The sequence below is a fragment of the Arachis hypogaea genome, chromosome 5 (genome assembly GCF_003086295.3).
Source record: "Arachis hypogaea cultivar Tifrunner chromosome 5, arahy.Tifrunner.gnm2.J5K5, whole genome shotgun sequence".
NCBI classification, from domain to species: domain Eukaryota; kingdom Viridiplantae; phylum Streptophyta; class Magnoliopsida; order Fabales; family Fabaceae; genus Arachis; species Arachis hypogaea.
In genome coordinates, this window is record NC_092040.1 from 2,512,881 (window position 1) to 2,583,289 (window position 70,409).

Below are 70,409 nucleotides of genomic sequence, written 5' to 3' on the forward strand. Positions count from 1 at the left end.
TGGCTGATTCTATATCCGTCCATAAAAAAGATGAATATATATCTAGAACTAGTGTTATAAATTTCACTCAAAATATTTTTACTCTACTTATGTTATTTTTATTTTAAATTAGACAAATGAATATCCAACACTAACAACAAATGTTTTTAATAAAAGAACTTAACATATTTAATCTATGAAGCTTTGATTTACTGTGTCTGTTTATTTGACACATTTTGGACACGACATTTATTGATATTTGTCCGATACGCGTATCTTATATGTCTAACTGTGTTTTAATATATTTTTTTCAAGATACGTTTAGACACACGTAAATATTATTACATGTCAACATGTTTAATTTTATTTTTAACATATATTCTTAAAATGAGTTTAGAAATAGTATATATTATTAATTATTAAAACAAAAAATTTTAAATACTTTATATAATTAAAAAAGATATTAAAACAATAAAAAAACTAATTTTTATTTTAATATAAGTCAAATACCAAAATATCATTATAATTTATCTAAAAAATATTTTATATTTTGTATATATGCCGTATTCCCATGTCTTGTAAAAATTTTAGATTTACATGTCAGCGTGTCCATATCGTGTCGTGTCCTGTATCCGTATTACTGTATCATGTGTCTGTATCACTATATTAGTGTTCGTGCATCATAGTCTCTAATTAATGAAGCAAATTTCAAAAACTTATTTAATTTAATACTTTTCAATTTTTAAAAATCAAAATTTTTAACGAATTTTAAAAACAAAAAATTAAATTGTGACTTTACTCTAAAAATTAAGAATATATAATACAGTCCCATGAGTGCAACTCACTCAAGCGAAAAAAAATGGTAAACTTTTAAGTTTTAATAAAAATTTCTCCTCCTTTATGTTCCCTTTTCATCGTGCATCTTTCTTGATGGGAATGTGACGCTTTAATTTCTTCTAGGTCCGAAAAGAGCTTAACACCAAAAATATATATAATGATAAAAAAAAACTCAAAAGGACTTGAAATTAAAATAATAATTTAAGGAATGATGAAAACTATAAGATTGATAAGTATACCACTTAATACAATTGGTATCCGTCGCAATTTATTTGTCTCTTCTTCTGTATATAGTGACCAAGTAATAAAAGTATCATTCAAAAATTATTTTTATCTTTTGTCCACAAAATTAAGCACTAGCTTTTCGTTAGAATTGTACATTTGCCAAGCTATTCTCAATCTCCATCATTATTGTGACTGATACAATATAAAAATTACAATGTTCATAACTATATATATGTATATGTGACATATATATAGCATAATATATATCTTAGTTTGTCCTTTCCATATTTCAACTCTTAATTAAAAAAATATATATATCTTGACATCTAGCATCATGGTATATATATTTTGTTGAATTATTGATTACGGCAAAATAATATATAAAATTCTTCAGACTAAATTGTTAATATCATTTTAAACATATATAAACCACAAGACAATAATATCTTTCAAAAATAAAAAATTGTAAATCGATAGTTCATTATTTTATTCAAAAGGGTAGTGAAACTTAATTAGTCATTTTATATAAATATATGTACATCTATATGAAAGGATTAATATACTATATATTTTATCTCTCTAATTTTTGTCAAAATCAAAATTGATGAAAACAAAAGCATGGAAGCTGAAATTTATTGAAACATATACGTGGGAGCAGTTGAGAATGAAGCAAAAAGGTGAATTGAAAGAATCATCATTCGCCATAAAGAATTTCATTATCTACCGTCCGGGACATAAGAAAATAGAAGTAACTTTTGTTTTGTCTTCATATATTTGTGTTATTTAGCAAAACAGCTGGATTTTTTCATTCAATTTATAACATATTATTCTCGTAGTATACATTGTGTTTACATTTTTTGTATCTGTATTAGGTAGCTATTTGCACGAAAATATTTTTATGTAAATATAATAATTAATAGTTAAATATATTAAATAATTTTTGGATAAAAATATTTTGTTGTCTAGCCAATGCAGTTACTTCAACCCTATTTTGAGGTGAAACAATTGTGCTAATATTTTAGCTCACATTATATATATTTTTGCGGGTTAGATTACCCATCCAAATTTTATCCAAGTAAGTTTAACACCAATAAAAATCATTCTCATTAAAAGAGCGTCATTACATACGCGCTTTATCTTCTTTTCTTTTAAATACAAACACACGTCATCTTCTTATTCTTTCAAATTCATGTATACCTCCTCTTTCTCTTTCTCCTCATTTTTCTTCTTTTTTTTCGCGCACGGAGATTCTTCTTATGCTTCTCCTCCTCCTCCTTATCTCCTTTTTCTCTTTCGTTATCGTCATCACCAACAACACCAACATTTTACTAATATATTATTTTTTCAATTGAATTGAATGGAATGCAATTGCTAAATTGAATTAAATTGAATTGAATGGACGCAGGTGTTCTAAATCTGGATTGAATTAATAATCTCTAAATTGTAGACAAAAATATTTCGAATTTGATTTTATATAATGGATTATGATTTGTTCATTCAGTACTATACAATTGTTTCACCATGAGTATGTGTTTCGGTTCATTATGCAGAAAACTGTTTGAATTTGACTTTATATAATGGAATATGTTTTGTTCGGTCAGTATTATATAATTGTTTCACCATAAGTACATGTTTCGATTTATTATACAGAAAGCTATTTGAATTTGATTTTATATAATAGATTATGTTTCGTTCAGTCAGTATTATATAATTGTTTTATCATGAGTATGTGTTTCGGTTCATTATGCAGAAATCTATTTAAATTTGAATTTATATAATGGATAATGTTCTATTCATTTAGTACTATACAATTGTTTCACCATAATAACATGTTCCTTCTCATCTTCTATTGCTTATTCGCCAGGGAGAGAAGGAGGAAAAGCAAAAAAAATACAGCAGCAAAAGCAACAAAAGAATGACGATAAGAAAAAAATATGTGAAGAAAAAGGAACGCTAAAGAGAAGGAGGAGAATGAGGAGAAGGAGGAACGCGAAGAAGAAGGCGAAGAATAAGAAGTCCGTGTGTAAATGAGTGTGAGAAGAAGAAGAAGTCCATGTGTCAAGACCTAAAATTGTTTGAATAAACTTAAATATAAAAATTATTTGGATGTGGAGAATATCTATATTTTTACCAAATATGCTATTCTTTAAAATAAAAAAAGAAATAATAAAGATCAAAACTAAATATTTAAATTTGTTTGAATCAAAATTAAAGAATAAACGACTTGATTTAAGATTAATAAATTATAAATAAAAAAGCAAAAACTTATTTAAATATCTTTCCTACTTGTAATAATAAAATCATGGTACAATTTTTTTGGTAACAAAATAAAATAATCTTCTCGTGAATTAAATAATAACACTGTAGGTATTAAAAATTAGTCACCAAATAAATTAATATGTAATTGTGTATAAATATATATATACAATTTAATTTATTTTTAATGTATATTCTATATTTTAATATATATTCTACACTTATAGTTTATTTTAAGATAAAAATTCAGGCGCAGTCAATTTCAAGTAAAGTTGATAATTAAAATCTGTTAAATAAAAATTTAGTCAAATTATTCAAATAATTTAGTGGCTTTTAACTATCAATTTTAACGTAAAATTACTGTAATGAAATTTTTACCTTATTTTAATATATATTTATCATAATTGAATGATAGTAAATAAAGAATCATGTATAATTTTTTTCATATAAAATTACTAATTAATAATTAATAATTATTAATTAAATATTATTTAACTATTTTAAAATTTTAACTATCAAATTGTCCATGAGTTTGTACCATAATATTATTATATTTTGAGAAATAAAATAAAAAATGAAGGTGTGTGTGTATATTGTGTATGGAAATCTAGTTAGAGATATAGTGATACAACTTTTGATGACATTTATTATTTATTGTCGTTATTTGGACAGCAGAGCAGTTGGAAAGGCAGCCTTGTGATTTTAATGAACCAAAAAGCTGAAACCCCATAATCCCCCTCTTCTTACATACTTTACCTTTTCAATTCAAATCTTCTGATCTGAATCATGAAACGGCAAAGGGTGAATAATGAAGGAGAAGAAGAAGGTGGTCCTCCATTGATACCAGGTCTACCAGACCACATAGCTCACCTATGTCTCACACGAATCCACCCTTCAATTCTCTTCCCAGTATCCCACTCATGGCGCCGCCTCATTTACTCCCCTTCCTTCCCTCCCTTCTCTTCTCTCTACGCCATTCTCTCTCCTCACAACCACCACCATCCCACCATCCAATTCTTCAACTTCGATCCAATCTCATCCCACTGGCACCCGCTCCCTCCGCCACCCTCTCACCCTTCTCTCCACCACCTCCTCCTCCGCCACCCCTCCTTCCTCTCCCGCAACCTCTCTATACAATCCGTCTCCGCTGCCGGCTCTCTGGTTCTCCTCGCCGGCACCACCCACAACCTCTTCCCGGCCCTCCCTCGGCCCGTGATCTTCAACCCGGTGACAAACTCATGGGCCTTGGGGCCCAGCCTCACCACCCCACGCCGCTGGTGCGCAGCTGGCGTCTGCAGAGGCGCTGTCTACGTAGCCAGCGGCATAGGGACCCACTTCTCCCTCAACGTAGCGCGGTCGATGGAAAAGTGGGACACTCAAAAGAATGGGTCTCAGTGGGAGAAGAAGACCGCTCTTAAAGACGGAAGGTTCAGCAGGGAAGCCATTGATGCTGTTGGTTGGAAGGGGAAGCTATGCATGGTGAACGTTAAAGGCGATGCAGCGAAAGAAGGGGTTGTTTACGATGTTGAAAAGGATCTTTGGAAGGAGATGCCGGAGGGGATGCTTGCGGGGTGGAGGGGACCGGTGGCGGCCATGGATGAAGAAGTGATGTTCGTTGTTGATGAAGTGAAAGGTGTTGTGAGAAGGTACGTTGAGGAACAAGATTCTTGGGAAGAGGTTTTGGAAGATGAGAGGCTCAAAGGTGCCGAACAGGTTTCTGCCGAGGGAGGTAGGGTTTGTGTCGTTTGTGGCGGTGGTGGCGGCGGCGGTGGGATTTTTGTGGTGGATGTAGTGGCGAGGCCTCGGAGGATATGGGTGGTGGAGTTGCCGGAGGGTTTTGAGGCTATAGCTGTTCATGTGCTGCCTCGGATGCCCATAACTGATTTTTCTGTTAAAGTTTGAGTTTTTTTTAATTTTTATTTTTCTTTTAATTTGTGCAAGAGATAAAAAATGAAAAGTTGATTGAGAATTTATAAATCTAACCTTTCCTGCTGTGATTGGCTAATTTTTTATTTTAATTGTAAAATAAAAGAGTTATTTATTTATTTTTATTTTCTTAGATAAAAAAATTAACTTAATTTAGTCTATTAATCAATTTATTTATCTGCTTAAGTAGATATAGAATTCAATAATATCTTGTAGATATAATCATTTATTATATTTTGTGATAATTTTAAAATAAATTTTAATTTGTAAAAAATTAATTCTTAATTTATAAATTTAAATTTTTTTTAAAAATATTATAAAAATATAAACTAGGTCTTGGGTGGGAGAATCTATCAATTTTACTGTCTGTTATTATTGGTTGATATATTTTGTTTGTAAAATAAAATGATTTTTTTTTTTACTTTTATGCCTTTTTATAGATAGGTTGAATAGTCAACTTTCTTTCTATATTTGTTTTTGTGGCCGGTGGTGGGTTGTCTGTCGTTGAAAGTGAGAATTTGTCTTCAAGCCGTTAAATGGTGGAGTACGTATTCGAATGTATACTTGTATGTGGTGTCAAAAAAATAGCTTATAATATTATTCAATTTTTATTTTTGGTTCGGTGCAAAGTGTGTGGTGTGAATAGTGGACCTTGATTTCTAAGATTCATGCGATTACTTATTTTGGTGTTTCTAAAATTTAAAATTACCTATATTAGCAGATTTAAGTTTAGGCATCAATACAGTCTTTTGATTTTTTTTGTGATGACTAGACAAACGGAGTGCTCAGATGACACTCTTTCTACCACGTTGGATGATGGGTAAACGACGTAATTTATCCTTGGCACTCAAAGAAGTAAAAAATGTCGTCGTTTTGTATATAAAGGGAGAATAAACGATGGATATCCAAAATAAAGAATAGGTCTTCTTCTTTACCTCTACTATTCTTCGTTTCTAGCTTGTTTGGACGCCAAAGATAAACGATGTCGTTTACTCATCATCCAACGTGGCAGAGAGGGTGCAATCTCAGCACTTCGTTTGCCTAGTTATCGTCGGAAAGAATTGAGAGACTATATTGGTGCGCGGACTTGAATCTAAAGAATCAATATAGGTAATTTTGAATTTCAGAAACCAAAATGAATAATCGCGTGAATTTTAAAGACCAAAATAGGGATTTAGTCTTGCTAGAGAGGAATGGAAGATGAGAATAAATTAGGAGAGTTAATATTTAAAGTAATTTTTAAATTTACAATCTGAGTTTCAATCTCGAATTTATAATTATCTTAAATTTATTTTTAAATTTATTCTAATATATTAAAATTTTAAAATATTCTAAACGAGATTATTTATGTTCTACTTAAATGTCAAAAATAAAAGAGTGAATACTCTCTTTGTCTCCGACAATTATCTCGAAAGAACTACGAGGCTAAAAAAAATATTCAACTGGATCTCTGATATTTTTTTGGGACTGATTAGTCTCTGTGCAAAAAAAACATCGATTTTTTTTTACACAGGGGCTAATTAGTCCCATAAAAGTAAATTTCAAAAAGGATTTCGTTGTCTTTTGAAATAATTGTCGGGAGCTATTTTGCGTTTTTCTCAAAATAAAATGACAATGTTTTATCAGTCGAATAAATTATTATTTATACAAATAAAAGATGACAAATAACAAATAATGTACTAATATAAAAATAAAACGACAATTATAACCATGGAAGATGGTCTTAGTGTGCCAAAAATACCCCAACATTGGTTATGCAATTGATTTGTTAGGGTATTTTTGGCACACAAAAGTCATCTTCCGTAATTATAATTATCGTTTTATTCTTATATGAGTACATTTATTCTTTATCAGTCTAATGTAACTTCTAATGTAATTTTCGTTCAACTATATTATTATGAGGAGTGTTAGGGGCCAGTAATTTTTATGATATGTAGTTATCGAATAGTCATCAATAATGTTTTTAATAGTGTAAAATTTTATCCAATAATACAAGATTACTCATTTTTATTTTACTAATTACATGCCGGTCAAAATTTAATAAAGTTTATGAATCTAGACTTTTCCTATTATTATTTCATCAACAAAAAATTATTCTAGAGATGATCATTATTAAATTTATCAATTTGAACTCTAAATTAGAAGTCTAGTAGTATTAACTCTAAATCAGAGTTTGGCATTGGTAATGAAAGTCCCTTGTGAGGGGTTTATAGGTCCCCTTTCTTGACCGGCAACTTGAGGAGTGATGAGATATATGGCGATTCACGTGGTGGCAATGTTGGATGAGGTGAGTGGTGGATACTTAAGGTGATGATGATGACTCATCATAGATTTGGATGCCACACTGCACTTGTATTTAATGAGTTTAGTGATATAATTGGTATATTCGCTTTGTATTTTACCATCCTATCTTGTCATAACCACCAAGTCATTAAATTTGTTCTGGTCTTATTCTCAGTTGGAGATTTCCATGATAGGTATGTTTTTACCATTTTGCACGTATAAATTAAAAAAAATCAACTATTAAATTTATGTATTATTTTTAAAATAATAATATATGATTAATAAATATTATCATTTTTAACTAATACTTAATTAATAATAATTTATATTTATATTTATAGATATTTTACATACAAAAAATATATAATTTATATATATATTTACTAAAATTTTATTCACATAAATTAATATAATTTGTATTTATATTTTTTTTAGAATTTTTACACGATTAAATAATAACAAAAAATATTGAAAATTAATAGTCTCCTATATGTATATATTATATTAATAATTGATTTAGTTATTAATTTTTTATGTATATATAATATTTTTTTATATTTTATCGTATATTTTATATCACGATAATGTACAATTTTATTTTCTATAAATTTGTAAATTGTAATGGTCTTATTTAAGTTAAATTTTATATTTTATATTTAATCAACAAATTTTACATGTTTAATTATAGAGCAAATAAAGTAATATATAAATTATTTACATGTTTGAAATATTATTCTATTAATAGATGGGTAAGAACGTATAAAGGACGAATAATACTGAACTAAATCTAACGCAAGTCTAGATGTCTAATTCAACTTTATGATCAGGCCACTTTTTCAAGCTTGAATTTGACCCTATAGTAACTCAATTAGTAACCAGGTCAAACTAGATTAATATGACATTTATGTATGAAAAATATTAAATGATTTGTTTTGTATTTGTGAAAAGTTTAAAAGATCCGAAAATAAGTTTTCGTTAAATAGTTTTTATTTTAAGAGATCATTTTAATAAAGACAATAAAAATATTTTTTTAAGATGTTTATATGTATCATATTATTATTAGATATTTTTATTAAACGGGTTAATAATTTATTTTTTAATAAATCAGAATAAAATCGGTTTATTATAGTAACAATAATAAATTTAATTATCTATATTATAATTATTAGATCCGGATTGATCCGATCGAATTACACGATTTAAATCGAATATCTTTAAATTTTTTAATAAAAAGACGAATATATTTTTGACATTTTGTTTTACAGAACATTTGAATTCCTACAAATTTAAAAATACAATTAGATCCTTAAAAAAATTGAATTTATTGTTATTATTATAAAAAGAATTGATTTATTCTAATTTGTTAAGAAATTAAAAAATAATAAATTCATTAATACATCCAATAATAATACGGCACATAAACATTTTTACAAAAAAACATTTTATGGATCTTTATCAAAAACATCCCCCTTCACTTTAATAATGATCCTATTAAGGATGATAATAAAATTTGTTAATATTGACCACTAAAAGATTAGTTTCATAATTAAATCTTAAGATAAATTTGCTACAATTTTATCTGACCTAATCAAAAGGATGAGATGCAATTTGGGCCACTTGATTGATTGATTCAACCGAAACACCTACAACTTATTTCGAATGCGACAAGAACTCACTTTTCCCATTTTTCTATTTATTAGGGTCATCAATAATACACATGGAAATTAAATTTATGACCGAAAAGGATATAATATTATAATACTACCATTCTTGAGAAACCGTGTTAGACATTATTATCGGTCTACTATATTGTCTATATAATATACTTTACAAAAGAAAATCAATTTTCAATTTGAGGAATACAGGTTGTAAATATTTGACTTCAATTTCTATAGTGAGGTGATATTGATAAATGATATTATGATAACAACAATTCGTATACGCCAAAAGACTACTTTTGATTATTTCATGAAAATTGTGTACGTGGTTGTTTAGGATCAAAGCTATGATTTGATTTATCTTCTCTCATTATTGTTTATTTCATATCAAAATAGTTTTTTTTTTCTGCCTTTGTCCCTCTTCAGTCGTAACTGTTCACGTTGACAGCCACAAAAACAATCAGTTTTGAGCTCGTTGACAATTTCGAATGATGTGAAATTTCAGAAAAAATTAAATAGAATGAAATCCAATTGTTTCAAAGCTTCGTTCCATGTACTTCTTTACTAGGATATTAATACTACTTTTTTTTACCAAAAACATGAGTTTAATTTGGGGACAAAAAGGAGAATAAATGTTCATGCTTTATGTTATAAGGAAAATTACTTTTTTTTTTTCACATACAGAAAATTTCACATGTACCTAGAAAATTACATATTAACTTTATCTGTAAACATTTCTCTCTAATTGTTTACCTTGATGTCCTAACACAACTTGGTGAATGATTACTTTTATTTTATGCGGACCCATTAATATTTTAGTATGGTGCAATTGACAAAGAAATGTATAATATAGTGTAAAAATGTAAATAATATCATGTTTGCATAAAATTGATAAAAATTATATTTATTTAAAAATTTTTGGACTTAATAAATAGTTGAATACTATAATAAAACTGTATTTTATTAAGTAAGATCAACTATACGATCAAACTTTTCTTTTATGGAAAAAATTTTGTGGATTACTAAAGAGGCAAGTCCATATTTTCCGTATAAACTCTTTTGTGAATCTATTTTCAATTTAAATAGTATTAGAATAGTTTTTTTTTATAGAACTTTTAAATTATAGTCTGAGCGTCTGTCATATAATAAATTTTGTTAGAATAACGAGAATTCTAATTTGGAAAAGTATAAAGTATTAATATATTATTTGTTAATTTATTATTAATAATAATTAATTGTTATATTTTAAAAATATGTATAAAGAGATATATTTAAAAAATACATTTATAAAGACATTTTTATTAGACACAATTATAAAAAAAATATTTTTATTAGGCACATCCACAACAACACTTTCATGAAACACAGTTATAAACAAGAATCGACGGAAATTGATAAAAATATTGTTGATAACGTAGCAGGATTGTTAGAATTTTATACACATGTAAACAAAAGAAAATTTCCTGTTTTCACCAACCAATACTATAACCGCTGTTTGTCTGATAACATTGAAGAGAAAATGCATTCTTATTATGTGAACTTTATTTGAAGGTCAGCAATTTAATTCATTTTTGTGTCTTAAAGAGTTATAATTAAAATTAACTATATAGATCAAACAATGACATTGAGAAAGAAATATGGTATTTTTACTTATGTAAAATAGCATGTGGATGTCTCATGTCTCGAAATTGGGTAGTTGTAAACGTTCAGTGAAATTTAATTTAAAAAATAAAATTGATATTTAAAAATTTTATCGATATCAACTAAACATAAAAATCCTTCAATGGAAATGGCAGGGACAACAGTTCCCCTTTCTCCTCAATGTCATAGAAAATCCTTCATTCATTCTTCTATTACAACAGCAAGGTCACATGGTTTTCAAGGCATAGATCTTTCTATAGTTAGGACCTCATAATATATCAAAACTCGAGAATTTATAATTGAAGCTGCAATTAATCGCAATATTAATCCAAACAGAAGGGAGAAGAAGTAAAGCGTCACCTCTTTAAAAAACCGGTACAAGCTTTTCCATGGATCCATGTTGAGAGCTCGGTAGTTATTCTGGACCTGTCACTTGGTTTTGTAATAGAGACCTTCCAAGTTAAAGTAGGTAAGGAAAGTAACCAAGTTGGGTTGGTCAAGTGGTTAGCTCACTAGTCCGCTTAAATAAGTGTTAGGGGTTCGAATCCCGCCTTTTGCATGCAGCAATCCATTGGCAAGTGGCAAACCCTTAAATGAAGTTCAGTAGCGCAACGGATTAGTCCTTGACTTGCCGGGTTTGGGGATACCGTAGGAACAAAAAAAAAACCATTTCCTCTAATGCTAAATGCTAATTCCCACTAATTAGTTATTCATGAAGAAGTTGTGGTAAAATAGTAAATAAATTTTAGTGTGAAATTTTTTTTTCCATATTTTTTTATTATAATAACACTTAATTACTAGAAAAAAAAGTTAGATGCAAAAATAAGATAAATAATAATTTATTTACATAAAATGGTAGTTTCTTGTTGACCTTATTAAATAAAAATTTATCCACTTTGAAAACTTTATAAATTAATCTCAAATCAATTTTTTATTTTTTGGTTTCCCACGGTATCCCTCAACCCGACAGGTTAAGGACTAATTCGCCGCGGTACTGAACTTCATTTAAGGGTTTGTCGTTGGCCAATGGGTTGCTGCATGTACAAGACGAGATTCAAACCGCCCGACATTTACTTAAGCGGACTAGTGAGCTAACTACTAGACCAATCCAACTTGGTTATTAATTTTTTATTTAGCTAGAACTTTTATTTATTTTGAACTGGGCTAGTACATTTAGCTAAGCCCAACAATGGACACCAGGGCCCAAACAGTTACAAGTTAGAAATAAGTTTCTCCACACTGCTACCACATTCATTCTAGGGTTTCGTTGCCAGCAGTTCATCGGGTTCTAAAAGATGGTAAGATTCAGCAAACAGAAAATAGTTTCTTCTTTTCTGTGTTGTAGTTCTAGCAAGCTCCTTCATCTTCTTTTTTATTCAATGTTTGATCGTTCTTAATTTACTGTGCAGCCTTCACACAAGACTTTTAGGATCAAGAAGAAGCTGGGCAAGAAGATGAGGCAGAACAGGCCCATTCCTTACTGGATCCGCATGAGGACGGACAATACCATCAGGTTCCTATTTTTCATTTTCCTTCAAATTTATTTGTTTATTTCTTCATCAGAATCTCGGAAATACTGATGCTGTTGTTGTATCTGTGTGTTCTTTTCAGGTATAATGCGAAGCGCAGGCACTGGCGCCGCACCAAGCTAGGGTTCTAAGGTGCAACTATCTACCTCTCCCATTCTAGTTTTGTAGTGCAATCTATGACATTCGAAGATTGTAAATTCATTTATTAGTTTTCAACTCGTTTAATTTTCAATTTACAATGAATCTGTTATCTTTTTGGTTTGATATTTATGTGAAGCGCACAATTGTTATGATGTTTACAACGTGATACTTAGGTTATGATATTCAGTTGTCTTGCTTCATGATTATTTATAATTTATATTTATGATACTATGAATGTTAGTTGGCGCTGAATCCCTTATTTACAGTTGTTACGATGTTTCCTGAAATTGAAGATGTTGATGTGCTTGGTTTTCTAGCCACCCGTTTGTAATTGAGGATTTCTATGTGGGAGGGTTCTATCATGGAGAAAGTATTTTCCGATCCTTAAAGGACCAGGATAGTTTTTAAATTTTTGTCTAATTATGGGGCTGTTTTGTGATTATATTTTTTTAAAACATAAAAGTCTCCAAGCCCTTTTTATATGTTTTTTTGTATTAATTGGAGAGAGGTGGTAATTAGTATAAGCTGGAAGAAAGAGAAACGACCATGGCAACCAGCTGCATCATCAATCACCCTTCTATCTTGGGTATCATTCTCCATTTTTCCATCCCTTTGTTTCTTTTAGGACACAAATTCCCAACTAAGAGGTGAGGGTACAACAGAACTAGGACACTGCAATGAGAGGGACATGGCTGCACCATCATTATTTTTCCTCAATAAACCGTTAAATACCTATATCGGCTATATCACATATTCACCTCTTCGTTTTCAAGCTCTTCTTCCTTCGCTGGAAAGTTCTAAACTTTCTCACACTCATGTTTCACAAAATCAAAAGATAAATTCTTTCTGAGTTTAGTTTTAAAACATGATTTAATAGCCATTAAAGTGTGTTAATATTTTTTGTCATTATCGTCCTCAAGTTCTTCATATTCATCATCACTCCTACGTATTTAAGGACTTCAAAAAATTTTGAAAATTAAACAATATTACAATAAATCCAATAAATCATGCCTAATTATCCAAATCATGCCTAATTATCCATATCAATTTTTAATTCTTAGTGGAGCAAAATTAAAAAAATAATATCAGCACAAATTCATAGTTTGACACAAGTTTAACTTTTTTTTCCATCTTAGACAAATCTTTCTATATTTACTTGTTTATAAGATGTTTGGTTTTTATAAGATGTTTGGTTTACAACACGAAAGGTTCTAACAGTTTATAATTAAACTTATTTTAAAAAAATAGTTTAAATAATAAATACTTATATTAAAGATAATTTATAAATAAGTTATTTTGTATTTAATTTTTTAATTTTAAAAATGTTTATTTTAAAAAAATATGATAAAAAAAATTTATTATGAGAGAAGTCATTTTTTTTTACTTTTTCATAAGCACTTGAATAATTTCTTAAAAAACTACAATTTGATTTTGAAAATTACACCAGAGATTAATACTATTATTTTTCATAAGTTAAAAGCTCAAAAAAAAGTAACTTTTGAAACTTCTCAGACCTTTACTAGTTCAATCGGTTTAATCGTAATTTTACCAAAAAAATTGTTTTATAATAAAATAATAAATAAAATATAAATAATATATTAAAACATAATAATAGTCTAATATAAACTTGTTACGAATTTGTTTAGTTGATATCATCACCTTCATTTCTACTATTTGGTCTAGAAAAATCAAGCAGTGCAACATGTACTACTATTACCAAAATAACAATACAATCCAATTTAATTACAATATGACAACTGATTAACTAAAATTGATTATTCGAAATTATTCACCAGTTATTCAACCCCATAATAACAATAAAATTTATAGTTTAACTATCAACAGTTATTCAATTATTATTTAGCTCAGTAACAATACCAAAGGTATAGCCTACTTACAATACCACGATAAAAAAAATTAATTTAAATAATTAGAGAAAAATCATCGAATATCAGCTTATAAAAAGCACAATTACAGTCAAAACCTAAAGCTTCAACTAACAATCAACCATTAGTTAAATTAGAGTATAGAATTAACGCCAAAAACCACAAAAGCATTAACTTTCGAATGTTTATTATCGCAGAAATTAAACAATAGCACCATAATAAGATATCTTGTGTTTTTTAGGTGAGAGAGGAAGAGCCTTAACAGTGAGACCTAGTTGGTGATGGCTAATGACGTGGCTGAGAATATGAGATGCTCAATGTGAGCATGAACGCCACGAGCTTAAGCTAGCCAAGGCAACACGTGGCGCGCGTCGGCGCCACCACGACGGACGAAGAGATTCGTAATCCAGGATGAAGCCGCGGCCAGAAGAAGAAATTGGATACAGAAAAAGCTAATTTCGATCCTGATTTTGAAATTGGTCGTTGAAATTGGTGAGAGAAGGACGAGCTCGAGAGTGATGGGAGGGAGTGCTGCGCCGTTGTAGGGTTACTGGGTTGGGTAATTGTTAGGGGGCTTAGGCATTCAACCGGCGGGTATTTTTGATAAAATTTAGAAATTTGGCCGGTTCACATCTTGGTTAGATCGACCAGTTTCTGCCGGTTTGACAGTCCAACGCCAATTTTTTATTTTGCGGTTTTGACATCCATTCGAACCGTCACTTCTATTGGTTTGCGATTCGGCTGACCGGTTTAGACTCAGAACCGCCTTAGTTTAGACACCGATTTGTTCTATGTCTACTGGTTAAGCTGCCAAGTCCATAACACTGGATATGTGATCCTGATCCATCCTCTATTCGGTATATTAATGCTAATATAGCTTTTGCACACATTAAATGTAAATTTGGTAATATTTTTTAGTACTATTTTTAGTTTTCTATTGTGGCTGGAATTAAACTTGATATATTGATTACTATGAAAATAGTTGACATATTTGTACAGAATACGAATCCCAATTATACATTTTTTTTTTCAACAAATAATACAATGATTTGATTTGTTTCGCGTGTATTAATCTATAGTGTAAATTTCTTGTAAGGTTGGTCAATTATGCATACTCAAGAGGAAAAAATGCTTGATTCAACATTTGCCAAAGATAAATAAATACTTATAAGAAATCAAACCAAGCCAATTTATTAGTTTTTCCATTTTCATTAAAACAATCGTAGATCATAATAAGCTGAGGTTTAAACGTTAAACAGCATCAATTTTTTTTTAATTTAAAACCATGTATAATGAAAGCTTCAAATTTTGAATGACACTATCGATATGGTGCACTTAATAGAAGTCGAATTCAAAATAACGACTTTACAAAGTTGGTATGAATTGAGATATTTTTTTTTTGACAAAAAAAACTCCCTGTAACCCAAATTTGGGATAGAACACCTAACAAGATAAAAAGGAAAAAGAAAAGAAACAAAGAGAAAAGAAAAACAAGTGTTTTACAAAAAAAAAACAAATAATAGGAAACATATGAAAAAGATCATAGAAGAAACTCTGGAGTAAAGGATTTTAATTGTGGAAAAAATGATGTTGCCATGACGTGAGTAGTTGAAGGCTTGAGTCATATTAATAAAGTTGACTTTTCATAATATATGTATGAGGTACCGTGTAATTTATGCTAAAGTATAACCATAATTTTGTTTTGAATATTCTGTATTGCACTTATCGGAAAATTAGAAGCATTTGTTTGTAGAATTTAATTTTGATGCATTGACAGTGTACGTTTTACACAATTATGTAATTACATGTATTTTTTTGAATGATAATCACATTTTTTTAAATGACTATTCAGATGGTAACGTTATCTAATTTGATACATGTGTAAAACTACTTTTCTTCATATTTATATTTGGATTGTTTAAAAATCTAATGATATATACATGTTTTTTGTCAAGGTGTTGGAAAAAAAATGAAATCATTTTCAAGTTTTCAGGATTATCGATTAATTGCTAGACTCACCTTTACTTTGTTTTTATTTTAATGATTATTAACTTTTATTTGATGTTATATTTAATTGATTTATTCCAACTTTAGATATTGATGTAGTCTTTCATTTTGAGATATATGTGTTTTTTTTAAGAAGAATTTTTTTCATGGATAGCGACCCTTTATTTTCATATTCTAAGTTTGGATATTAAATTTGACATCGAATTTAATATATTGTATCTTGACATTATATATTTATTTATTTTTTATTTTTTTTAAATGATCAAACCTTTAAAAAAGGTAAGCTTAAGTTTAATACACACTAAATCGCTTATAACAGTCTGCAGATCCGCTCAGACCAATAGACTGACCTTATTCCACCCTTAACTCTCACCTACCTACCGTTATATTGTAACAGGAGATCGTAGTATTATAGAATACAAGGTTCTCTTATGCTGCAACGCATGAAAACAGGCACTGCTAAACTTAATTTTGAAGACCAATAGAAATAAGAGAATATTAAAACGATGCTGTGAAACTTGAAAGACACCCTTGTTCTGTAGTTGTTCAACAGAAAAATACTAAGCATTCAAAACAGCAATACTTACATAGTTAGCTTCAGAACAGAGTTCAGACAATGAACAAATGATAATAATCGCACATCATCCAAGTATAGCACATTAACAGTTATATAACATCATTCCTATAGCAAGAGCCCAACATTTTAAAATGCTGATATGTCCTCATTCATGCAACAACTTATTCATACTCTGTAACAAATAAGTTGTTATCTCACTTCTTCACTTATTGACACAAGATATCCAAGCACCAAGCAACATCCATGAAAGAGCAAATTAGTTTTCAGAACTGTAAGATGTCTCCCCCGATGACAAGTCCTCACATCGAAGTCGCTTCAACTCCTCGTAGGCCCATTCAAGTCCAGGGCAGTAATGAAGCGGGGGATTGAATCTGCTGTCGTTCATATCAGGTGGCAAGAAAGCTCCGTTCTCAACCAAGAATTTCACGGCATCCCTCCTCCTTTCTTTGGCAGCAATATGGAGTGGTGTCCCTGGTTTAAGAGAAGAAAACATGTATCAATATGAAATATGGTAAGATCCCTATATGATAGGTAGATAACTTACAGCCACAAGCACCCTTTGTTCTAGCATCAATGTCAGCACCACGTTCCAGCAGTTCATCCATCACTCCAAGGTGGCCACCTTCAGCAGCAAGGTGAAGAGGGGTCACGCCTTGTGATTTAGGGCCCCATGCAGTCACATTGACATCCATTCCTTCATCAAGAAGTTTTTTTACCTGTTCAAGAACACAATATAAACAGATGCTCTTATGCAACTAAATTGTCAAAACCAAACACACTAGTTTCCCAAATATGAAACAATTATAACTATAAAGAAAGAATCATCCCAAGGTTTACAAATGAACAACAGTGGAAGAGAACACAGAAGAGATTCATGCGCTGTAGGAATTAGCAACAAAACTTTTACTATATTCTAAAATCAACTAACAAGCCATAATCACTGGCAAGGTGCTGATAGGCAAGGCCCCCACCATTCCAAGGAGTAACGGCTACTAGACATTTACATCCATAACACCATGAGAGGAAGCTATCACCACAAATAGAATGGTGCAGGTCACAAGACAGCAATTTCAATATTGTACCAGGCTGAATTAAGGCTTAAACTGTGCACCAAACTCAACAGAACATTTATACCCCAAATACTTGTTTTTTCTTTTGAAAAAAAAGGCTTAGGTCCTTTGCACATGAGATCCTGTAGATTCCTAGGAATGAGAAACATGTTTCTTACCCCCCCCCCTCCCCCCTCCTTTCCAATAAAAAAAACCATCCCCACATGCACATATCAAACGGACTCATCATAAGCATTAGCTTAAACCTACTTGACTAACAAATTTCTACCAACAACCATGAACTACTGTGAATAGTGGGTTTTCTCTTGCAGTGCTCAACACTGTCATCCTTGGAATTGGTTCCCCCACAACTAAAGAAACTGAACAATTAAATTTAAAATATTTCTCTTTGTACAGCATTCTTATTACCAGGTTTAACAATTCAATTTAAGAGAAAAAATCCTATATGAAACCACTTCTGTCCATTCTATGATCACATGAATCATGACTGATGACTCTTATTCCCCCTTTATAATCTGATGATATCTGAAGTAGAAGTTACGATGTAACAATAGATGATAATTTTAGCAATAAATCTCAGTTTAAAGAAGTTTCAAGAAAGTATTGATAATCACGGTCAAGGTTTGAAAGACTGAGAATACTGGTTTAGGGTATGAGTCGGAATCCAATACTTGTAGATTGTAATATTCATCCATCATACTACTTCCTTGCTGTTTTGACAAGATTCAAGCCTACAGTTCAATCTAACCTGAGCATCATCAAATTCTGTCTACTACTCCTCTCCTTAGTATATGATACAACTGAAAGTACGAAACCAAAGGTTAACAGCTTAACAACATAAAATAAGAATAGGATCATCTAAATCCAAATCCAATCCACCAACAAATTGAATACCATTCCAAATACATAGCTTCATAAAGCATCCTAACACAAACAATCAAGTCTCCCATGTACATTCACACTAGGTGGTGACAGGTAGGTCTAGGTGTATCAAACAACCAAGATAACTAAACTTGAATTGTAAATATCTCAATACATGAACTCATAAGAGTAAACTCAAACGTTCAGTAACCTCGCAGACAAATAACTTTGAAGCATCTCATCGTGAAGCCTTTCTAATTTTCCTAGGCACCGAAAATAGAGTCTCACGTGATAGAAATTTTGCAAGAACAAGAAGAACAACAACATAAAAGAGGGGTTGATGAAACTGAAGAAACTCACCAGTTTGAGATCACCTTTGCGGGCGCAAACATGAAGAGAAGTCCAACCTCTATCGTCGGTACCAACGCCAGGCCTCATCATGCGCCTCCTCGACGGGCTTCTCCTGAACAACACTGGCTGCGCCTCCAGCATCTTTTCTCAATCCAACACCCAAAAACTACACCCCAATCCAAATAAAAACGACGATCCAATAAAAAAAAACCTAGAATACAAATCCCCAAAACAACTATTCTTTGTTTTCGCGGGAAACAGCAGGGAACAGACAACAAAATCTTGTTCTTTTTTACGTGTTTACATATTAAACGAACGAGAAACGGGAAAACTAACAGAAATCAGAGCAGTAATAGACGTATAAAGGGGGAAATTAGCGAGAGTGATGAGCGACGCAATAGGGATTAAAAGGATTCAAGCCAGGACCGAATACGCGAAGGTTCTGAAGGACAAGGACGGAGGTCATGAAGGGAGACGAGTTGATGATCATAATTGATGATGCGAATATTAGGGTTTTTGATGAAGCAAGAGGAGTATTGAGAGTGGAATCAGGGGATTGAGGTGATTAATGGGAATCAGATGAATCCTTTCTTGATTAGGATTAGGGTTGATGGAAACATGGAGATCAGAAGATAGGAAACCCTAGCAAGCAGACGCAGCGTACCGAAGCGATAACGATTGGGCAAAGATATAACGCGTGCGGAATGAACTCGATGATAATTTGTTTCACAATTGTGGCGTGTTAGTAGTTAGTGGGTCAAGGATACAGTGCTCCCTCACATGTTTGGGATCATGTGATGTCCTCAACATTACACCGATAGATTTGCTTGTAAAGTAATTTTAGTGGTTCAGATTTTATTAGTTAAATTCAATTTTTAAAAGTAAAATAAGATAAATATAGTTTAATGTTTTAAAATTAGGAAAATCGAATTCATAAAAAAGACTAAATTTAAAATCAGTTCTATATAATTTTATTTTGGAATCGATTTTAAACCACTTATTAAAATTGTTTGTTTGAATGTTACTTTAAAATTAGGTAAATTAGGTAATGTCAAATACATATTAATATCTTAATTATTATGATTATATGAATAAGCATGATCAAATTAGTTTTAATTTGGTTGTGGTTTGTGTGGGATAGGGTGTGTATGGGTCGGGTAAAATTGAGTTTGATGTGACTCAAATTCGGTCTGAAATATATACCAGACCTATTTATTAGACCCGACCTTAGACTCGATGAAATCTATACACTTTTAGGCCACGATTATACCAGGTAAAAATGGGACATTAATTTGATACCTTCTTATAAGATAACATGTGAAAATATCCAAATTTCTAATACTCCAACCATTATTTGACATGATAAAATTCACTTAGAAAAATATAACAAGACCAACTCTTCTCTAAAATTAAAGCATAACCATAATCAATATTCATATTGTCTAATAACACCAAATATTTAAATCAATACAAATAACACAATATTATGCATTAATTAATCTAAAATCTTATACATTTAAAACATAAAACATTAACTTTATTGTCTTACAATAACTAATAATAAAAAATATTAAGGTTTACAATGATTAAATTCTACGTAAAAATAGTCATCATCCATCACTAATAACACAAAATATTAATTATGTATAATGATCGGGCCATCGAGCCAATTTCAAATGACCCAAGTGATGGCTCGGATCCAATCCAAAATAATGATCGGGTCTATTTTTAAAATTTTTAGTCAATTCTAAACCTGAAAAAATAACACCAAATTAGTTCATAAAGTATTGGGGCCGTGCACCACCCTAGTGTGGGAAAAAAGAAAGAGGGGAGGGTGAAAAGGGCAGAAGAGTAATTTAGGTTGTTAACGGATAGGGCGTAGTAATAAAAGACAGGTGGAGAGGAGAGGCATGTGTGGAATGCAAATGGCATCCATTTCCATTTGGAGTTGCAGTTGCAGTTACAATGGATGGAGGTGTAGCGTCGATGATGGAGGTGCGAGACAGGTGGCAGTGACGGTTTCAGCTTCAGGATCTTATTCTCATCAACAGATTACGAGAAGGTCCATGGCGGTTCTGATTTCATCCTTGCCTTTCATGACTTCCGTTTTGCTCTCCGATTCGCCAGCACTTGCCAGGGAGAGGCGCAACAAGAAGAACATCCCTCTTGACCAATACATTACTACTCGTTAGTCCTTACCTCACTGCAATTCACATTCCTTTTCAATTTGCTAGTTAGAATGAATTAAAATAGTTATTTTGTGATTCTGATTGCGATCGTGATTCAGAGGATGGATTGAAATACTATGATTTGGTGGAAGGGAAAGGTCCAGTGGCTGAAAAGGGATCAACCGTTCAGGTTAGTTAGTTAGTTAGTTAGTTAACTGTTGGAATGTGTCATCAGCATGGTTTCTCTATTTCATTATTGTTGATTGGTGGCATATAGTAATTCTTTTTATTTACTGTTCATTGTTTATACTAGTTGTGATCGACAGGTACATTTTGATTGCTTATATCGCGGAATTACCGCGGTATCAAGCCGAGAATCTAAACTTCTTGCTGGAAATCGTATCATTGCTCAGGTAATGTATGTTCTAATCTCAGCTAATTGTTATGTGTTGTTCAGTTTTAGTGCTGATGCAAGGTTGCTTTTGCTTGATGGTATTGAAAGCCATACGAATTTAAGGTGGGAGCTCCACCAGGGAAGGAAAGGAAGCGGGAATTTGTAGACAACCCGAACGGTCTATTCTCTGCACAAGCAGCACCAAAACCTCCACCGGCTATGTACACTATTGTTGAAGGAATGCGTGTTGGTGGAAAGGTGATTCATTTCTTATGCCAGTACAAACTTGGTTTGGTCCCTCAAATTTGATGCACACACTCAATTTTGTCTCTCAAATTTCAGTTAACCCAATTTAGTCCTCCGGATTTTACCCCGTGTATAAGATTAGTCCTGCGACATGGTAGCGAGTCAATTTCGTTTCAGCATGACACCTCTCCATATAACATTCCATTCATAGCGTTGTGGCGGAAATACACTGAGAAACCAACTTTATACACAGTCAAATTTGAAAGACCAAATAAGGTCAAATGAGATTTGAGGACCAAATTAAGTCTTTACTCTTCAATTATATTGTTAATAGTGTCTCTAATATTTTACAGAGATTGCTTCATCTATCTAATACTGTTAATTGATGCATTGCATTCAGCGAACTGTGATTGTTCCTGCAGAGAGTGGGTATGGTCAAAGGGGAATGAATGAGATTCCGGTAAAAACCCTACCCGCTCTTCTTTATGTACCAATGTATGTTATAGTTGGTGAATTAAGCACATGGCTAAAACATTGTTGTTCATGATGTTGCTTGCAGCCTGGAGCTACATTTGAATTAAATGTTGAGCTTTTGCAAATTGTAGATACCTGAAGACCAACAACTTTTTCGTTTAGTACTTCTCATGCCTATTCCTTCTCAGTTATTACCTTATTTCTTGGAATAGGGACGAGAAACCCTATGTCCATTTTTATTGTGAGATTGATGTACTTCTCTTTAGCTTTGCCTGCAATTTTAACGTGAACTTATTTTTAGTAACACTTTCACATGCTGCTGCAAAATTATTCCTTATTTGTGGAAGGTATATAATAATATAATGGCATAAAAACCAAAACAAACTAACATGATCATCTGTGTTGGACTGGGTAGTTTTTGGCATTTAACTAACTACAGATACTAACTTTTATTAACCAAAACCTGCTCAGTCCTCACTCCTCATGGCTCAAATAACTTTTATTTGGCAGGTTTAGACAAACCCCAAAGTGCTTTTTTTATTAACCAAAAAAATAGAAAGCACATTCCACATTCCACAATTCAACAGGTTTGTGTTGTTTGTTTCCGGTTCCACTCTCAATTGCACTTTGCTAATGCCATTTGCATACTGCTATGTCTTTGAATTTAGTACACACTATACTTTCTTGAATTATTATAGTAGATTGTATGTTATGCATCTCAATTTGTTGGAAGGGTAGAGATGGTGGAGAAAGAAAATTTATGGTCTCTTGTACTGCAAGTAAGCATTGTGGATCATATTTTAACTATGATTTTGAGTTGCCTGGTGTCAACTGTCAACAATCCACATTACTAACTGTACATAGTTATTGGAAGAAGAGTAATTTCTCAAGTTTATTAATGATACCAATGGAAGTTATGGGACCAAGTGGCTGATGTCTTCTGTTGTGTTGTGTGTCTAGGAAAGAAAAGAACGGTTTTTTTTTTCCGCTTTACTTGTCTTTTTTCTTAATGGTACACTATATGTTAGAACTCTTGTTTCAGGTTCTTTTTGTGCAGATTAGGGAGAATTATAATTGGACCTTCAAGCAAACTTAAAAGGTAGATGAAGTGTGAGATTTGACTTGTAAGAAGAGAAAAGCATAGCGCTTTTCTACATATTTGTTGTATCCGTCATTTTTATGAAGCGCTATTTGCGTGATACTTTGTTAGAAATCATTTGATATCAAATTATCAAGCATTTGGAGCTGTAATTGATATACTTCCGCAATACTTTATCTTATCCAACAAATAGGAATCATTATAATTATAAATAGGAATTAGATTAGTAGATTTCAATATAGTTTAAAAATGCAATAGTAGTTCAAATTTTCAATGAACTAAGTTACGTAGTAATGTATTCATTTTTAAAAATTTTCTATTTATATAGACTTATTTGCTTATCATTTTAAGTTGGTCAAATTATTGTGGTCGCTGCTAATGAGATAATTGTTAGAATAGTCTTTGTAAAAAATGTTAAACTGAGAAATGAACATGTATTATGTAAAGTATTTTAATTAAAAAAATCTGAACGAATGAATGTGATTTTTGTTCAAATAATTTGACCAGATTATGTCCCTAATTAAAAAAATAGTCAAACTGTTTTTATTGGTGAGAAAATATTGCTGCGAGTATGGCCCTAATTTAATGATGGAGTCATTGGTTTCAAAATTGTCGTTCTAAATTCTTTCTTACATTGTTTTCTTATTTTAAATCCCATTCTTAAAAATTGGCTCTAACCTCTACACTAGCAACTATTAAATGATATCCTAAGTTCTGATATAAAATAGTGATGAATGCTGAATTTTCGTACACAAAGATAAGAGTCTCATTGACAAAATTTTTGCAGAGAGAAACTTCATAACGGACACCCTTGAATCAACACTAAAACATGAAACTCCGAGAATCCATGAGGACATGGTGTCTTATCCTTACTTCTGGTGTGCCTACCACTTCACTTTCATGTAGGACTGACAATACTAATCTTATTCGAGTGCATGCAATTTGATCCAGTCTATTTGATTAGGGTTGACAATCCAATCCGCAACAGGTTAGATTGAGAGTAGAGCAGATTGAGCTGCTAATACCCTTAGTGTGAATTTAGGTTTAATGCTACCTTATTTACTCGCATCCATAATACATTATAGTATATAAATTAATATATATGCATAATGAAATTGATGTAGTTCAAATTCATATCCTCCCTCTTTTGTAATTTTAGGATGGATTTTGTTATTTTTAATTTTAATATGAACTTAATTTTGTATTTTATTTTTTATTAGTATGTTTATGAACTATAAAATGATTAAATATTGTGTTTAAATCGATTTATTATGGATAGTGTTACCTGTTATTATATGTATTCAAGTGGTAGCTATTTGTTAGACTTTTGTTCTTGCTTTATCTGATAATCTAGTTGACGAAAAGTGAAAAGATCTTTGAAAAATTATTGATCAGCAACTTATCTCCTCAACGAGAGATGGTTAGAGAAAAAAAAAAAGATAAATAACATTATTAAATTAATTGAAACTCAAAATTACATAATTATAATAATTAAAATTTGCTTACATGCATGTTTTAGAGTTTTTTGATGACTTAAAAGAAAATAAACAAAAACTAAGAACGAAAAAAAAAAGAGAAACTGTTTAAGAAAGGCGGTCTCGCTGAATACTATTCTCAAATTCTTTCCAAGGCAACGGAAGCTCCACTTGGGGGGAAAGGGTCCTCATTGCGGTCTTTGCCATGATATTTGCTACTGTATTTGCATCTCTCAAGATCAACCGAAGATCAGCACGCCATTTCCAAGACATGATATCTCGAATTTTTAACACCAAAGGATCAATAAACCCAGAGCAATCTTGTAAATTATTGACAATAGTAAAAGCCTCCACACAATCTGTCTCACATATAATGTCTCTTTGTCCCGAGTCCCATGCTAAAGAAAGCTTCTCCAAATAGCAAACAACTCTCCTTGCAAAATGCTATGACTCTCAATTGTCCCAGACAGCCTCGTTGCTACCTTCCCTTTCAATCTCTGCTAACACAAGCAAAACCAACTCGAGCACCACTGCCAGGATAGCTAGCATCACAATTAATCTTAAAGGTACCCACTGAAGGGGGAATCCAAGAACCACTAATGGTTGAAAGGATAGACAGTCGTTGCAACTCAAAAATATTTCGGAGCTCTTTTTCCAAAGACAAAGTCATACTAATCACTTTGTCTGCATGTTTTAGAGTTAAAACCCTACAACTCGTAACGATTTATATAAAAAAAATTGCACACGCATATAAGCAAAACTTAATTGTTATAATTATATAATTTTGAGCCCCAATTAATTTAATAATATAATTTGTCCCAAAAAAATTCTTCAAGTTTATTTTCTTCCAATTGATAAATGTTCACCTTTTAGTTTTAATTTACTTTATGCACCTCTTCCAGAAAAAATTAATATTTCTTTTGCAAAAGAAATCCTTTAAATCTAAGCCGTAAATAAGTTTTTAAATTATATATTATTTTTAAGAAATTTAAATATTCTTAAAATATCAATATCATAATAATTCTAATTTAATATATTATAATTGTTTATAAAATTTATTGCTAAAATTACTAAAACATCCATATTCCAAGAATACTTTATACTTAAAGTTCTTCCTAAACTAAACAAAGTTACTAGCTCTCGTGTGTGAATGCAAAAGACTCTGGCTCTTCATAAACATCAATGTGGAGACCGTGAAAGGTCAATCATTCCTATCTTGTCGACAAAGAAAAATTGGTAAAGCATAAAGGAGGAGGAAAAGGAGCCTATTTATTTATTTATTTTATTTATCTATTTCTTTTCTCTAGCATCAAGTTTCTGCTGTACACTCCAAATCTCCAATTCCTTGGTTTGGTTTCGATTAAAAGCAGAAAACCCTAATCCTAAACGTCGTGGTAGCAGAGAGATCAATGTTCGCTGGCGAGGACGCCCGAGCGGCTCGCCTGGCCATGGTGGCGCCGCCGCAGCCGCAGATGTTGAACCCGGCGACATCGTCGGTGATTTCCGGCGAGATATCGCCGACGACGGCAGGGAGAGAGGAGAGGGTTCCGGCACAGCCGCAGTGGAGCCAGCAGGAGACGAGAGAGTTCATAGCGATACGCGCGGAGCTTGAGAGGGACTTCACTGCATCGAAGCGGAACAAGACGCTTTGGGAGGTTGTGAGCTCCAAGATGAGGGAGAGAGGCTTCAGGAGGAGCCCCGAACAGTGCAAATGCAAGTGGAAGAACCTCGTTAATCGCTATAAGGTGTGACTCTATCTCATCGATTTGTGTTTGCATTTTTTTATTGGATTTCATTTCATTGTTTTACTCGAATTTTCACTTATATGTTTTCGACTTACTTGAGCAAGCTTAGATTTTAGGGTTAGAAATCTGGGGCCTTCTGATATATATGTTTCTGTTGGTTACATCGTGGATATTCTTTGTGCTTCTTGTGTGCGTTTTTAAGATGCACTTATTGCTCTGAGTTTATGTATGTTAAAGCTAGTTTTTTTTACGAAATTTCATACAATGAATCCTAAATGTTCCCCTAATGGATTAGTATTTTGTTAGTTATTTATGACCTGATTTTGCAAACAGGAGCGATGATATCTCCACCAGCCTTGTGTGGCATTGGCATTTTTTTTCCCATAGAGAAGAATTAAGGAACTGCGGAATATTATGTTATGGTTATTTTGGGAAAATGAGTGTGAAATTTGGAATACCGAATTGCATAGTGCTTCATATTTATGAACCTTTATATACAGAAGTAATTTGGTTTAGAGTGTGCTTGGTGGAGTTTATAAATAGGAGGAAGAGGAACAACCAGCGCTACTATAAACCTTTATATGCCGAAGTAATTGGTTAAGAGTGTTCTTTGTGGAGTTTAAAAATTAGAGGACGGGAAGAATAATAATCAGCAAGTAATGCATTTAGATGTATTTTATCTGTCTCTCTCTCTCTCTAGTAAATTTTGCCACACATTTAATTGTTATATGCTACTTTAAAGATGGAATTGTTGGTCTCTAGTGTGCTGTATGCTCTCTTTACCTGTCAAAATGATGTGTATTGTTGGATGTGCAAGAAAATTGTGTCACTGAAAATGCAGAAGAAAGGCCATATCTTTAAGCTGGGAGCGTTCATTTCCTTTATTGCATGTAATCATCTATTGATATTGTGCAGGGAAAAGAGACATCTGATCCAGAGCATAGTAGGCAATGTCCATTTTTCGAAGAATTGCATGCAGTATTTACTGAAAGAGCACGAAATATGCAACGACTGCTTCTTGAATCTGAGGCTCGTTCAGCTCAAACAAAGAAAGGGGTGAAAAGGTCAAGTGGAGAACGGTCCTCGGAAGAGTACTCTGAAGATGACGAGGAGGTAGAAGATGACAGTGAAGAGGAGAAGCCTTCTAGAAGCAATGCTCGTAAAAGGAAAGTTGACAAAACTGATAAGTCTTCAAAGGCAAACAATCCATCAAATACTTTCAGTAATACTGCTAGTAGTATTCAGGAAATGCTCAATGAATTTTTCCAGCAGCAGCTAAGGATGGAGATGCAATGGAGGGAAATGATGGATAGGCGTGCCCAAGAAAGACAGCTTTTTGAGCAGGAATGGAGGCACACAATGGAGAAACTTGAAAGGGAGAGATTAATGATTGAACAGACATGGAGGGAGCGGGAAGAACAGAGGAGAATGAGGGAAGAGAGCCGGGCAGAGAGGAGGGATGCTTTGTTGACAACTCTTTTGAACAAACTCATACATGAATCTAACTAAATGTGGTAACTGACTTGAACAGTTAGTTTCAGTTAATTATTTGATGCTTTCATTAATTATATGTTTAGCCAAGGTTAAGCCAACTTTGATAGTGGCTTTTGGTTACAATATAGAATCTTGGAAAGGAAAAATTGAATGGGTATAGCGGATATATTGAATATTATAGGAGTATATGAACTGAAAATTGATACAAACAGATTGTGTATGGACTATGGACAGTTGCTGTAACTAAGTCAAGGTGCGGATTATAGCTGTTTGTATGATTTTTGGTATATTCATTAATTAAGAAAAGAAAAAAGGAAAGAAATCTTCTTGCTTCGTTGTATGAAATGAAATCTGTGTTTGCGAATAAATTTCGTCATCAGTGATCATGATAAGACAGGTTCTTCTTGGTTTGACCTCTTCTATTTTCACATCATGATACAACCGATTTGAAGAGCGAGTATAATAGTGTTCAGCAGAGATGATTTTAGATTGTAACCTATATTTAATGGCCGTGGATAGTATCTGTTTCTAAAATCTGTAACCAGCTGAAACGAATAACAAAATTTGTTGAAAAAACTTCTAACAAAATTTGTTGTAAAAACTCCTGACCTCACAGTGAAGCACAAACGATACGATTGGCATTAATGGAAGAACAGATAATAGGTTAAAAAATAAATAATTCTCTAGTACCCAAAAATTAAGAACCTTAGTCATTAGATTACTTTCGTATGATAGATGAGAATACCAACAAAAGTTGACCTGTAATTCCCCGGTTCATATCTGGTTTCGCAAGAGAAGAGAAGAGAATGAGAAATGGACAAATTCTAAGTATGATTTTGAGTTTGTGCAAAGGGATGTTACTTAATGCAACGTTGCAGAGCGGCTTCAGTTAGCCTGCACTGGTACAAGCTGATAATATTCTCGTCTCCATTAGAATCAGTTTTGAACACCCTTAGCTTTATGATCTTGCAACAAAGCATATTAACAAAAATGTAATTAAAACAGGTTGCAATTTGGCTTAGGTGCAGGAATTACATTTAAATCACGGAGGCACACAGAGCAACATTCATTTTTCTTTCTTTGGAACTTCCATACTAATTTTGTTTAGAAGAAATCATTAGCTTGACTCGGGAGGTTTCTCCTTTGGGTGTTTGGAGCCATAATGATCAACAAGCTGGTTTTGATTTGCAAGCTGAGTCTGAAAAAACAAAATGAAACAACATTATCAATAATCCTAATACAGACACTACATAGTTCTAATGACACATTTAGGGGTGCAAAAGATACCACAAAAGCATCCAGAGTTAACAGACCACCACTGTCAAACACTTTTTCTTTGCTGCTTACCACTCTCAAACACTAAACATATATGATTTACTTAAAACCCAACAGAAAGACAATGAATAATTCACTGTATAAGACATCTAGTACTTGCAATTACCAGCCAATTTTAGCTAGACAGCAACCTATCTTCTTAAATATGAGTAATTTTTAATTTAGAAAGGAACGTTAAGCCAGATGTCGTAACTGTATGCTCATAAGAATTAAAAGTTGTTCTAATAACTGGATATGGCGACTAATCTGAACCTAGCAAATTGCTAAATGTTAGTGATTCTCTTAGCCACTTGTATAGTTCTCAGGCTAAACGCCATATTGCTGTTGCAGCTGTGCCTATCTCCCCATACATAAACTTGTAGACTCATTGAGAATACATACATGATTTGAACGACAGATATATACATGACATACAATGCACACCACATATTATTAGCATTTCAACAACATGAATTCATACAGAAATATTAATCGGCTTTTGTTTCCCTGTATTTCAGCACTATATGATCTTTATCGTATAATAATGATATTTGAATTTTGGCTAGTTGTTAGCTCAAGTAAATGTGTCATTTAAAGCATAGAACACAAAGGCTTAGTCTCTTCTGATTTATTGCTAACTTCCACTCTTAGAAGTTTGCACATCATAACCCCTGCTTGAAGACTATGCATAGCTTACATACATACTTTCATTCATATCAAAACAACACCACCACCACCAAAGCCTTATCCCATTAGGAGGGGATCGCTTATCTCATTAATATCAATACAGCTTGTAAGTTGTAATTTATTCTTCTGTGGAGATGCTTCCGTTTTAAAAAATAAGTATAGGAATCAACCCCTGAAACTTCCTCACTCTATCAATATTTTGTTTTGCTTTTTCAATAAATAGTTACCCATACAAAAGCAAATTGGATAGCAAACGCAAAAAATCCATTTCAAAACTAACTCTTTAAATTTAAGCCTACATATAATGTAACATTTCACCAACATATCAACAAATAAAGGCATATATGACTATCATAAATCATAATAAGTGAGCGAAACTGCGAAAGATAAGTATATAAAGACAAAATACTTGCACAGATTGTTTTGACATCCACATTAACAGTTACCCAGTAAAATGCCTTGTAATAAACATTATTGCCACCCTTTTGCTTTCTCTTATAAAACACACTTGCATTCTCATTCCATGCATTTCAGTATTTTTGAGCACTCATTAGCTAAATTATACCATGAACCATGAATTGGAAGCTGCCAACAATAACAAAGCCAACATTCGAAGGAAGACAGACAGAAGGGAAAGGCTTGAAGAGTAAAAACGATTCGCTTCCACTTTACCCACCAAGCCATCCTCTTCCCTTTCGTCCCTTCCAAAATCCAATCTCCCAAACACACCCTTAAGGCTACTACTTGGATGAGATTATCAACCTAATTAATAATATTTGAAACAAATTTCATGCAGTTAATAAGGCCTTCCCATATTTACGATCTCTCCGTATGAATGACCTAAGAACCAATTACTAATAGAATCAAACAGAACGCTATCGTAAAAATCAAACATAATAGAGCAAAAGACGGATCTGATTATCGATGCCATAACCGAAAAGCTCAATTAGAAAGAGAATAAAACGAGGAATAAAAGAGAAGTTAAAGAAGAGAAAGGGAAATTGAGAAGACCTTGCAGATGGGGCAAACGACTTTGAGGCCAACGGCTCTGGCCTCAAGCTGAGAACCCTTAGCCTTCTGATTCTTCTCGGCGTTACGCTTCTGTGCTTCGATCTTCTGCTTCCCTCGCGTCATCGATGGGATTGTGAGTAGTGTGACGTGTGAAGTGTGGCGATAAAATGATGATCGAGAAGAACGAAAGGAAGAAAGGCGAGGACCAACGCAGAAATACGAAGAAGAATGGTAGAGACGCTACGTGGGACCCTCTCTTTCTTGTCTTCCGACTTTCTGTGGGGCCCACCCTCGTGGCTACCACCATTCATGAATTTTGCATGTCACATTGTAAAAAAATAAATAAATGCCGAGACTCATTCTTGAGAATTTTCAGGTTAAAAATTATTTTTGTCCCACAATTTAATTCTTATATTGATTTAAAGAAAGACTAATTTATTTTTAGAATGTATTTTTTGAAAATTTAATTGTTTTATTATAAAATTTATTAGAGATTTATTTGTTTAATAAATACATACAAAATTAATTCAAAATAATTTAGGGATCAATTTGTCCGATAAAAATAATTCTCAAATATTTTTAGAGAATAAAAATTTGTTAGAACTAAAGTGTTTAATATAAAATTTTTGAGAATTAAAATGGTGTTTACTCAAACTAATAATAATAATAATAATAAAGCTAAAATAATGGTATAGTCTTCAATATTTTGAATAAATATTTAATTTTGTCTTTTTTCATTTTTATAAAAGATAAGACGATTTCTGTTAAAAAAAGGATATTTTGGCATAATCTTTTTATTTTGGAATAATACGATTTTTTTATTAAAAAATTTATTAAATAATAACAAAATTTATTTTTGTGGGAGTAAAACTCCACGAACTATTAATAAATTTATTTTTAAAAAATTATTTCACTGACAGTGGTTAAATGAAAAAAGACCGTTGCTAAAAAGAATATTGTAAGAAAAAAATAATTACAGTACGAATACTTTTTAAAGAAAAAAATAACATTAATGTTGATAATATTGATATTGATAATAATAATGACAGTAAATAAGATAATAATAATAATAAAATATAATTTCACAATAAAAATAATAGATATAAAAGATAACGACAATGATAAAAAAAAATGATGAACTAGTGGTATTAGTGGTCATAGTCAGTCTTGTGAGGGTTTAAAAATATAAATAAAACCCCACAAAAATAATTCCTGTTACTATTTAAGTGTCCATATTTTTAGATAAAAATTGCATTGTCCCTTATAAAAATGAATAAGAATAAAATTAGGTCTTTACTCCTAATAATTTAGATGAGTCTTAATTCTTTTTCTAAAATTTGAAAAAATGAGATTTTATTTAAAGAATAAAAATAAGATAAAATAAAAATATTTTGAGATAAACATAAGACATAGTAAATATTAAGAATAAAATTAGCACTTAATTCAAATATTAAAAATTTAAACAATAATTATATTTATATGTGTGCATATACTAAAAATTAGTTACTAAATCAGTCATTAATTATATCTATATCACTATATGTGTATATTATATAATATATTTTGTATTTCAATATATATCCTATATTAACAACTTTGACAATTAATTTAATGTATACATAGAATAATTGATATAAATAATACAAGAAATTAGTTATCACGTAATTTAAAAACACATATTATTAGTAAAAAAATTATATTTTTAATTTTAATAAATGTATAATACGTAAAAAATTTGAACTCTACATATTTTGTTATAATTTTTTAATTAATAATTTTAATATGTGCTCAAAGAATATATTAACTAAATCTATAATATAAATATATATTTTTTACTATGATAAATTTTGGATTATAAGTTATAACATTAATATGATTTTAATTAACTTCTTTAACATACAGGTTTTGTTTTATAAACGTATAATCAAACATAAATGAACATAAATTCACAATCTTAAATTCGTAACTACATTTAAAGTAACGTCTATTGTAAAGATAAGAAAAAAATCAAACCAATACTTCATCAAATTAAACGGTGATTGCAATAATGATTATGTTAATAACATTTCTGATGACAGCCCATAATATATAAATGCTCAATTAGCTTTAACTCAAGTATATTAAAAGTAAAGAATCTTTTTTTTGGTTGCCCACCGTATCCTCCAAATCCACAGGTCAAGAATTAATTTGTCGCAGATCGGAATTCCATTTAAGGGTTTGTCGCTGGCGAACGATAAAATTGATAAAGAAAAAATGGGCTTTTGTTTTTATCTCCTAGCTTCAATTTGTATGTACATTATTTTCCAAGCATTTCTGAGTATCATTCGAAACAAAAGACTTCCACCAAGCCCTCCAACCATACCTTTCTTCGGTAACATTTTTTGGCTTCTCAAATCATCAAGGAACTTTGCTGATCTTGAACCTGTTCTTCGTTCCTTGCGTTCCAAGTATGGTGACCTTGTCACCATTTACATTGGTTCAAAACCTTCCATTTTCATAACATCCCATGAAGCTGCTCATCGAGCACTTGTTAAATCCGGCAATGTCTTTGCAAGTCGTCCCATGGCTCTTGAAACCATTCAAATCTTCTTCCCAAACCAATATAGTGTTACCACTTCCCCTTATGGTCCAATTTGGAGAATGTTGCGCCAGAATTTCATGCAAGTGGTTCAACCTTCTCGCTTGAAATCATACTCTATTTGTCGTAAGTGTGCACTAAGTGAATTCAAGAAACATGTTTTAAATGATATTAAAGTTGGTAACAAAATGGTGCCAATTCAGGACTATATTAACTATACAATATATGTTCTGCTATCGTATATGTGTTTTGGAGAGAGATTTGATGAGGAAACCATCAAGAATATTCAAAGAGTGCAATACAATGTCATTCATAATTTCATTAGGTTTAATGTTCTGAATTTTGTACCAATGTTGAACAAGATTGTGTTTAGAGGACTATGGAATGAAGTCATGGAAATTCGTCACAATAGAACATGCATGTTGCTCCCAATCATAAAAGCACGCCATGAGAAAATCAAAGCCAATAAGGTTGGTGGTGAATCATTACAGTTTGAGGCTTATGTTGATACTCTCTTTGATATGAAAATCCCAGAATGTGGGAACATGTTAACTGATGAAGAGTTGGTGAGTTTGTGCTCTGAGTTTATACTTGGCGGCACCGACACAACGGCTACAACATGGTTATGGGCAATGGCCAACATAATCAAGTGCCAAGACATACAAGAGAAGTTGTTTGATGAGATTAAGAAAGTTGTCAAGTCTGAGGAAGATATTGAAGAGGAACATCTTAAAAGGATGCCTTATTTAGAGGCTGTGGTGTTAGAGACATTGAGAAGACATCCACCAGGTCATTTTATATTGCCGAGGGCAGTGATAGAAGACACTATTATGGATGGTTATGTGATACCCAAAGATGCAATTGTTAATTTTCTTGTTGCTGAAATAGGGTGGGATCCAAATGTGTGGGAAGATCCAATGGAGTTTAAGCCTGAAAGGTTTTTGAGGTATGGTAAAGGAGAGGATAAATTTGACATAAAAGGGTTTAGAGAGATTAAGATGATGCCTTTTGGTGCTGGGAGAAGAATTTGTCCTGCCATTGATATGGCAATACTTCACCTTAAGTACTTTGTGGCAAATTTGGTAAGGGATTTTAAATGGACACTTGAAGATGGGTGTGAAGTTGACATGAGTGAAAAACAGACATTTACTGTTGTGATGAAGAACCCATTGAGACCATGTGTGTCTCTAAGATTCGCTTAATCTATGTATATTTTCCAATTCTGATCTCATCAAAATCATACGGAGAAACATAAAAGGTTTTCTTTTCTCCTACCTAATTTTGTTGGGTTATTTGTAAATAATACTACGTTCATGAATGTATAAATCTAAACAATTCAATATGAATATTTGTGCATAAATATTATTATTAGTTTAAAGTAATATTTAATTATTAATAATTTATACATATATTTACATAAATGAATCAATGACCATTTGTATGTTTTCCCAAGATGAGTCCTCATACTTTCCTAAGATAAAAACACTGACATATATATATCTACATTATATCGAAACTAAATTTGTACTCACGCAAGATGTTATGTGACAAAAGTACTCTATGTCACTACGTGGCACTCTAACCCACCAAAAACAGGATACTTTTATCACACAGAAGTCATATTACGTGAATACAAGTTTAGTTTGGTTTAGTGTAAATACATATATCAGCGTTTTCATCTTTCATACGTACAAATAGTCATTTATTCTTACATAAATTTATACACATAAAATGTATAATTTATACCATGAATTTACTATCATTTATATACATAAATCAAGATATCTTATATTTATATTTATCCAAATTTATATATATAAATTAATAAAAGTTGTTTATTAAAAATAATTTAATATTTATACTTATTAATTACTAATAGGATTACTAAAATCTGCCGATCCTAAAAGCGTATATTTTTTTTGTTATGAAAGTAGAAGTGGTGATATACCTTATCATTATAATTTTTGGTGTTTTTCAAAATCGTGAAAAGTACACAAATTGGACGGGCCGATTTCTGTATCTCTACAAATCGGACGGTCCGATTTATGTACTTCTAATAAATTGGACGGTTCGATTTCTGCTTCTCTAATTAAACGATTCCACATCTGAAGATAACACCCCAACAATCTACATTTTAAAAAAATACCACTACCACTCCAATATTAAAAGGAAAAGTATATGGAACCAACTAATAATCAGCCAAGAATGGAACAACATAATTAATTATAATTAGTTTTATTAATTTATAATTTAATTTGTTTTTTAAATTATTGTTGACCACATTCAAAACATGAGAGAAGATACGCTAGTGTTAGGAGAGAATCACGGAACAGATGCTTTGATTAGTCATTAGTTGGTTCTATATAATTAATTATGTTTTATTAATGGAAACATAGAAATCATATCCAAAACCATCCAATTTACAAGAAAAAGAAACATTCGTGTGTCTATCAGTAGCAACATCCGGTTAAAGTTACCGGTGCCTCTGATTTACCAATTGGCTGATTCTTGACTTATATAGAGTTGGTTCCTAGCATTGTTGATATTAAAAATAAAAAGTTCTCCTAAAAACTTCCTTTAAAATAAGTTAAATAACTCTCTTTCAAATTTCAATATAAAAAATAATATAAAATTTTATCATTTCGGTCATAATATTTTCTTAAATATCTTATTTCTGATATAGATGGAGAGTGAAGGCGTCGGTGGCACGTGCGATGTGTTCGTGTCCTATCATGCTGAACAGCCTTGCTTTTCCCATTTGATTCCGAAGCATCAATTCTCTTCCTCTCTCTCTCTCTCTCACTCTCACTCTCTCACACACTCTCATCCTCGAATCCACACAAATCTTCGAGAGTGGAAGTGTGTTGACGTTTCTTTAGTTTGTTGCAATTCCTTTCCACGGCTCTCCTTGCATCTCAGATCGAAATTGAGGTGAGAGCGAGTGTGTCAGTGGTTCGTGCTGTGTTTGCATTTTCGAGCTGCGTCTTTGATTTTCAAACAAAAATGCCAGTCCTCACCGCCGATTCTAGTGCAATTAAGGCGGCAACTGTTCTTGATTTGTTGCTTGTGCTTTTGAAATGCTCGATTTTCTGCTTACTGTGTACTTAATGCATATGAAGCTCTTCTAGTTTATTTAAACTTTTGCATTTTTGCTTTCAATTTTGATTTGCCGTGGAATTTTCTGAAAGCTATTTGACCTTCTTTGGACTTCGATGTTACAGCTTAGGACTCCTAAAATTGTCTCTACTCCGAGCTTTGATATCATGTTCTTAGTTCTATTTCTATTTCCTTTTTATGGAATTGTTACAAGGAATTAGCGGTTGTGATCCTCATATTTGAGAGCATGTTCAATCTTTCAGTAGGAATTACTCGATAGTCGATTTGGTTATGCTTTTGTGGTAGGAAAAGCTGGTGGTTCAATGGTTTTGGTAAACTAAGAACTTAGATGGCTAAATTAGATTAGTATTTTCTGTTTCTGACTTCGTTCTACTGCCAAAATGAAATTATCTGCTTGTATGCTGTATTTTTCTTCGATGAATTTGTGTGATCCTGTAATTTACTAATTTGAGGTTATTTGTTGCAGGCAGTGTCTGTGCTCTTCTGCATTGGTTATGTCCATATCAACTAGCTAATAACTACATGGTGGAGATAGGCATTTTGGATACTGCTGTCTCAGATGACTTTTAGTTGCTCTATTATGCATGAACAGCATTGCTATGGGCATTTGTCTGATGAAACGGCAATGGCCATGGCTTCTTTGTGTTCTGCTGCTACACATTATGATGAAAAAATACGAAGCAATCAGTCCTGATGGTATTTTATATTATATGGATGTATCTCCTTTCTTATCTCCATGATTTGTTACTTTAGTTGAGATAGAAGTCTAATTCAGTGCTTCTGATATGATCACGTTTCACATATCAAAATTGGGCTGCTATATTAGGAACATCTTTGTTTATAGCACACGTTTGTTTGTGTACCCTTCAGTTTATCTTAAAATATTGTTTAAATTAGACTAATGCAGTAATCTTACTTGCATATGTATTCTCTTATCTAGGTGAGGTTCTTAACAACTTCAGGTTATCAGTTGCTAGCTCAGATGGCGTCCTCTTACAATGGAGACCCGAGGATCCTGATCCATGTAAATGGAATGGAGTGAAGTGCGATCCCAAGACCAAAAGAGTTACACATCTGTAAGTTGCTGTAATTCTTGACATTGGTGTGGTCTTGTCTTGCACTTGCTATGGGGAAACACCTTTTTAGATAGGAATCTTTCCATGTATCATCTTGGTTTAATTGACGGGTTTAATCTATCACACCAAGTTTTAGGCAGTAAATTGCCATGTTGGTTGTGTATTACTGGTACACCAAACCAGACTTCTCAAGCATCATGGGAACTTCTTCAGTTTGGCTGAGATGTTTGTACTCTAGTTTTGGTTAGATTGTAATTTCTGTAAAGTGGACATGCTGAATTGCCTAATTCTTTCAGGCAGTGTTATGTTTATATTATCCCAAAACACTTGGTCTTTTTAGTTCTCACTGCTTGTATAGTTGTATGATGTTGTAATGAAGTTAATAACTTTTCTTCCAACATAATGTGCCCACCACCTTTTTTGTTTTCTATTCTAGCTTCCCCCCCCCCCCCCCCTTTTTTTTCTCTTTTTCTTTGATGGGTTCTGTATTGGAGACTTCTCAATTTAGAAACTAACATTATGTTATCCATAAATCATGGAGTCTCTGGCAATTTTGTCTGAGATATTTCTATATCTGACTTTGCTCTTGTTGGTGAAATTCTAGGATTCTATCTCGCCATAAGTTGAGTGGGTCTATATCTCCTGACCTTGGGAAGCTAGAGCATTTAAGGGTTCTGTATGTATTTTCAATTAACTTTTGATTGTACCCTTTCCCCTATATTATTGCTTTATCGCTTATGCAATGATGATGTGTCTTGTAGCGCTCTTCACAGCAACAACTTCTATGGCACAATTCCATCAGAATTGGGAAACTGCACTGAATTGCAGGGAATGTATGTATTTACTTTGGTTAACTTCCCAATTTATTTTACAATTTCCATGTTTTTTCTTTTCTATATTTACCTTTGGAGCTATCTCTTTCTCTTAGCTGGTGTTGGTATTAGGGTAATGCCATTTAGCAAAGTAACATCATCCTTGTTGATAGTTTTATTTGCTTATTTTATAATATTAAATTATTAATACATCAGTGGCATTGTGATGTGGAGAAAAAATGGATGGACCGTGGTGTAGTTTTCATTACTTGTATATGTATTTGTGGCTTTGTGCATGCTTGCACATGATAGTGATGGAGAATATAGCATCTTATATTCTTTCTTTGTGTTGACTTTATAGCATAGCATTCTGCATTTAGTATCTCATTAACTTCACTTCTAGAATCTAGATAGAAAATTTCTCAACTGTACTATTTGATATTGTTTTCTATGTTGGGTTTTGTGAAAAATCTGATTGTTCTGTGCTGGTAATAACTGTCAATTCGGTGTTACAGCTTTTTACAGGGTAATTACCTTAGTGGAGTGATTCCAAGTGAAATAGGAAATCTCTCACAGCTCCAAAATTTGTGAGTTGTCTTCTAGTTTATGCTTCTCTCTATTTGTATTTCATTATTTGGGATCAAGGTCTATGGACAATAATTATTTAGGATTTGAGATACATCATGCATGAATAGTTGGTTACTGAGTATCTTTGTGCATGAACATTTGTTTGCTATTTTTGAGATGAGTGTGCAACACTTGAGTTCTGATATTATAGAGATCATATTGACTAACACATCCCCCCTATTCTACAGGGACATATCAAGCAACTCGCTTAGTGGGAATATCCCAGCATCACTTGGGAGGTTGTATAATCTCAAATATTTGTATGTAAATTTCTTTTCTAATATGGTTTTCCTTCTTTTGATGGGCTGCAGAGGGGAGCGGGGTCAATTTTAGTTTCTTCATTTTTTTAAAACTCACTTATTTTCTCCCTAAAAAACTGAATATTTTTGCTGTTTCATGTCTTGTACTCTGAAGTAATGTATCTACCAATTTTCTGGTTGGGCCAATACCTGCTGACGGTGTCCTTGCCAATTTTACTGGAAGCTCGTAAGTGCAGCTTTTTCTGTTCTAAAATGTTCTGTAGGCTAAGTGCAGTATTATCACCATTGTCCATTGGCATAAGTTTTATAACTAATTTGTGTAATAATGTTTACATCTTATTGTTTCTGATTTTGGTAAGATATGGTTTACATGTGAAAGGCATGTAATGCATAGAAGTTACTTTATATATGAGAAGTAAGATTTTGATGAAGAAAATATCATTATTTGACTTGGATCATGAATATCTAGTTTCAAGTTGTCTTCTTTATTATGGTCAACAAATAAAAAGCTTTGTTCCACTAGGTGAGGCCAGCTACATGGATCATTGTTCACTCTGTCATGAATCATGTCTTAACCCGTTTACGAGTAATATCTTCTGGCCAGCTCATTAAGAGTCTTCTTTGTAGTCAGTTCCTGTTAATATACATGGACATAACTTAATGTTGAACATGACTATTCATTAATTATTAGCATTGTCTGGTCTTATGATAATTTTAATTAATATATTATTGTGTCACGCTGGGTGATATTTTTATAGCAATATTAGTTTATTATATAAATGTGTTCAATGATAATTTGTTTCTACTTAGATTAGACTGTTTCAACATAGTAGTCTATATAGAAGGAATTAAACTTGCCATTATTAACACATATCTTTTTGCAGCTTTGTTGGAAATCGTGGTTTGTGTGGGGTTCAACTCAATTCAACATGTAAAGCTGATGGTTCGCCTGGGACAAATATTCAATCTAATTCTTCAGGTAAAGCCGCATGCTTTTGAATCACATGCTTAATCCTTCATTCTGTTCAGAGCCAAGCTGTAATTCTTTTTTATTTGTTCAGTAGATGAATGAATGAACACATTGGAAAGGAAGCATATATGAAAGGAAAAAAAAAGGATGATAATAAAACCATAAAAGGCTAAGTTTTAAGATTTTGTTATTAGCTTATTGTATTATACTATTGGAAGAATTTCAAGTGTACCAGGTATACTGGTGTTCCAATAATTTTAATCGTTGATCTCAATTATAAAAATTATATATATTATATATTAAGTAAAATCAACGGTTAAGATTACTGGAACACCGGTGTTCCAGGTACATTTGAAAACTTTCCTATACTATTATCTTCACTGTGGATGTGAGAGCTGTCAAATTGATTTTTGTACAACCTGACTTTGCTTGACTTCATGCTTTTTGGGTGGTGAGTAACTTGGAATGTTGGGCCATGTTTTTGTTTGGATATTAAGTGAGCTAGGAAGAGAAGACAAGGGGCATTCTGATTGATGTTTCAAGTGGCAACCAAAGCTATGAGAATTAACTCCCCTGCTGTATTATAAAAACAATCAATTGAATTTGCAGCAGTACTTAACATGTGTGTTAACTTAAAATGGTGGACTCAATCGTTCACCATAACTACACGATTGTGTTAAGTGTTTCAAGTTTTCATTTAAATTTGGATCTTGTGATTTGATAAAAAAGATTTTAATTCCAGTGTTTGAAGAACAAAGTAGGGTCAGATATCCATATAAAATTTTCAACTGAAAATCGAAAGTGTAGGGACTGTTTGGTTTGAGATTAACATTTTTTATTTATGTTTTCAGTGTTTTCTGTTTTCAAGGATTCATAAAGGGGAAAAAATAGTAAAAATAATATCTGCTTTCTGTTCACTTTTTCCCCTCACAATACTAAACACAGGAAATATTGAAAATGAGAACACAAACCAAACAGACCCGTAGAATTTAGAAACCTAGATCTAGAAGTAAAAAATTCTCATTCACCCGAACAGGAAATTTCCTAAAAGAATCTAAGAGCATCCTAACTAGTATACACAATAATTGCACACCGATCCCTTAAAAGAAAATAATTGCACACCAATCCATGATAAAATTATAAATGTTAACTAGTTATTTCTTTGTTTTCATAGAAATAAATATAATAAGAGCACTATCCCCAAGATCTGTTTACCTTTTTCTTTTTATATTTCTTAAAAATACAAGAAAACCAAAAGATCTATTTATCTGCTTTTTGACATTATGACCGTGCTGATTGGACATACTTAGTTTTTCTATTTATGGTGGCAGTTTTTATACAGTCATTTGGATCACAGTTTTAGAATTTTGACTTTTATTTACCATTTTGTTTCTCTTTTAGACCAAAATCAAAATGGAAAGAAGAAATATTCTGGCAGGCTGCTCATCAGTGCATCAGCAACTGTGGGTGCACTACTTTTGGTGGCACTTATGTGCTTCTGGGGTTGTTTTCTTTATAAGAAATTTGGTAAAACTGACAAAATAAGTCTTGCAATGGATGTTAGTGGAGGTTTGCTTCTTTTCTTTCTATATCTTGGATATCTACCTATCCGAGCCTGCTTTTGTACTTTATGCATTGGAAAATCCTTGAAAAATTATCTCCAAATAATGTCAGGTGCATCAATTGTCATGTTCCATGGTGACCTACCGTATTCTTCGAAAGACATTATTAAGAAACTTGAAACTTTAAATGAGGAACACATAATAGGGATAGGGGGGTTTGGAACTGTTTACAAGCTTGCAATGGATGATGGGAATGTATTTGCCTTGAAAAGAATAGTAAAGTTGAATGAGGGCTTTGACCGGTTTTTTGAGAGGGAGCTTGAAATTCTTGGTAGCATCAAACACCGTCATCTAGTGAACTTACGTGGATATTGCAATTCACCTACATCAAAGTTGTTAATATATGACTACCTACCTGGTGGTAGTCTTGACGAAGCTCTTCATGGTAAGATCTCCCTGTTTAATACATTATTTTCATATCATATAATGCATCATCTTAAGGTGGTCATATAGTAAATATGATACAAATGCTTACATGTGGTAATCATCATTTGATTCTTTAACCAACCTAATCGTGAAACAAGGGGCAGTTAATATTTGTATCTGCTTGTGATAGGACATTATTGTTAAATAGGCGTTTTGAATTCATTATGTGCTGTTTGATATGGATTCGAGTATTCCATCTGCTAGCTGTCTGTTACAAAACTGTTGAAATAACACCTTGCCTACTCTCTTTGCTACTCATTGTTCCTATTCCTCAAAGTTGTTTGATCTCTTCCAACAGTTTGGGGAGGAGTTAACGATAGAGAAATTATTTTGGTTCAGAAGACTTATTTTCTATAAATCTCTCTCTCTCTCTCTCTCTCTCTCTCTCTCTCTCTCTCTCTCTGCTGCTTCTTGAAGGTCTCCAGTCTTGTTCAACACAATATTATGAATTTTCCTTTTTAAATTATGTGTTTGCATTGTATATTTGCTTAAATGGATTGGGGAGAGTGATGTTTGCGATGCATTGCACAGAAAGATCCGAGCAACTAGACTGGGATTCACGCTTGAATATAATTATGGGAGCTGCAAAAGGGCTTGCCTACTTGCATCATGATTGTTCACCTAGGATCATACATCGAGACATAAAATCAAGTAACATTTTGCTTGATGGAAATTTGGATGCCCGAGTCTCTGATTTTGGACTAGCCAAACTTTTGGAGGATGAAGAATCCCACATCACCACGATTGTTGCTGGAACGTTTGGTTATCTAGCTCCTGGTAAGCAATTTAGAACGATTGCTTTTGGCTTAGATAGATACTTGGCTTAAGCATGAATGATGATATTTGGCATTTGAGCTGTTTCTTGTGGCATCTGTAACATTAGCTACTAGGCGGTCTAGCATTGCATGCATGTCTGCGTCTCTCTTGTTTCTAAATGTTTGTGAACTGTGAAGATAGTTAGCAACACATAAAACATCAACTTACAAAAAAAGTGTCTTCCTATAATAAGTGGTGGTGAACTTGATTTGTCATAGTTGATAATTCTTAATTGTTAGATTATTAATGTTGCACATTGTAAGCCACTGTTACTTAATGGCAGAGTATATGCAAAGTGGTAGAGCAACTGAGAAGACTGATGTCTATAGTTTTGGTGTGTTGACACTTGAAGTGCTAAGTGGAAAGCGGCCGACAGACGCTTCATTCATTGAAAAGGGTCTCAATATTGTTGGCTGGGTATGCAAATATGCATGCTTCTAAATGGTTTACATTTTAGCGCAATTTATCTCTTTCTACTATCCCCCCCCCCCCCAAAAAAAAAATAATTATACAGTTTTATACTGGGATAATAGACAAATTAGTCTCTGAAAGATAAAACATTTTTCAAGTTCGTCTCTAAAAGATTTTTTCAATCAAATTGGTTCTTCGAAAATTACGAATTAATCATATTTGTCCTTTAGTTTTTTCATGAACAATTTTTGTCAACGATTGATGACGTAGAATATTAACTTATAACAACCATATATGCTTATGAAAATCTATCAATTTAGTCGTTAAGTCATATTAGGAATATAGATTATGTAATTGTGGAAAAGGGATTAAATTAATAGATTTTGATGAATATATCTGGTTAAAGTCCAATTAGACATGTCAAGTATTATGTATATAGTCAATTAACGTTTCTTATCATCAATTGTTGACAAAAATTGTTAATGGAGTCACTGAAGGACAAATATGATTAATTTGTAATCTTTGAGAGACCAATTTGATTGAAAAATTCTTTTAAGGATGAATTTAAAGAATGTCCCGTTTTTCAAGGACTAATTTGACTATTAACCCGTTTTATACTTAAAAAATATTGATGCTTATTTAAGTATTTGTCGGCATATGCTAACAAATGGGCTTTCGTCATGATTAACCATAACAAGCAACGTGTGTGACTAGGTGGGAAGGTTTCTTCTGTAAACGAATTTGGTAAAATAATTGAAATTAGTTCTCCTTTTATTTTAGTACATTATTATTCATGAGCTGTGTAGATTGTTATGTGTTTAAAAAAAAAAAGTTATGCTTATCTAGTTTTTTTTTTCTTTCTTCTTTCTTGTTTGCTATTCTAATTCCATGTATTTGCAATTGTGCAGCTGAATTTTCTTATTACTGAAAATAGGCGGAGGGAAATAGTTGATCCGCATTGCGAAGGGATACAGGTTGAGAGCCTTGACGCCTTGCTCTCTGTGGCTATTCAATGCATTTCGTCGAGTCCAGAGGATCGACCAACGATGCACCGAGTTGTACAGTTGCTTGAATCGGAGGTCTTGACTCCATGCCCAAGTGATTTCTATGACTCCGAGTAGAATTCTTGCGAAGACAAACTAACTGCCTGTTGTGTTTGCCTCTGTCATCGCAAGTCACTTACAATTCACAAGCTATGGTCGCATATTAAAACGAAATTTGTCTTGAAAGATGCCCTTGCACCACTACATAACAAGAAAGATATCATCCTCGGATGCCCGTGCATTTCTGTCTTCACAAATGGAGTTGCAGTTGAAATTGCCACTAGTTCGTGGTTGTTCCACCTTCCCACTTGGGTCTCTCTTGTTATTTTTTCACCTCTCCTTGGATTTGTAATCTCGGTCACATTTGTTCACTCCAATTTAAGTGTATATGTATAAATTCAGTACGCTACCTTTTTGCAAGCAATTCTTGTGATTTATTTTTGTAATATATGTTTGCATAAAGAAAAATCGTCTATAGTGTCTTTTAAATGAATATATATAAAGGGTTTGAAATGGTCTGAAATGAATTATAAAAAATATAAATTAACTTGTTGAATTTTGACTTGTATGTAATTAGAATTTTGTTTTTTTATAAATACCCTGAAGTTGTTAAATATTGTAAGGGCAGTACGAGGTTCCGGGGCCGGGGGAAAGGAGGACTAAAGAGAGAGAATATGATGGCAACGAGTCCAAATTTGGACAATGCATTTGTTAGTGTGTTTTCAGAGTCCAAAGTTTAGTTTTCATTGGTGAACAATTCTGATTTTCAGTAGCTGAGCCTAAAGTTTAACAGTCAAGTGTCTTATGTATTTGGTGAAAAATATCTGTATTTTAAATAACAACGCATTGAAATTCTTGAGAATATATTTCTGTACAAAAATAAACATTCCCTAAAATAATGCTGATATGAGAATACATTATCTATCGTTTAATAATAATAATAATAATTATTAATAACAGATATAATTTATTTAATAGTTGTTTATTTTTACTTTTAACTTGATATTTTTTACACTAAAAAAAAAGTATCTCTGTTCAAAGAAACGGTTTTGCTGAAAATTTTAACTCATCTTCCACCAACAATTTTTCTATTCTAGATTTGATATAAATATATAATGAGTGATGTTGGTTAGAAATGGAATCTAATTCAATATAAAATATAAATAATTAAGATTTTGATTAGTTCTAGTTTGAATTGGATAAGATTGGATGACAATTTTTTATTAAATTGATTTGAATTTAAACACTCTTATACATGGTGCTTGTTTAGACGCTAATACGCTATTAAATCGATTAAAAAAGATTTTTTTAATGATTTTTTTAGTGTGTTTGACATATTTTTAATAATAAAAATAAAAGTACTAAAATAATTAAAAAATATATCTTTTTTGAGAAGTTATAAGTTATATCTTTTTTTAAAAGATCTTTTTCTTTTAAAAAAAATATTTTTTACATAATAAATAAACAAAAAAATATTTTTATCTTATTTTATCCAAAAATAATGGATAGATAAAAAAAATTTTATATGAAATATTCAAATATAAAATTACTTTTATTTTTGTAAAAAATCTTTTAAAAAAAATCTTTTCAAAAAAATATCGGCCAAACAAACAAGCCTAAAAAGATTTTAAATTGAACAAAGATATATCTACCAAAAAAAAAAAGTTAAGAATCGATCAAAGATATTTAAATATCATATATAATCAGCTCGAAGTTGAGGGTTAGCCTCGTTCTTTTCTTTTTGTTGTTTGAATTTTCCCTTGTGACTTATATGGCCGAAATTGATCGATGGTCGAACCTTCATCCTGATCTTCTGTATCAAATCACAGAGCATCTGTATTCCTACCATGATTACATTCGGCTTCGATTGGTTTGTAAGGAATGGAACTCTAAACTTTCGAGCATTCCAAATCATAAAAGAAACCCATGGCTGTTGTTACCTGGCACTACTCACGACTCTTCTTTGAGCCATATTCTTGAAAAGGAGCAGATCTACCATGTTATGTTCCCCGATTTTGATATTAATGACAACCTAATTCGTGGTTCTTGTCATGGATGGTTAATTACTGTTGTGATATCCGAGGGAGCAATACGAATGTTGAATCCTTTTACTAAGACTCACATCGATCTTCCTCCAGTTTCAACTTTTCCAGATGTGGTTCGTTATCACCCTGACCGGCACGGAGATGAATATGTTCTGGTGGATCTTTATAACGATGTGATCTATAATCTTGACGCCATTAGTTTTCATAAGTATGAGATTCAGAAGATTGTGATATCCTCCCCTCCTGACAATGACGACTTCATGGCAGTGGCTATATATAAAGAGTGCGGCAAATTGGCCGTTTGTAAACTGAATGACAAGAGATGGACACATATTCCAACTGAACAGATGTCGACATTTTTTCAAGATGTCATATTTTTCCAAGACAAGATATACGCCTTAGACGATGATACAAGTCTGTATGAGTTTGATAAGAAGGTCATTATGGACGAACTAGGGAAGAAGCCCCGGCCTCAACTAGTACCGCTACTGACCTCCATTGGAGGAATGTGTGAAGCCCCGCCTCCTGCCAAATTGACCATGTACTATACTTGCAGCATGAACAAGTATGTGATTGGTTGTGTTGATGGCAGTTTGTTAATGATAGTTAAACATAATGATTGGGCTATGGAAATGCTACACGTCTGCAATAAATTTGATGTGTTCAAGTTGAACAAGAATTCAAAAGAATGGTCAAGAATGCATAGTTTAGAAGATTATGCAGTAATGATTGGATATAATTCGTCTGTTCAGATGTTTCCTGGCAAATCCCCATATTGCAAGAGAAATCATATATACTACACAGACAACCAAGTGGTGTTGCACACTCTAGGCAAACCCAGCCTGCAAGATATGGGCATCTTAAACTTAGAAGATACAAACACCAACGAAATACTACCAAATGTGGAATGGGTGTGTCCTCCAACTTGGTTGTTACCCTAATGGAGGACTCCTTTATTTATTTACTTACTATTTACCACAGTTTTTTAGTGGTTTTTCTTGCGCTTTATAAAAGTTATTTCTTAGTCTTCTACTTTACAGGAGTTAGTTAAAAGTAGTTAAAATAAAAAGTTTATATTTGTGTGTTTATTTATAAATTTATGTATTATTTTATTATAATTCAATTATTTCAGTTAAACTATGATTGAATTATCTTAAATTATTTGGTATAAAGTAGTCTCAAACTTTAAATAGTTTTGAACCTGAAAAAAAATTGGATTTTAGATAGTCTTAGGCTGAAGCAAACTTAGAGATTTAGAGTTTAAATAAACTTAAAACTCAAATATGTCTAACTCATTCTTATTTTTTTCAACCATGATTTGCTTTATAACTATTAAACTCTTTCTAACATTGACGGTTGACTACTTTTGACTCCAATTATTAAATTTTTTTTCTGACTTTGACTCTTGAGATATTTTTTATTGTGATCGTGGAGATCTTTTGAACTCCGGCGATTAACACAATAATAATTTTTTAATAATCACCAAATAAAAAAAATAAGAAAAAAAAAATTCATACATAACTTAGATATCTTAATCTTTGATATTATAGAATCTTCCTTTATAGTGAAAACATATATATTTAGTAAAATCGAACATCAATAAACATATGATTAAAGAATTTCTATTACTATTATTATTTTTAAAATTTAAACACAAAATCATTTATTAAGAGATAAAAACTTAACTAAATTGATATTTATTATTAGGATTTAATTAACATGTACTCTTATGATTAAGTTATAAATTAAAAAAGTTTTTATAAAAAATAATATAAAATTTAAATTCTCAATGTATTTGGTGAGTATTTATTAAAATAAAGTATTTCAAACCTTTTATCACTAATAACCTTAATTTATATCTTAAGAGATAGGCTAGTTAAATCCTTATTATTATTACACGCATTTAATAATAATAATAATAATAATAATAATAATAATAATAATAATAATAATAATAATAATAAAAATAGTAGATTAAAAGTTACAGATTTGCATCTTCTAAAGTTTAAATTTCACTTTAAAGAATAAAGTGTGATCTTCTACTATTGAATAGTTTCTCTTTCATATTTATTGTTGGTCCCACCTATAAAATTAATGGTGAGATATCACACTTTACTCTTTAAAATAAAATTCAAACTTTAGAGGATTCAAATTTAAAAATTACATTAATATCTATTACTCCACTAGTAAATCATAAATGCTATATGTAGACCCTTCTCAAATAGTCATATTTGTGTCCTAATTAACTAACTAATGAAAAAATCTAGGGGCTAATGTACTTACTCACTAAAAGAAAAATGAGTAATTCTTTATTGTTAAATAAAATCTCACAGCATTAAAAGAGAAGACACAGAGAGGAAGTTGCATAGATAGCCTTCCATGGTTGTTATTAGTACCAAGTAGTTAGTAGTATCAATATCCCTGCATAAATAAATAAATAACAATAAGAATCTGTTTAAAATTTTATTTCTTTTGAACAAAATAAAATAAAATGAGAAATTAACATTCTGAAATTAAAATTTAGACTCATGTACTTACAGGCTAACAAGATACATTCTGGCTTCTGCCTATCAAGTGCTCCAGCAACAGGTTTTATGCACCATGCACTAAGCCACTTCTCTTTAATTGACATAATTATTTCAATTAATAAATCAAGAATTACAATGCAAAAAGACAGGACTAATGTCACATATGATGTACACTTAAAAAAATAATTTAATATAGTTCCTTTATCATCTTAAACCAGAGTTAGTTGGTGGTATACAGTTATTAAAGTTCTTAAATACACCAATACAAGATGTACTTTAAAATTAAGCAATTTCAAGTGGAAAAACAATTTGTATGAAGAGATAATTCAAACTTACATTAATTATTGTAGTATCCAACTATAAAGTTTTTTGTCAGTCATTTATTTACAATCTGTATATGAAATCAACAAGATAGTCAGCATCCAATTCATTATAAATGAATCCATTAGTTCTGAAAAAAAAAAATACAGTAACAATTTTTAATATCAGAGTAATACTAATGTACAAGTCTTTTTATGAATTAAAGTTCAACTAAATTAAATAATCGATAACTGATATTCATTATGTTAGACCAATTTAATTAGATTTAGTTAAAAAAAACTTGAATGTGTAGCATTATTCAAGTGGTAAATTATAATTCCTCTTACATGGTGGACAGAAAGACGGTCCAGCTAAGTCATAATTAATCATCAAAGCAGCTTTTGAAAAATAGCCTAGAAGATGCAAGAACCATATGAATTAATTAATGAATAATCTGTATTATGAATCAATTATTTCAATAAAATAAAATAGATTAACAGCTTTAAACAAATTAAGCTCACTCACCAGAATAAACAAGGTTGGAAGAAGGCCACTTATCCATTGTTTGATGCACAAAAGCTCCATCCATTTTCCCTGGCAAGTAATATACAGTAACATATCAACACATTTATGTTTAATTTCATTGCAATTTATACGCGACAAAAACACAGATCAAAATCGTAGTTGATGATGATATGGAGAATATTGTAATTATATTAGAACAGAACAGGAAATCGTTTTTGGTTTCTGTTCTTTATTGGAAATTTCGCTGTTAATCGCGATCATCAAAGAAATAAAATTACGGTAAGTGGAGATCGAGGACAATCGCTGCAGCGGCGGCGCGTGACGACGGAAAATCGGAGAATCAACAGATCACTAATTGAATTCCACACAGGAGAAAGATAAAGTGCAGAGTGTGTGAAGGCGCGTATTTAGAAGTAGATCTGATTCGCATTCACACAACACGTGTTCCGTTTTTGGAACACCTAATCAAAATGCTTTTGAAATTTGTATCTTATTTCAATTTTAATGATAAGTTAAACATTAAAATTATTATTATCATTATCAATTTATCATTTTATTAATTTAGCAGTGATGCGACTCGGCTTTTCTCATTGTTCTACTGGATGGATGGTCCCAAAATCATGCATGAAATGTAAGTTTGAAGTTAAAGCATTTTTATTTGATTTGCTTTGCTTGTTATCATTACCTTTAATTTGCAGAATATTGCAACATAAGTCTCACCTTGTTTGATAACTTTGGGAACCATGAATTTGGATTTCTTGATGATGCATCTGAAGTTCCTTTGGTGGTGACATTTTTCTAACATTGCACACAACATATAAATAAATCTCTTAACCAAATACCTTTCTTACAATGAAGATTATATATATAGATACATATCATAGTACTAATATGATGACTCAAATTTTCTATTGTACTCATTAACCCATCCAGATGGTGTGTGAGAATCACACCAAGTTACAGTTTCATTTTTCATGTGGATGAAGCGAGTACAAGAAAAAATGACTTAAGAACAAAGATTTTTTCTTATCATAACTTCAAGTAACATTAGAAACACAAGAGAATATATACTATTTCTTTTAAAGAATATTAGTAGATGCCTGTGGCATTCAAAACAATGATGAAGGGGACGGCCAGGACACAAGTTGAGTGCAGTGGCTGCATTTTCCTTATTGTCATACCTTGATAAAATCATATCCATTTTTTTTTCTCCTCCTTAATCAATGACTAGCTAGTGAAACAATGAATGTGGTTTATAAGAATGATAACTATAATCTATATATGAATTTTTTATGAAAATGAATCTATACTTCTGGTTGGTCTTGTGGTTCGAAGACACGGTTGTGGCAGCTGGGATTGCAAGGGTAAGCACAATCGATCTGCCGGAAAGACTTTCGTTCAAAGAACCAATCTGCTACAGCCTTTGCAATTGTCTGCACATTGTTATGTACACAAGTTAGCCATTGAATCAGCTGGATAGAGAAAGATTGAGGGCAAATTACATTGATCTCTCTTGAATTTGAAGAAATTCATTGCAATTCGATTTGTCAAGTGATATTGAGTATTGAGTATGTCATTATCTAAATCTCATAGGAGATCAATTTATACTTTCAGAAATAGATAGGAGTCAGGTTGAATTTTACAAAATCTCAAGGGAGATGAGTGTAATTTTCCTATAATAAAACCAGAAGATATGAGAAAGCTGATTATATAATGTTTATAATTATGCATTCAGCTTCTTACTGTCTTGTTCAACAGGGGAGAGTCAGTTCTGAACCATGTTTCCTGCATTTCAGTTTGGCAATGGGCATAGCATGAATCTATGAACATTCCTTTGGATGGAGAGTTGCCTAACACAGTCAGTGCCCTTAGGAACTGTGTCCTAAACCCTGAAAAATCATGAATTTAAATGTGATGTCATAAAATGTTAGATGATCTTATGTCAAATTATTAAGGGTTTCAGCAGATTTCCAAGAGACACAATTTATTGAAGATCAGGATATTCACCTTGCATCAATTCAAGTTGATCAGGTGAACAGTTATTTATATCAAGTTTGCAGCTATGCCAATGGCCTTCAGGATCGGCAACTCCTGGTGCCAGAATGTTCTTAATCTGAATCAAAGCAATAAGGATCAGGAAGAAAGACTAGAAGGATCTCATCAGGCGATGAGAGCTAGTAGCAATACCATTAAATGACAAGTTCATGGCAGAGGTGAGTTATCAAAGATCCATATATTGATACTGACATAAAAAGACTAAAGAGTGTGTGGAATAATCTTGAGCCAATTCTGATAGTATCACAGTTTTTCAGGTTAAAATCTTAAGTCAAGCATGATCAACATATTAAGGAAAACTAATATGCAACTAAACTGTTGTTTCTGACCTGCCATGAGTCATATGCTGCATTCACAAAGAAGATTGGTGTTTTGATTTGGGATACCAAATACTGTGGGAAGAAGCACTACAACATTTTCCAAAATAAAGTATTAGTAACTTCAGAGATTTACAAATGTAGAATATAAAACTAATATGATCAAGCTTACCAGCCCAGGACTAAGTCTTGAAGTGCAGGACGGAGGCAAATTCTTCGCAGAGCCCTGCAAAAGAAAAAGAGGAAACAAACCACACCTGAATATTTTAGAACTTATACCTCCCTTAGATGAAAGCTTCAGAAAGTATCTTTCAAATGAAAACTGGGACTTTTCTGTAAAACCTCCTGGTGCATTTTTAAGTTGGAAAATAGTACATACATGTGTTGCAACAATTTGACTGAAGAATTGTTCAATGTGTTGTGTTCCAGAGACATCCCGTCTGTTGTACCACATTAACATATTCTATCACAAAATGATCTAAGGAAAAGTAAAAACAATCAAGAGAGGCTAAGTGGAAAGAAAAGTAAAGGATCTTACGTGTTAATAAAGTAACCGGCATCTGAAAGGCATTTAGCTTTAGCTCCTGCTGGCAATAGAGCTCGGAAGCGATCACAATGCAATATCGAGGTCAATCCTCCAGCTGAACATCCAGATATGATAGCCTGCAGTTATAGTGATAAGTTTCGGTGACTAAAAAAAATTAATAGAGGAAGAAGAAAAGTAGTCGCAAATCATCGATGTCTCTTACATTTCGAGCATTTTTCATTCCTTTTGTAAGTAAATCCTGCATGACAGCAGCAAAAACCCTTGCCCCTCTGAAGTGCAATTGAGTTGTCTGATTTATACACCATGATATTTTATAGTCTCATCAGAACCAAAAATAGGAAATACAATTTGCAAGTGTTTAATGCTTCTCTTGATAATTCAACTAAGAGATTCCTTTTGAGTATTGCAGAACTCACTGGATTAACTTCTTCCTTATCACCAGTAAATGAAGAACCATCACAGTACCTAACCTTGACTCTGTTCCAATTGTAGAAATCTGGAATCAACAACTTTCATTATTAGAAACCTAAGCAAATGTGAATTAATGAAGGGAAAAAATAAAACATGATCTATTGACTAGTAGAAAATACCTGGATTAAAAATTCTTCTGTTATTTAAAATCCCTGAAAAGGCAATTTGCTTGGCCATTTTCTTAGATGAACCTAAACGACCGTTCTTTCGACCAAGGCAAGTAGTAACATTGTTGCACCATCCCCCACCCTAAAATAAACCAAATGAAGTTCATTGGACGGAATAGACATTTAAGAATCACTTTACATATGAATCCAAACTTGAGAATTAAAAATTTGTTTTGGCAATCTCCATAGACCATGGTAAATGAAAATCATAATCACAGTTAAGAATTTGCAGGTTCAACAACAGAAAAGTCACTTAGAAAGCTTCCAGTTCTTGTGGAATTGAAATTAAGATTGGGTTTTATCTTTCCAAAACAGTTCTTTCACCCCTCTACCATTTTGCCAAAGCAATTAGTTTAATCATAGTGATACAAGCAAAAGAAATAAATATTTTTTGTTATTTTAAATCAGAAAGAAAAACAAAATAATGAAAGCAATGTTTTCTTGAGTTGGTAATTGGTGAAGACTTATTATTGATGCCAGTTTGCAGAAAGGGACAGGACACACCTCAAACTGAACTAACCAATTGTTTATCCCTTCTCCGAATCCCCTATCAAGATGGTAAGCTGGTGCACTCCCATCCAAACAAACTGCAGAGTAATTTTTAGGGGGGAAAAGTTACCAAATATGATAATAAACTAACTAAAATAGAACAGCTCAACAAGGAAAATTAACTTCTATCAGACGTAGCGAAAAATTCCTCACCGGCTCCTTTTGTGACCGCATTCTGGACAAAAGTGATTGGAACATAAGAAGCTTCTGCCTTCAGCAATAGAAGTACAAAAAATAGAAGGCATAACCATTTTGTGCAATCTATCATTCTGCTACAAATCCAACAAATAGAATAAGGAATGCAAAGTAACTTATGTAGAAGTATCAAATGAGGGCATATACTAATTTTTCCATAAAGCCACGTTTTATTTTTGGCCAAAATGGAAAGACAAAAGCCACAAGCATCCTCATGAATTGGCAATAAGAATAATAAGAACACATGTTAAAAGGGAAATTTTTCATTTGCCAAAATTGGATGAATTAATTTATGCCATCTTGCCAACCAATTTAACTTTTTCACCTCAACTTCAACCTACCACTTACCAAAAGAGCAAAACATTTTATTCCTAGTTATTGTTGTTTAAGAAACCAATGAACCGACCAGTTAGATTTATACACAAGCAAAAACATCACATATGAACAAGCAAATGCCAACTCTGGTATTCCTTTTCTTTCTGATTCAGACTTAGATCTTTTGGAGAGACTTTTTTTCCAAGTTACCAATTTAGAAGAAAGATATGCAGATATAATAAAAAAATAAAACCTAAATTAGTTGACAAAGTTATCCTAATCTACCTAAATTTAAAGGAAAGATCTTAGTACTTCTTTTAAAATTTAACTCATGAACTCAGAAGCATAGAATTGCTTCACCAATTCATGATAGAAAACTTAATGCGATCAATGAATAGAGTTAAATTGTATAAAAAAAAAACTCAGAGCCCAGAAAACCAAGTATTAAAGCAAACGCAGAGCGAAGTTAATGGCAATGCCCCCATCGGTTTAATACTTTAATTCACACACAAACTAGAAACTTCCAGAAACAAACAAGTATGAGAGAATTCACAAGACAGCAAAAGCTATGAACAATTCAATGAATCAAACAATCTTCTCCAGTGCACAGTATCACAAAACTTATCAATGATCCAATGGTATTAATGAACAAAAAAAGCGTGATGTGCAGAAAGGATGAGTAAGAATGATAAGTGCACTGTGTACCTGAAACAAAGAATGAGGTGGAAAATGCTCAACGGGTTGAATCGAAGGTGCTGCTAAATTTTGCTACATACAATGAAGGAATCTGAATATGAATGTGGATGAAGAGAGGGTAGTAGCGGTGGTTGAGGGTGGTGGCTTATAAAAAAAAATGGTCCAGTGTTAATGTTTATGTGAGAGATGAATCAATGAATGAATGAATGAACACTGGTTTTAAAAAAATGGATTTTTTTTAATTTATTATTTGTGAATGGAGGGAAAATTGGTGGGTTAGTTCCTGAATTTATCGTTGTGGAATTGTGTTGTTGCTGTGAAAGCGAAAGTGTACCAGTTAATATCAGAATTTTTTATTTATTATTATTATTATTATTATTATTATTTTAGATTTTGCTAGACAATAATTTTTGTAAATAATGTGAATAATAGGTTCTAGAAAAAATAAAAAAATATTTCACCAAAAATTACCTTCTAAACCTTAATATTAGGATAATCATTTGCATCTGCATATTTCTTGAATTGAATATCCAGTCATTGTTAACTATGCATGAGTAAATCCAATCAAAAAAATAACCATCTAATTAAAAATAATAAACATAATAATTTGTATAACTATTTAATTAAATATTCAACATATTTATTATTCATATTATTTAATATTTTTATTGTCTACCTGTATTTTTTAACTTTTTTGTTTTTGGCTAAGATTTAGGCACAGAAGCAAAAGAGCCGACACTCATTCGCTGAGAAAAGAAAATAGGCGCACCAAAAAAATGTGTATTGTTTTAAACTTTCAATGCTTTTGTCTCTTCTTTTTTAATATTTCCACCGTTTTATTCTCTGTCATCATAATTTTAATCACGGCCACCAACACAGCGTCACCACTCCCAATTTATTTGGGCAAATCAGGGCTTTTTCTTCTTAATTAAACATTAATTTTAATTGAATTTAATTCACATGTGTCTTAAAGACATAAATTAAAATTATTATTAGCAAAAAGTTTTAAATTTTTATTTTTATAAATGTACAATAATTATGTTAAAAACTAAATTTTTAATATTTTTAATTAATAATTTTAACTTATGTTTTTAAAAGAAATTAACTAAATTTATTTTAATTTGTATGTACCATTAGTATAAAAAAATTAATTTTAGATATTCTAAAATAATAATGTAATAATTCTTATTATATGTACATTTTTCATCTTAAATTTAAGAATAATTAATTTTTTTATATTAAAAGAGCTTGATCTAAAAGAAATTTTATATAAATAATTAATTATATTATTATATTAACAAAAATAATTAATAAATTTATTTCTTAAAATGCTATCTAAGTATATAAATCTAATTAATAATTATGTAAAATTTTATAAATTATCACTACGCATTTAATTTTTATATCCTGCCCATGTAAAACTTTTACACAGCTATCTAATGTTGTATTGTCGCATCATCAAATTCAAAGCAACTAATTTTAATAAAATTTTGTAATTTTCCGTCGTTCTTCTCTTCAAATACCCCTAAAGTAATTCTTAATTGCAATGATAACGTATCAACGCATATTTTTTTTTTGGTAGAGAATAAGAAGAAAAAGGTATATTGATATTATTTTTGGGGCATTAGAACTTTATATGGAATAAACTTTTAAAATAATCCAGTGATGACTTTTTGACTTATGCTCCTTAATTTTCTATGAATAAAACCATATAAAATACAGTACCATGAACCTGAAATTAAAATACGAAAGAGGAATGAGGCATCGTCATTGGTCGTGGTACTCGTACAGTTCAAGACTCGATAAATGATTAATTATTTGTTTACAGAGAACAATATTGATACCGTCGTTAGTTTTGTTTTATTGGAGTTAGATCCGACCCGAATGTTCTCCCCACCAATTAATGGTTTCAATGTGCAATCCTATTTTTTTTTTCCCACGGTATTTTCTGACTCGACAGGTTAAGGACTAATCCACTGCGATACTGAGCTCCATTTAAGGGTTTGTCACTGGCCAATAGATTACTGCATACACAAGGTGAGATTCGAACCCCCACACTTGCTTAAGCGGACTAGTGAAACTAACCACTAGATCAATCCAACTTGGTTTGTGCAATCCTATTCTTTGGCGCCGACTATATTAATGTTTTGCAAGAATTGTAAATGTACCAGCTATATTAATATTTTAATAATTTTAATGGCTAATTTTAATTATAAAAATTATATATAATATATATTAATTAAAATTATTAGAACACTAATATTTTGGATAAATTTAATTTTTTTTTCAAAATTTAAAGCCCACTTTTGGAGCCATGTTCCCATAATCCCATGCACCCAACCCTATTCTTGCTATCCCACCTCACCTATGCTTCCCTTTCATTTTTTTATTTCTTTATTTTTTGTGAGACACTCTTGAAATAATCTCATTCTAAGAATTTAAATCGTTAGGTAAAAATATATAAGTAATTATATATCTAACATATTTTTTAAGAATTTGTTTTGGATTTAAAATGTAATTATATATTTTTTATAAATAGTTATATATTTAATAAAGAGCAATAATTGAATTATTTTTGTAAATCTCAAGCTCATAAGTTTAAACGATAAAAATAATCACTGATGTAATAATTGAATTAAATTATGTACATTACATTTTTTAGATGTAGCTTTTTTTAAAATTTTGTGTTAATACATAATATTTATGTATTGAATTATTTTTTTATGTTTAAATGATCTAATATTATATTTAGTTATATAAAAATTTTAAATTATAAAAATATATAAATAATTATATATCTAATAAAGAATAAACTCTTAATTGATAAGTTGCTAATCATCAAGAGGCAACTATATTTAACAAATTAGTGTTTTGGGCCTTTGGCTCCTCATCCAATAAAAAAAAAACTTTTAGCATAACATATTAGAGAAAGATCAATGAATCACACATTTTTTATCTTACTTGAATATTAGAATGTAATTTATTTAATTGGAAAGCAAATTAGTTATTAAAAATGGTTAGAGATGGATTTATATTTTGTCAGTGGGATATATATTTCAAAAAGAGCCTTATCTCAAAAATATTTGAACTAGTCGTTGTGTTAGGTATTTTTTTTTAATACGTAACTTTAGTCAAGAATTTAGGAGTTTAGGTAATGATCATGATTGTGGCCTAACATCATGTATTGTATGTTGTTTTTCAAAACTAGCACCCAATTTTCAGGTCGCGGATGAATTATAGCATCACAATAATTATATTAGTATGCCCGCCTTAAATTTTATCCTGCAGAAACATTAATCAACTTTAAATTTGATGTAATCCAATAATCCATTGAACTGATGATACATACACAAGGAAAATTAAATGAAACAAAATTGCTCGGTAATTAGTTACAACCATGGAATAATTGTTTTAAAAAATCACATGACTATAATTATATAATATATTCAACAATAATATCCAAATAATTGATACACTTCAATTTAACTTATAGTGCATAAAAATATTTTTATATAAAAAAATAATTAAAATATTAACGTATATATACTATTATATACTAATTTAATTAATTAATAAATTTTAACTATTATGATGATAATATTTTTGGATAAGTAATCACCTATTATTATTGGTGCTGGTTTGTTGTATGATTGAGGATTGTGAACCCCATGATTGAATGGAGAGATGACGTGGCAGCTGCTTATTTCTTAAAAGTTAAAACTCGACGGTGGTGCACTGGCACGGCATTGACGGTGATTTCTTAAATGCTTACATTTCTATTTATTTTTAGCATTATTCCTTCCTATGATTTAATTATTAGTACGTACCTTTCTAGTTATGTTAGTATCACTGTATAACATAGCATGATAGAACGTTTGCCTAAATAACTTGGTAGAAACTAGATAAAATAGGTAAGCATATATACATTGTTAAATTTAATATTAATATATTCCATTTAAGTAAATTTAACATTTTAGATAAATCTTTTAAAAATGAGTATAAAAGATAGTTATTTCTATTCATTTTGAATGAATAATTTTTATACTGAAAAGTATGTCTCGTAGAAAATAATTAACTTTTTTATTTAATAATTAAAAAAATTATTTTTGAAAAGAATTTATAACAATATATTAGTAAAAAATTCAATTATAATTAATTTTATATAAAATTAATAGTTAAATTTTATTAAATAATTTAATAAATTTAACTAAATTATTATATAACGATTTTTAATTATTAATTTCACGCCCATTTAAATGTCCACCTATTATGATATATATTACTCATTACAAATACGTATAATGTTGAGATAATAGTAGATCAGTCCACTTAATATAATTTCTTTTGTAGAAAGTTTAATATATACCAAAAACATTAGAATAATGGGATGTGAAGCGACATAGTTACATTAAAAATAATACTAGATATAGGTTGTTCCAATTGCACTTCCTTAGGTTCCTATTGTCTGAATTTTTCAGAGCTGTCAAGCAACAAGAAAAAGGTCATGGTTATGGGGCTTCAAAGGTTAACATGGCGCCAGCCAAATTTTTTTCTCCCTTTATGCCAAAAGTGTTTTTCTTAGTTTTCTATGTCCACTTTAATTTTTAGATCAACCGAACAACGAACCTTCCCCACATAGATGCTAGTGTTTATATTTGAAAACTAAATAATGAGAAATGTTGTGTACATTACATATATCCTACCACTTATTTAGTACATATCTATTTATTTATTGGCTGGTTGAATATAAAATTATTAGTGACTAATACATATAAAAGATGTGGTAATATCGTATTATCGTGATAGATAGAATATATATAGGCATTATGTTAAATAATTTAGTTAAATATATTAAATTATTCAATAATTTTAAATTATTATTATTTTTTTATATAATATTAAATTTATTTTATGTTTTATTAAAAATAAATAAAAAATATATGAAAAATTAATTTTAATTAGTTAAGATTAATTAAATTTTTAGAATTTAAATTTATTATTTAAAATTTAGATTTAAAATAAATAAAATAATTTAAAAAATATTTATTGACATTAATTAAAATAATTAGTTATCTATTATTACTCAAACGAAAAATATATATGTACTAAATATACAAACTAGAATTAATAAGTAAGACCGCGTTTGTTCATGAAAATAGGACAATTACAAGATATTGATAACAAGACATAAAAGATAGAGACACAAAATTCTGTGTTCTTATATTTTGTTTGGTGATAGATTAAAACAAATTATAAAAATTTAATTTATTTTTATTTTTTCATTCAAAAAATTTGAGAAGTAAAATATAATAATAATAAAATATAATTATAAAAATTGACCAAAATAACAAAAGAAAAAAAATGTTGTATTTTTTGTTAGTGTCTCTGTATCCTTCCTATCAAGATGGACACAAAATACATTAATTCAGTTTCTCTAAACACCATATCCTTATCCATGTCTCGTTTATTAAGCACGCACGATTTAATATTTCTATATTCCTGTCTCAGTGTCCAGTCTCTAAAAACAAACGCACTCTAAGGTAGCGTTTGTTTTGAGGTACTGAGATAGAGATTGAGAGAATGAGACTCAATATTATGTTTGTTGGTTCAGATACTAAACTTTCTGTTCTGTCCCTAAAATTTCAATATTTTAGTACTTCCAAAAAATAGGGACATAGAGAACTAAAATTTTTAGAGATTGAGACTAAAATTTTAATAACATTTTATAATTAAAATATCCTTATTTCTATTTATTTAATTTTAATTTTATTTTTTATGCAAACTAAATTAAAATTCATTCTTTGTTTCAATTTCTGTCTCCTCCAAATGTACCTAGTTAATTATTTTCATAATTGTACATTATTATAGTCGAAGAATGCATCCATATCCATTATCTAATCTTCATCGCCTACAATTATATACTTGTGTGTCTACACTCCCTTTGACTTAAGAGTCATCCATGTGTGTATATATATAAATTAATGGAAATTATTATATGATGGAATCCTCTCCCTACCTTGCCATGCACCTTCTGAGCAGTGCAAAACTTATGCAGTCAACAAACGTGAAAGCAACAGAAGACACTGTGAGTGTTGACTATTGTTTTTGGATTATTGCAACATTATTTAGTCATATATACATGAAATATGGATTTCCCATCATCACAAAATAATATGTTATAGATCACGTTAATATATATAATGTGAAGAAATTGCTTAATTATTACTTAATAGTTATTAATTCATGAGAATCTTTTCGTTACAACAACTAATAATTTCAATGATTTGATTTGCCTAAATAAAACAGGCCAATTAGTTAAGGATAAACAAAGACATCCCACGATGCACACAACTGGAAGTTCGGATAGAAAGTGACAAAATGTGAAAGGGACTTGATTAATTAGGTTCCATTTGCAATGGATAAAAATAATAAAAATGAAAAAGATTAAATTTATTTATCATGACCATTGACCAAACGGCATTCCATCATTGACAAATTAATTGAGGATGATAAGCCTAACTGTATAGAAAGCGTTACTATTGTCATTCACTTGATTTGTTTTTTAGTTTGGTTTAACTAACAGCAGTGTGCTGGTGATTTTAGTTTCCAAGTCAACAACGTAACTGCGCACCTGACATGTTTTTTGCTTTGCTAGCTTGCAACTAAATCATCTTACTCCAAAAGCAAACAATTTAATATATATATATATATATATATATATATATATAGGTAAATACTAAATCGATATTCGAAAAATTCTAGCGCTGATCAAATGGTACTTGACTTTTGTTATTAACAAAATAGCCGCTGAGCTGCATTTGTTTTTTAGAACAGGATAAGACAAGACACTGATGGATAGAGACACAAAATTTTGTGTTCTTGTATTCTATTTGATGATAAATTAGAACAAATTATGAAAATCTAATTTATTCTCATTTTTTTCATTCAAACAATTTTAGATGAAAAATATAATAATAAAAAATATAATTATGAAAAATTAACAAGAATAATGAAATAAAAAATAAAAAATAAGTTGTGTCTCTTGTTAGTGTTTCTGTGTCCTTCCTGTCAGGGTGGACATAAAATACACTAATTTAGTGTCTCTGGACACATTGTCTTTGTCCATGTCTCATCTTCCAAACACGATTTTGTGTCTCAGTGTCCCTGTCTCAGTGTCCTATCTCTATAAACAAACGCAGCCTAAAGGATTTTAAAATTTGACAAGCGTATCCCCGAACTCGCTGAAAGAAATCTCCGACAAGTATAATGCTGACATGGCCACCGTATTCTGGTGACCTGGCAAACCATCCGCCAAACCCTAATCTCTTCCTTCCAACACAGACTTCCCCTCCATCTTCCTCCTTATCACAACCCTCCCCCTACCCAATGCAACCCCTCCCTCTTCCTCCCCATCGTAGCCCCTCCTTTAGTTTCCCTCCCATCCCAACCCCCCTCCAAACGCACATTTCCCGCTCCTTCTCCCTCCCCAACACACACTCTCCTTCCTCCCTCAACACACAACTCGCATCAACAATCGCCTCAACATTAACAGCAACAGCAAGCAACAACAATAACAACCCCAACACACACTTCCCTCTCTCTCTCCATCACAACAACAACCTCAACGACAATAGCAACAGCAACCTCAACTGCAAGAGCACCATCAAGGACCACCGCCACTACCATCGGAGCTACAACAAGGCCTGAAATAGTCGCATTCCCTCAACTCCTCAGCTTTTCTCTCTTTTTCTTTTTATATTTATATATGTATGTTATGTGTTTGTGTAAATATCTGTGTGTGTGAATGGATATTGTTATTATTATTGTTATGGTCCTCCGAGAAGAGAAAGAAGGAATGAAAAAAAGAGAGAAGGAGGAACAAACAAAGTTAATATGTTCTGAATGTACATGTTTTTCTGTTAGTTCTGTTTGAAATTCTAATGATATTGGTTTTGGTGTTATTGTTGCTTTTGCTGCTGTAATTAAGGAGGCAGAAGGAAAGGTAAGTGTGTGTTAGGGAGGGGGCTACGATAGGGAGGGAGTGTGCATTGGGTAGGGGAAGGGTTGCAATGGAGAGGAAGAAGGAGGGGGAGTGTGCATTGGGGAGGGAGAGGGCTGCGATGGGTAGGGGGAGGAGGCTGCGATGGGGAGAAAGATGGAGGGGGAGTCTGCATTGGGAGGAAGGGATTAGGGTTTGGGAGATGGTTTGCCAAGTCACCAGAATATAGTGGCCATGTCAGCATTGTGCTTGCTGGGGATTTGCTCCGGCGAGCTCGGGGACATGCTTGTCAAATTTTAAAATCTTTTAGGGACTATTTTTTCAACAGCAAAAGTCAAGTACCATTTTGTCAGCGCCAAAATCTTTCGGATATCGATTTGGTATTTACCTCTATATATATATCAAGTACCATTTTGTCAGCGCCTGAATCTTTCGGGTGCCGATTTAGTATTTACCTCTATATATATATATATATATATATATATATATATATATATACCGTATTTAAAATTATTTGTTTAACTTATTAAAAAAAGTAAAAATTAATATTGAATTTTTAAAAAATAATTATCAAATATTAAAATTTATTATAAAAAATAAATTTGACAAAAATTAGATACCAAATTATATATATATATATATATATATATATATTTAAAAAATTGTTGTGTTCACTAACTTTTTTTTTGTTTTCAACGTTATTTTCAATTTAGTAGACTAAAAACTAATTTGTCTCATGCATAATATAAAATTTAAACTCTTAATACTTATTTAAGCGGATTAGTAAGTTAATTATTAAATTAATTCAAGTTAATTTGTGTTCACTAACTTATTATTAGCCTTTAATTAAAAGTATTTAATTTATAATATAATTTATTGCCTTTTATAATCTAACTAAAAGCATTAATTAGCCACAATATATATTACTTATGTTGGAAGTTTTGGAACTGCTATCTAGAAGCCCGAGGGTGTAGATCAACCTTACAAAAAAGATTTAGGTGTTCGAATAATAAATGATAATTTTTATTCTATTTTATTTCAGTTGATTGTAGAATATTTTTATTTTTTAAAATTTAGAAAATTATCTTCTTTGAACTAATTTTTTTCCTTTCCAAAATTATTGATGATATATCGTAATATGAACAAAAATTGAACAAAAATTCTCCCACTTTACTATGGGTTAATGTTTAAATTCGTCCCTGAAAGATTACGCGATCTTCATTTTCGTCTCCGAATAATTTTTTTAATCAAATTAGTTCCTGAAAGATAAACTGTTAGTCAAATTAGTCCTTCCGTCAATTGGATGATGACGTGTCACGTTATGTGCCACGTGACATGATGACGTGGTACGCCACGTGACAGGTCAGTAATACGTGGGCACGCCACGTAACAGGTCAATAACACGTGGCATGCCACGTGTTACTTGACATATAAAAAAGTTTTCTATTAGTCAAAATAGTCCTTGAAAGTCCAGACGTAAGTCATTTTCATCCCTCAAATTTTAAAAATTAGTCAAAATAGTCCTTATATGTCAAGTGACACGTGGCATGCCACATGTCACTGACCTGTCACGAGGCGTGCCACGTCATCATACCACGTGGCACTTAACGTGGCACATCATCATCTAATTGACGGAAGGACTAATTTGACTAACAATTTATCTTTGAGAGACTAATTTGATTAAAAAAATTATTCGGGGATAAAAATAAAAATCGCATAATCTTTTAGAGACGAATTTAAACATTAACCATGTTAAAAATTGCAAAGTTGGGAATTTTCAATATTTAAAAAGCTCGATTTCCCCTACTTTTACCTTCATTCATAACCCATTTAATTGTTTAATATTTTGATATGGCGTTCAATTTTATATAAATAGCGAAAAAGAAACACCCTAAAATAGACATAGGTAGAGGACCATATATCTACACTTCTCCAAAATTATTGCCCAAAAAAAAAATTAGAATTGTTATATATGTTAAGTATTTTTTTTATTTAAATTTATTCAAGTAGCTAGGTTTAACATTAACAAAAACCATTTTCATTAAAAGAGCGTTATTACACACGTTTTTTCTTTTCCTTCTCCTCCACGTTTCTTCTTTTTTGCGCTTCTTCTTTTTCTTCTTTTAAATATACGCATACATCATCTTCTTCTTCTTTCAAATTCACGCATACCTCCTCCTCCTCCCCCTTCTTCTTCGTGCACACATATTCTTCTTCTGTTTCTCCTCTTTCTCCTCCTCTTCTTCTCCTCTTTCGTTATCGTTATCACCAACAACACTAATATTTTGCTAATGGATTATTTTTTCAGTCGAATTGAATGGAATGCAATTGCTAAACTGAATTGAATTGAATGGACACAGTTGATCTGAATTGAATTGATAATCTCTAAATTGTAAACACAGGTGTTTTGAATTTGATTTTATATAATGGATAATGTTCCATTCATTTAGTACTTTACAATTGCTTCACCTTAATAACGTGTTCGGTTCATTATGCAGAAAGCTATTTTAAACTTGATTTTATATAATGAATAATGTTTCGTTTATTTAGTACTATACAATTATTTCACCTTAATAACGTGTTCGGTTCATTATGCAAAAAGCTGTTTTGAATTTGATTTTATATAATGGATAATGTTCGGTTCATTTAGTACTATACAATTGTTTCACCTTAATAATATATTCGGTGCACTATGAATTGAATTGAATTGTTTTGAATTGAATGGATGCAAGTGTTCTGAATTGAATTAAATTGATAATCTCTACGAGGAGGAGAAGAAAGAGGGGAAAAAGAAGAAAAACATGCATGTGCACATTTTGAAGAAGAAGAAGAAGAATGAAAAGCAGCACATGATTTAAAAAATTATTACAATAACTTAGATAAATTTAGATAAGAATTTTGTTTAAATGTAAAATTTTATGTAAAAATAATATTTGCAATCAATTTAGAGTGGCCAATTCATTTGTCTTTTCAATTCCACTTTATGCAAGCAACAACTTATTGACCGTCATAAACTCTTAAATAAAATTTAGATTCACAATAAATTAATCATTAGTCTATCAAATTAAAAAATATTATAAATAACTAAAAAACAAAAATAATATATGCAATTTATAATAAGCATTATACTATTATATATGTATCTTTTAGCAACTGTCATATTGGACACCTTTATGTACCTATGTGCTGGTGAATATAACATTAAAGGAAAAAAATAGAAAGAGAGTACGGTGATACGAATAACCGAAAAAAAAATATTATACGGTCAGGGTTAGGGGTGGTAATATATACCCTACTTGCGAGTACTTAACTCGATCTTACTTGATCGGTTAGGGTTGTTAATTCGATTCGTAGTGGGTAGAGTAGGTTTCTTGTGTGGATTAGGTAAGGTACGGGTTGAGCCTCAACCCTACTCGATCAACTCGCATTCTATATATGTTTATATTATATACTTATATAAAAATATGTTTTAAGTGGATGTTGAATCAAAAACCTCTCGCTAAATGTAAAAAATCTTTAACCACTAAAAGAAAATCATTAATAGATAATTTAATATTTTTTTTACATAAAAATCAGTTCTATTTTAAATTATCATCAAGTTATATAATAATATTGTATATCTTTTGTAACTCGCGGGTAGGGTCGGATACCCGCAAATTAAGAGCGGATAGGGTTATGATTAGGATATTCTCAACCCACGAGTACGGTAAGATTGAGTTTATATAAAAATCTAAACATGCGGGTAAGGTTAAGGTTAGATCCAAACCCTACTCTACCCTACCCGTTGCCACCTCTAATCATGGTCCGTAAATATTAATATTTTATTATCAATAATTTCTATTCATATTTTTAAAAATTTTGTTTATAAAAATATAATTTACACATATATTTATTAAAATTTTGTAAATATAAATCAATATAATTTATATTTATATTTTTTAAAATTTGAACACATAAATTAGTATAATTTATTTATTAAAAATAATTTAATATTTATATATGCTAATCAAATGATGACCAAATACTAAAAATTACTAAGTCAAAGAGTTTCTCTAACTGAAAATTCATCAGCATACATATTATATATATATTATACTTGAATCAGAATTAAGGTACTTAGTTACTCACTGTTCCAACAAACATATTGGAAGGTAGGAACCGCCCAGCATATCATGTGAATATATACAGCAAGCAAAGCATCGAAAGCTCAGTAGTACCATGTCCCCCGAACTTGACCAATCCCTGTTCAGATTAATGTTTACATACATTAATTACATTAATTACGAATTTATAAGTTCTTTCATACGTTGCTTGGCCTTCATATTTATTGAATTTACAGCTAACTTCCAAAGGAAATTTCATTGCACCCATCAAATAATTGGTACTTAATTAAACTACTACTTGAAAACGTTTCGTGAATATCATTAAACAATTCACAGACATAGTAACTGTTAATTTATACTCATAGTTTTCTCTTATCAGTATTAGGATTTTGCTACAGTAGTATTTCTAAGTTAATCGCAACCACCAGTTCTAATGTTAAATGTGATGCATTTAATTGTTTGGGGTCGGGGATTAAATTTAAGAAAAGAGCTTAGCAAAAGTGGACCATCATGGAGCAGCCATCACTAGCCAGTGCAATCTTGTCGCCATGATATTAATGTTCATATTAATGTGCCTATTAATTAAGTATAGATGTATATGCAACGCAACATTATGGATAATGTTATTAGTGGTGATGGGACTCAAATTAATTTGATGCAAATTGTTTGAAACACTAACATATTCTAATCAGATCCAACCCCTTTAATTGAAAAATAATAATTAAAAATCACTAATCAAAACTCAACTCCAAGAATCAACACTATCTTTATAGAAACTTCTTAACTCGTTGATTGCATAATTATCCTAAACAATGGTTGAGACTTAAAATTGAATGATTAGGTCCACCAAAGAGTAATTTAAATATTTTGCGTCTCTTTAATTTGTGGACGAACTAGAATCTTGTTTGATACGCAAGTGGAACCTTATGGATTAAGAATTGACGAGATTCTTGCGGCTTTATCTCCACTAATGCGAAGTTGCTCGGTTAAATTGGTCCAAATAAAAATGGTCCCATCTGCTTACGAGGTTGTGGTGTCATAGCCATTTACATCCATGGAAATGGCATAATTCACGATTCTCACTTATCATTATCCATCAATCATTGAATTTTAGCTCTTCATTTAGCCAAGTTCACATTAGGCGGCTGCAAACACAACTATAGTTTTTGTTTCTCAAATAAATTAATAAAAATAAAATGTTAAATAAACGTTACATACATTGTGTGTGTGTGTGTTTTTTTACACCAAAAAAATACATTGTTTTTTTTAATAGTATTTCAATGGCAGACAATGAAAAAAATAAATAAAAAAAACTACTTCACGCTTTGCTTGTTTGAGAATAAGTGAGCCTCTTTTTTTCTTGGTCTGGAATGAGCTTTTTTCTTTTCTTTTTTTTTTCCAGTTGTCCGCAGTATTTTTTAGTCCGACAAGTCAAAAACTAATCAATCACGAATTTGAATTTTATTTAAGAGTCTGTCGCTGAATAATAGGTTGTTATATGTACAAGGCGGGATTTAAACTCCCAAAACTTATTTAAGTGAACAAGTAAGTTGACCACTTGACCGGTTTAAGTTGGTTTGAAATTAACCTTTTTTTTTGGTAAAATGAAATGAGCCTCTTTGATTGGAGTGTGGTAAAAACAGGTCGACGCCCATATTTGGGGCAGCCCATTAAAGTAGTGAGATAGGAACAAAATAAAGTAGTTGGGTTACTTATTGCCCAAAAATAAAGTTGTTGGGTTACTGTAACCCAAAACTATTGTTGGGCTACCGATACAAAAACGAAGTTGGGCCTAGGCCTGTATAATGTTAACAGTAAATCTGTAACACAACAGTGCACAACTGCAGTGCAGACAAACGCAGCGGCAGTTGAGAACAGATACAGAAGACGAGAATTGAAGAGATAGAAATGCTAAAAGCAGGAGTAGCTGCTCTTTCGCGCTCACCACCTCCTTCTTCTTCTTTCACGAGCTACGCTACCATTCACGATTCCGCAAACTTTCACCGCGTTTCGATCAGAGTAGCAACATTCACGAAAATGGCCTCCTCCGCCTCCTCCTCACCACTCCCCTCACTCAACATTCCAAATTTCGTTTCCGTCGAAGGCGCCGACGTACATTCGCGAACTAAACCTGATGGTAACGCCGTCGTATTCAAACCTTGTTCGTTTCACTTCTTCTCTTTCACGTCAAATCTAATTTTTCCTTTTGCTTTTATAATTAAATTCAGGCTTCAGATTCACCTTAGTCTCGTATAACATATTAGCTCAGGTTTGTTCAGTTTAGGGTAAATCTAAATTTTGATGCACAACCGTTGACTTTGACTTTTTTTTGTTTAATTTTAATTTAAAAAAATTTCTTATGTAGGCTTATGTGAAGAGCTCTCTGTTCCCACACTCTCCTTCCCCGTCACTCAAGTAAATTTCTTTGCTTCCCAAGTTTCATTTTTAAATATTGAATCAGTAAATAAATGTGAACTACGAATTTTACTGTAGTTGTTCTTGATT

At 31.4% G+C, this 70,409-nt stretch overlaps 10 protein-coding genes across 38 annotated transcripts in view; 8 read left to right on the forward strand and 2 right to left on the reverse strand.

The window, feature by feature from the left end:
• The first annotated feature begins 3,830 nt into the window (after positions 1–3,830).
• Positions 3,831–5,289, forward strand: LOC112800154 (F-box/kelch-repeat protein SKIP25-like). The gene has a single exon (XM_025842262.3). It carries the CDS (start codon positions 4,084–4,086, stop codon positions 5,197–5,199), a length of 1,116 nt encoding a protein of 371 aa, XP_025698047.1. The 5' UTR covers positions 3,831–4,083; the 3' UTR covers positions 5,200–5,289.
• A 6,677-nt stretch (positions 5,290–11,966) lies between these two features.
• Positions 11,967–15,412, forward strand: LOC112800155 (large ribosomal subunit protein eL39-like). Of its 2 annotated transcripts, none has more exons than XM_072196242.1 (4): positions 11,967–12,103; positions 12,215–12,318; positions 12,417–12,466; positions 14,603–15,412. In XM_072196242.1, the coding sequence occupies exons 1-3, from the start codon at positions 12,101–12,103 to the stop codon at positions 12,463–12,465; spliced, it is 156 nt and encodes a 51-aa protein (XP_072052343.1). In that variant the 5' UTR covers positions 11,967–12,100; the 3' UTR covers position 12,466; positions 14,603–15,412. The 2 variants fall into 2 exon arrangements, with proteins under 2 accessions (XP_072052343.1, XP_025698048.1); XM_025842263.3 differs by lacking the exon at positions 14,603–15,412 and adding an exon at positions 12,742–13,226.
• Positions 15,413–16,905: 1,493 nt separating this feature from the next.
• LOC112800156 (phytochrome-interacting ankyrin-repeat protein 1-like) lies at positions 16,906–20,053 on the reverse strand. Its single transcript, XM_025842264.3, has 3 exons — positions 19,237–20,053; positions 17,490–17,661; positions 16,906–17,416 (listed from the first exon to the last, which is right to left on the reverse strand). Exons 1-3 carry the CDS (start codon positions 19,366–19,368, stop codon positions 17,202–17,204), a joined length of 519 nt encoding a protein of 172 aa, XP_025698049.1. The 5' UTR covers positions 19,369–20,053; the 3' UTR covers positions 16,906–17,201.
• A 963-nt stretch (positions 20,054–21,016) lies between these two features.
• Positions 21,017–22,815, forward strand: LOC112800158 (peptidyl-prolyl cis-trans isomerase FKBP18, chloroplastic-like). Its single transcript, XM_025842266.2, has 6 exons — positions 21,017–21,414; positions 21,515–21,585; positions 21,722–21,808; positions 21,898–22,047; positions 22,436–22,495; positions 22,595–22,815. Exons 1-6 carry the CDS (start codon positions 21,138–21,140, stop codon positions 22,646–22,648), a joined length of 699 nt encoding a protein of 232 aa, XP_025698051.1. The 5' UTR covers positions 21,017–21,137; the 3' UTR covers positions 22,649–22,815.
• A 3,362-nt stretch (positions 22,816–26,177) lies between these two features.
• LOC112800159 (trihelix transcription factor GT-3b-like) lies at positions 26,178–28,600 on the forward strand. The gene is made up of 3 exons (XM_025842268.3): positions 26,178–26,319; positions 26,485–26,828; positions 27,744–28,600. Exons 2-3 carry the CDS (start codon positions 26,493–26,495, stop codon positions 28,335–28,337), a joined length of 930 nt encoding a protein of 309 aa, XP_025698053.1. The 5' UTR covers positions 26,178–26,319; positions 26,485–26,492; the 3' UTR covers positions 28,338–28,600.
• A 5,023-nt stretch (positions 28,601–33,623) lies between these two features.
• Positions 33,624–35,114, forward strand: LOC112799904 (cytochrome P450 89A9-like). Its single transcript, XM_025841894.2, has one exon. The coding sequence runs from the start codon at positions 33,624–33,626 to the stop codon at positions 35,112–35,114; it is 1,491 nt and encodes a 496-aa protein (XP_025697679.2).
• Positions 35,115–36,556: 1,442 nt separating this feature from the next.
• Positions 36,557–45,560, forward strand: LOC112800160 (LRR receptor-like serine/threonine-protein kinase FEI 2). 4 transcript variants are annotated; one of them, XM_025842270.3, is made up of 14 exons: positions 36,557–36,843; positions 37,496–37,725; positions 37,970–38,105; positions 38,710–38,781; positions 38,867–38,938; positions 39,433–39,504; positions 39,733–39,804; positions 39,959–40,030; positions 40,689–40,783; positions 42,176–42,343; positions 42,449–42,781; positions 43,354–43,599; positions 43,922–44,055; positions 44,958–45,560. In XM_025842270.3, the coding sequence occupies exons 2-14, from the start codon at positions 37,614–37,616 to the stop codon at positions 45,168–45,170; spliced, it is 1,797 nt and encodes a 598-aa protein (XP_025698055.1). In that variant the 5' UTR covers positions 36,557–36,843; positions 37,496–37,613; the 3' UTR covers positions 45,171–45,560. The 4 variants fall into 4 exon arrangements, with proteins under 4 accessions (XP_025698055.1, XP_025698057.1, XP_025698058.1 ...); XM_025842272.3 differs by having other exon boundaries at positions 39,733–39,783; XM_025842273.3 differs by lacking the exon at positions 38,710–38,781.
• A 1,303-nt stretch (positions 45,561–46,863) lies between these two features.
• On the forward strand, positions 46,864–48,078 carry LOC112799905 (putative F-box protein At5g55150). The gene has a single exon (XM_025841895.1). It carries the CDS (start codon positions 46,864–46,866, stop codon positions 48,076–48,078), a length of 1,215 nt encoding a protein of 404 aa, XP_025697680.1.
• A 993-nt stretch (positions 48,079–49,071) lies between these two features.
• Positions 49,072–56,149, reverse strand: LOC112800161 (pectin acetylesterase 8-like). 24 transcript variants are annotated; one of them, XM_072196248.1, is made up of 20 exons: positions 55,812–56,115; positions 54,750–54,865; positions 54,552–54,634; positions 54,000–54,129; positions 53,826–53,905; positions 53,612–53,698; positions 53,401–53,525; positions 53,242–53,302; positions 53,035–53,088; positions 52,875–52,952; positions 52,498–52,603; positions 52,234–52,379; positions 51,801–51,923; positions 51,211–51,288; positions 50,491–50,559; positions 50,313–50,378; positions 50,002–50,056; positions 49,676–49,751; positions 49,254–49,558; positions 49,072–49,152 (listed from the first exon to the last, which is right to left on the reverse strand). In XM_072196248.1, the coding sequence occupies exons 2-16, from the start codon at positions 54,862–54,864 to the stop codon at positions 50,355–50,357; spliced, it is 1,359 nt and encodes a 452-aa protein (XP_072052349.1). In that variant the 5' UTR covers position 54,865; positions 55,812–56,115; the 3' UTR covers positions 49,072–49,152; positions 49,254–49,558; positions 49,676–49,751; positions 50,002–50,056; positions 50,313–50,354. The 24 variants fall into 24 exon arrangements, with proteins under 24 accessions (XP_072052349.1, XP_072052346.1, XP_072052358.1 ...); XM_072196245.1 differs by having other exon boundaries at positions 49,676–49,756; XM_072196257.1 differs by having other exon boundaries at positions 49,676–49,756; positions 54,550–54,634; positions 54,750–54,807; positions 55,812–56,062.
• A 13,588-nt stretch (positions 56,150–69,737) lies between these two features.
• The window catches only part of LOC112800163 (carbon catabolite repressor protein 4 homolog 4-like), a 3,218-nt gene continuing 2,546 nt past the window's right edge, over positions 69,738–70,409 (forward strand). The window contains exons 1-3 of one of the 2 annotated variants that reach the window (XM_025842286.3): positions 69,738–70,041; positions 70,133–70,173; positions 70,270–70,319. In XM_025842286.3, the coding sequence (XP_025698071.1) occupies positions 69,813–70,041; positions 70,133–70,173; positions 70,270–70,319 (320 nt within the window). In that variant the 5' untranslated portion in view covers positions 69,738–69,812. The remainder of the gene's footprint in view (positions 70,042–70,132; positions 70,174–70,269; positions 70,320–70,409) is intronic. The other variant, XM_025842287.3, reaches the window with a different exon arrangement.

What these genes read in the sequence shown, in the direction of transcription:
- LOC112799904 (XM_025841894.2), top strand. Translation starts at nt 33,624, where the DNA reads ATGTACATTATTTTCCAAGCATTTCTGAGTATCATTCGAAACAAAAGA.
- LOC112800158 (XM_025842266.2), top strand. Translation starts at nt 21,138, where the DNA reads ATGTGTGGAATGCAAATGGCATCCATTTCCATTTGGAGTTGCAGTTGC. An exon ending in TGACCAATACATTACTACTC is followed by an intron (nt 21,415 to 21,514) that starts GTTAGTCCTTAC and finishes ATCGTGATTCAG; the next exon opens with AGGATGGATTGAAATACTAT. An exon ending in AAAAGGGATCAACCGTTCAG is followed by an intron (nt 21,586 to 21,721) that starts GTTAGTTAGTTA and finishes TGTGATCGACAG; the next exon opens with GTACATTTTGATTGCTTATA.
- LOC112799905 (XM_025841895.1), top strand. Translation starts at nt 46,864, where the DNA reads ATGGCCGAAATTGATCGATGGTCGAACCTTCATCCTGATCTTCTGTAT.
- LOC112800155 (XM_072196242.1), top strand. An exon ending in AGGACGGACAATACCATCAG is followed by an intron (nt 12,319 to 12,416) that starts GTTCCTATTTTT and finishes TGTTCTTTTCAG; the next exon opens with GTATAATGCGAAGCGCAGGC.
- LOC112800161 (XM_025842276.2), bottom strand. Translation starts at nt 54,864, where the DNA reads ATGATAGATTGCACAAAATGGTTATGCCTTCTATTTTTTGTACTTCTA. An exon ending in GTCAAATTGTTGCAACACAT is followed by an intron (nt 53,089 to 53,241) that starts GTATGTACTATT and finishes TTTCTTTTGCAG; the next exon opens with GGCTCTGCGAAGAATTTGCC. An exon ending in TTCCAACCTTGTTTATTCTG is followed by an intron (nt 49,757 to 50,490) that starts GTGAGTGAGCTT and finishes TGTCAATTAAAG; the next exon opens with AGAAGTGGCTTAGTGCATGG.
- LOC112800160 (XM_025842270.3), top strand. Translation starts at nt 37,614, where the DNA reads ATGAACAGCATTGCTATGGGCATTTGTCTGATGAAACGGCAATGGCCA. An exon ending in CGAAGCAATCAGTCCTGATG is followed by an intron (nt 37,726 to 37,969) that starts GTATTTTATATT and finishes TCTCTTATCTAG; the next exon opens with GTGAGGTTCTTAACAACTTC. An exon ending in ACCAAAAGAGTTACACATCT is followed by an intron (nt 38,106 to 38,709) that starts GTAAGTTGCTGT and finishes GTGAAATTCTAG; the next exon opens with GATTCTATCTCGCCATAAGT.
- LOC112800156 (XM_025842264.3), bottom strand. Translation starts at nt 19,368, where the DNA reads ATGCTGGAGGCGCAGCCAGTGTTGTTCAGGAGAAGCCCGTCGAGGAGG. An exon ending in GCAAAGGTGATCTCAAACTG is followed by an intron (nt 17,662 to 19,236) that starts GTGAGTTTCTTC and finishes GTTCTTGAACAG; the next exon opens with GTAAAAAAACTTCTTGATGA. An exon ending in AACAAAGGGTGCTTGTGGCT is followed by an intron (nt 17,417 to 17,489) that starts GTAAGTTATCTA and finishes CTCTTAAACCAG; the next exon opens with GGACACCACTCCATATTGCT.
- LOC112800154 (XM_025842262.3), top strand. Translation starts at nt 4,084, where the DNA reads ATGAAACGGCAAAGGGTGAATAATGAAGGAGAAGAAGAAGGTGGTCCT.
- LOC112800159 (XM_025842268.3), top strand. Translation starts at nt 26,493, where the DNA reads ATGTTCGCTGGCGAGGACGCCCGAGCGGCTCGCCTGGCCATGGTGGCG. An exon ending in ACCTCGTTAATCGCTATAAG is followed by an intron (nt 26,829 to 27,743) that starts GTGTGACTCTAT and finishes GATATTGTGCAG; the next exon opens with GGAAAAGAGACATCTGATCC.